Raw genomic sequence first — 72089 nt, 5'->3', positions numbered from 1 at the left:
TTTCCTCCAGAGATTACAGAAATAGGAAAAAAAAATACCATAACCTCCGTGCACTAAGTCCAGAGGTCCTAAGGACAACTGTCTTAGGAGACAAGACAGCAACTCTGGGACTCTGCGCAGCAGGAAGGGCGGCTCTTGCCCTGCTGCCAGACCTGGGCTCAGCAGTACAGATCAACACTGCCACCAGATGACGAGAGCGCAGACCAGCGACAGTTACATACAGCAGGAAAAAAAGAAAAAAGAAAAAAAAAAAAACACGCAAAGACGAATGCGATCGCGTTTGGTAATAAAGCTACATTGTCTATCGTTATCGGCTGACCAACAGCAGAAAAACTGACAAATATTACTCCCCCCACGTGTCCACCATAAATACTGTTTTCCTGTATGTCAGCCAAAAGCGCACCAGGAAAAAAAGCCAAACATGAGTCATCATCGGGTAGCTATAAAAATACCGTGTAACTTCTCGTCTATGACAAAGTCACCTAAAGGCGATAGAAAAACTTTAAATTTACAACTGGAACCCGAAGAAGCAATTCAGTCATTAAGCAGAGAGAAATACCAACACAGTGAAACAGCACTCTTTAGGGCCTGCAGGAAATCCTGGGAATCCCAGGAAACGTTACACCAAGCAGAGAGCCCAGCACGGGAAGGGAATGGGAGGGGTAGCAAAAAAAGAATTACTAGCTATGTTATAGCTATGCTATTTCAGGCTAAGGGAACAGTTGGGGGGGTGTCCCCCAAGAGGGAATGTGCTGCCATGTTCAGGCAACGATAAAAGGAACAGAAAGCGAGAAGTGTTAGTCAAAGCCAGGCCAGATTCCCGACTCTCCGGGGGAGGAAGGGCTGGAGGCCGGGCCAGACGCCGGCCTGTCCGTGTGGCCAAGGAGCGCCCCGGCCCCTCCCCGCCCCGCACCTTGAAGTTGCTGGAGTTGACCCACGCCGCCAGCTCGTCGATCACTTTGTCGAGACGCTGCGGGTCCTGCTCCACGTCCGGGGACGCCGCGGGGTCGCGCAGGTACTCGAGCAGCTCCTGCCCGACCTGCAGCCTGCGGCTCACGTCCTTCTGCTGCACCTGCTGACAGAAATGATCCATCCCGGGCGGCTCCGGGCCGGCGGGACGGGGCGGGACGGGACGGGACGGGACGGGACGGGACGGGGCTCCAGCTCCTCAGCGCCGCAGGGCCCGGCCCGACCTCCCCCGCGCCACGCCGCGGCGGGGCCGGCCCGCAGCTCGCATCCCCTCGGACCCCGGCAGCCCCCGGTCCCCTCCGCGGGGGAGCTCCGTGCCAACGGCCGTCCCCCCCTCCCCGCGGGCCGGGCTGGGCCGGGCCGAACCGAGCCCCGCAGAGCCGCCGCCGCCGTCCCGGGCAACTTGCGGCCCCGCCGCGGGCCGGCGCCGGACTGACGGGGCGGGGCCCGGCACGGGCCGGGGCCCGGCACGGGGCGGGGCCCGGCACGGGGCGGGGCCCGGCACGGGGCGGGGCCCGGCACGGGGCGGGGCCCGGCACGGGGCGGGGCCCGGCACGGGGCGGGGCCCGGCACGGGGCGGGGCCCGGCACGGGGCGGGGCCCGGCACGGGGCGGGGCCCGGCACGGGGCGGGGCCCGGCACGGGGCGGGGCCCGGCACGGGGCGGGGCCCGGCACGGGGCGGGGCCCGGCACGGGGCGGGGCCCGGCACGGGGCGGGGCCCGGCACGGGGCGGGGGCTCCTCATAGCCCCGCCCCCTCAGCGAGCCCGCCCTCTCCCGCCCACCGCCTCCACGCGGGTGGTGGCCCGCCGGAGGAGGCGCATGCGCAGCCCGCCCGCCCCGCTGTCCCCGAGGCGCTGAGGGGAGGGGCCGGGGGCTCTGAGGGGGTTTGGCGGCCGCAAGGGGGGCGGGGGCCTCAGGGAGGGTGCGCGGAGCACGCCTGTGGGTTGGGTGCCATAAGCTCCGTAGCGGCTGGAATTGCTGTTTTGGTATCAGTTTTAAATCACAGACCCTCAGAACCATAAAGCTTGCAAAAGACCTCCAAGATTGCCTAGTCCAACCATCACCCTCCCACCACTGTCACGCACTAAACCCTGTCCCTAAGCACCACGTCCGACCTTTCCTTGAACACCCCCAGGACACCCCCAGGGACACCCATGGGCAACCTGTTCCAATACCTGACTGCTCTGCTCTTTCTGAGAAGAAATGTTTCCTGATTTCCAACCTAAACTTCCCCTGGCACAACTTGAGGCCATTCCCTCTAGTCCTATTGCTAGTTATCTGCGAGAAGAGGCTGACCCCCAGCTCCCCACACCTTCCTTTCAGGTAGTTGTAGAGAGCGATAAGGTTTTCCCTGAGCCTCCTCCAGACTGAACAACCCCAGTTCCCTCAGATACTCCTCATAGGACTTGTGTTCTACGCCCTTCACCAGCCTCAGCCCTTCTCTGGACATGCACCAGGGCCTCCATGTCCTTCCTGTAGTGAGGGGCCCAAAGGTGAACAAAGTACTCAAGGAGCAGCCTCACCAGAGCAGAGTTCAGGGTCTAGGTCCCACCAGTGTTGTTCTGCTTAGGCCCAGTCTGTAGCCTGTGCCAGCTCCTGCGCTTACAGACAGGATTAATTAACAGGTTGAATTAACAAGCTGAGTGACCATTGGTGCCAGCGAGCTGGGCTGGCCACAAGTCCTGAGGGCAAAAGCAAAAGACTCAGTAGGTTGGAAGTAGAGCAACTCCTTTCAGTGGCAGAAAAGGGTGCCATCCCTCCAGTGCTTGGAGACATCACATTACACTAAAATGCAAGCTGCTGTTTGTATAGGCCATCCTTTTCTTCCCGTACTATCACATATAAGGTCCTTCCCTTGTTTTTACACCCCAGTTGGTGTTTATTTGGCCTTACGTAAACAAGGTCAGGGAAGTAATATTTTCCTTTTCAATGATAGTCGTTGTGTCATGAAAGCCCAACTTAGTTTCAAGACTACACAGTCTGGCTGTCTAGCTTGCCTCATTCGTGCTAATACTGGGGAGGGGTGAGACTGCAGGAGAACGAGGTACTCCCTTCATTTGGCTGCAGGATTTAGACAGGTAAAAAACAAGTTTATAGCAACCACACCTCCAAGCTGAGGAGCCACATCTCCAAGCTGCAGTTTCACAGCAGTTTAAACCAAACTAAATTGGTGCTACAGTGGTCCCACTTGCTTGCATCTCACAAATCCCATTTTCAGGAATGTTGCACATCTGTTCTGTCCCATGCGCTGACATCTGCATGACCTCACAGAATAGAGATCTACATCCGCAAGCACAACAGAAGGCAAGACTACAAGCAAGCAACCCTTTGCTGATTTTGGTGCGATCTAGCACATTTGGGATCCCTTCCCTGATTGGACCCTAGGCATTGAAATAATAAAGACGAAGGCATTGAAATAGTAGATACATTTAAAACAGAAATGTATGTGTTATGCTTTGAGCCTATTGTAATTACACCAAAAGATTATCAGTCCCTCAGTTTGCTTTCACAGCTAGATTTCCCCATGCACATATAAAGAACTATAATTTTGGATGCAACTGAATAGTTCTTGTCTTGTGTGTGCAATGCCATTTTCTAAGAAGGGCTGTAAAATGTTTGCATATATTTATGAATTTCTTTTATTGAAAATGTGACCTGTGAAACAAATAGAAATATAAAAACAAACAGCAAAGAATAAATGTCTGTATTGTCATTTTTTTCAGTGCATTAGAAATCTGATTCTGTGGTATTGTCAGTTTAAAGAGTAACTTTCTCACTGTGATTTTCAAAAGTAACTGCCGATTTAATAAGCTTAACTAAACAGAAAATAACTGAATAGATTGTACTGGCCTCTTAGAATATCAAGAGCTGTAAACAGTTTCAGTCCACCAGATGAACTTTGCAGAAAAACAGTGAAAACAACAAAATGCCCCCCAAAAACAAACAAACAAACAAAAACCCTTTCTTGTCGTCCAAGTTAATGTCAGTCTCTTAAGATAGAAAATCCTGACCAAAAAAAGTGGTGGAAAGCTCATGGCAGTAGCTTCTCTGAACTTCTCTTGATTCAAAGCAAATAAATTTATTAGATAATCTAATAATCCGTGAATGGCACTGAAGCTGAGGGGGAGGGTAAAGTATAATCAGGTACACGCTTGAAATGTGTCAGACCAAAGACAACATCGCACATCTATGTTAAGGGTAAAAAGCCATGCTGGGATATGTGGCTTTTGTTTTTTTCCATTTTACAGCCTTGCTGTAAAATCAGAAGATTAAACTACTGCATTTCATCAACAGCACCCATGCCTTTAGATACTAGATAGATGTTGATATAACACAAGAAAAATGGTAGCCCTTTTACTGCTGAGGTGCTCTGGTACAATTGTGACATTTTCCTTTGAAACCCAAACATTGGATAGATTTTTTTATTATTTTTTTTTTGGTGGGTGGGGGGAACAAAAAAATGTTGGTTCATTTCTTTCTCTGCAAACAAACTGTATTTTCAATAGAACTTCTGGTTTTGCTTCTGGTACACATTTGCTTTTTTGGCAAGGCATGAGCAGCACTCTAACTCTGCATCTAGAGCAGAACTCCACGTTGGACAAAGAACATGGTTTTGTTGTTTGATATTCTCACAAAGTCCTAGTGGACTTTATACACAGGGATGTGGGCTAGGCTCCAAGAAGAAGGCATTTTTTCATTCAAGCCAAAGATCTTTTAAAGCCTCTTATTTGCAGTTAAGGGGATTGCTTCTTTTGGAACGCAATCTTCTTTTTGATATACAAGCATGTGCGGGTAACTCCACTATTCTGGTGTATTTGTAACAATGCATAATATTTTGTAAAGCAATTAAGCCCCGTAACTGAATGCTGAATTGAAATTTATTTCAATCTTCTGAGTATGACTGGCTAGCAACAAGAGCAATTACACTGGGAGCTGAGGTAAATGACACTAATTCACTGAGGCACATTTCCAACCTGAACTGCACACCAAACCTGTTTCTACACCCCCACCTCATACAAGCATGCTGCACAATTATTGCATGTAATGTACTGTTCTGAAAAGGGCAAGAATTATCAAGAGAAATAGGCTGAGGAGGAAGAGCGCTGTGCTCTTCATTCCTTTGGCTGATAAGAAAGTGTGTCTCATAGTCTGTCTCTGCCCTTTCTTTTCCTAGCAGTAGCTTCAACAGGCCGGGACCTCTTGCAAGCCAGTTGTTGAACTCCTTTTGTGTGCCTGTTGGTCATTCTGACAGTCAAGATACTTCCACGCATTGACATCTTCTGAAAAACCATTCCTATACGGAAGATGTAATCCCATCAGTGAAAGAACCATAAAAATCCCTTGAAAATCCCTGTGATTTAAAGTTCTCTGTCAAAAATAGGAAGTGCAGGCCATAATTATAAAAATAGAGTAAATTTAAATATGAGTCATTGAAAAAGTTCCTGTAAATTACAGTTGACGTGGCCTCAGTTTGCACTGAATATGTCTATGAGAAAGTTGTCCTTACATTCCCGGCAGATTCGTCAGCAGCTGTGACAGAGCTTCTGCACCATGTTCCAGCCCCGGGGGGCTTGAGGTCGACGTTGGGATTGGGTCTTGAGTGGAGTCCTTTCATTGTAAACTCCCTTCTCTTAGTGGATGTATTCTGGAGCCACCACATGCTTTTACCTGTGTATAGGTCAGAGATCATTTCATCGAGGTTTGTCTTAGTGCTCTCAGGAGGTAAAACGGTGCCATATTGTGCACTTCAAAGTTCAAATATGTCATTTTTTGCTGTCCATGTTGTACAGGTATTTATTTCACACCTTTTCTTACATTAATTTTAAAATGATGATGTGTTACTTTTAAAGGTGAATTTATCACTGTTGATTACTTCTAAGAATCATTTGAATTCCCCCCTCCAAGATGAAGAATATCAGAATAATAAAGTAATAAATATCTTCTGAATACCATTCAATCAATGCACTATGGAAAGTTCTTCTCGTGATGCCATATCTGTAGCAAGCTAGTTAAAGTATTAAAGCCCATTTTTGTCACAAGGCCTTAATGGTGAAATCAGTTGTATCTGTGCTAAAACTGTATTCAGTGCCTTCTAACTTTTGCTACATTTTGGCCTGTGCCACAGATGTTTTTGAAATTACACATTTAGTATAGATCATTTTCATTTGCCTGTTTATGAAAGAGTCAGAAGTTTCAACTAGAAGTCTGGTATTTTTCTTATATATCCTAAGTCAATTTGATTGCAGAAATAGGAGGTGAGGGCATGCAGGCTGATGCCTGATTACTGGATTACTCGAAGACATTAGTTTGTTCTTTTTTGTTAAATATGTTTTAACACGTAGATGCTGCAATTATATAATTCAACCTGATAAATCTTTTATGATTCATTTGCTAATTTTCTAGGTATGTGTGATACAGAGAAGGGAGAATAAATTAAAAGACACAGGTAATGAAAAAAATAATAACATAGATCAAGATAATAGTGTCAGAGTTAACCTGTAAGTGGCCATTTCTCTATTATCGTGTCAGTCTGTGACATCTTCGGTAATCACCCAAAGTACTGCTACATAACTTAGTGTCCGGTATTTCCTTTCTGTACAGTGGCAGAGATATTTGTCTCTAGTGGTAGGGATACCTAGCTGTTGTTTGTCAAGAGTTGTTTGTCAACATGCCTCTGCTGTGTCTAATACATTTGTGTAATGTTGCTCTATAGTAGTTGCTGGAAAAAAAAAAAAAAAAAAAAAAAAAGGTGATGCAATAGCTCATCACAGTGGTCCATCAATATAAAATTTTCTATCTTGTTAAGCTAAAGAAATTGTTGCAGGAAGCACGGCCAAAAGCATGACAGACACCAGTAGAGTCAGATCATGCTCCATTTTATTGCCCGAATAGCCTAACTTTTATAGTGAACTTAACAGGGGTGGACAGTGTTTCACACAAGATTATTGGTCAAAAGCACTCAGACGAACAACTACAAGAAAACAACCCCACCTGCAAGAAAAGAACCCCCTTGTGATTAGCAGTCACATAGACCTTGTCCTTGAAGCCAGCTACTGGTAACAATATTTTTCTGAATTCCTCAATTGGGTGATGTGGGAACACTGTCATGGGAACTTCTCATAGTTGCCCTGGTAGCTTGGTTTGCTCAGCTACAGCAAGCCATGGGATTTTTGCTGTTTCAAAAAATCCTTCAACAAGAAATTAATTAAACTTTTAGTTAAAATACTTACAAGAGCTTTTTCAAATAGATGCAATTACCTTAATACTGAAATATTACTGTTTCAACAGCAGTACGAAAGAACTGGAAAGGGATCCAAAGCACTTGATTCATCTGACCTGAAAAGTAAAAAGTAGCCAGCACACAGTGTACTGCACAGCAGTATCAAGGGACATATGTAGCTGGGTATATTTTGGCCTTGGACTGGCAAAATCTCTATTCTTGCAAAACAAGTCGTGGCATTTTTATTATCTACATGAAACTTGCAAGACAGCAAATGTGCTAAACAATATGAAAAAAATAGTGTGTTGACACTCATCCTGGTGACACCAACACGGCTGCAGACTGTACTCACATTTACACAAAGCAACCACTTCTCACTGCATGGGAATTAGAAGAGAAAGGGGAAAAAAAATATCTGCTTTCGCTTTCTTCTCACCCTACTCCCCCCATTATTTGTTTTTCCATCATGCAAGCCCTGCTGTAAACAGAACCAGATCCAGCAATCACTTATTACTTGAGTAATTTCTACGTTACAAGGATTGATCAAGAGAGTTTTTGTTACACAAGTAGCCTGCAGCGTTCTTCCTCAGTAAGAGAAAGTTTTCCTTACATACATATAGTTTGATGAATACCTAAAGTTTCAAGCATATAGCTTGTTTGTCTGTTTGTTTGCCATAATGGATTGTATGCATTTAGATTTTGGAACGAATGTGAGCTAGATGAATTTTTTGGCAGTCGCATAATTTAGTAGGCTTTTTCTTTAGTAGGTTGAAGAACCTTGTCTGGTTGCTGGAGAGCTCCCTCTAGTGGTGAATTTTCCAGGTAGCTCTTAGCAAGCATTCCTGTCCAGAGGCACGCAGTTGAAACTTTACCTACCCTATCTGTTACTGATAATGATGTGCAGAAAAGGGAAGAAGCCACGATAGCAGTTGCTAGAAATATTTTTTTATTGGCTGTTCACCCTTCTCACATAGAAACCTATTAGGTTTGCATGGATGCAAATATAAATTGGTATTTTGGGGGGATATCTGTAAATGAGCCTGCATAAGAAAAATTTTAAGCACTAGAAGTTCTAGAAAAAAAAAAAGTTCATTTGCTGTGACCAAATGCATGATATGAAGGATCTATGCAATAGAAGGGTGTGTGTTTACTAAATCACTTTACAGTTCAGAACTCAGGTTGTCTCCCACGCTACAGGAGCACAAATGGCTTGAAAAAATAAGTTCAGAACATCCTCCCTTCCCCCAAGTCCCTACATTTTGTTCCTCACCTGTGAAAAAATGCAGATCTACAGCGTCAGGGACTGAAGCAGCAGCAACAAATCCTGCAAACCTCTTTTGCAACGTGGTGGAGTCACTGGAACCAGCTCTGTATGTCTCCTAGGAGAGAGGCTGAGTCACACTTTTTGGTACCTCTGCATCAAGGGAGTGTGGAGGTTGCTTCTAAACATACAGCCAGTGCACTGATTTCCTGTGGTTGAAGTTAAAAGGCTGAAGATGGCTTGTCCAGATCTTCCAAGCTAAAGTAAATCATACTGTTTTAGAATAAAAATTAAAATGAGGTAATAGCCATAAAGTGCAGCTATAAAATAACAGTGCCATGAATCAGGTAAAATAGTCAGAAAAGTAAGGTGGGTTACAGGGGAATATAGTAAGATTGGTTTTGTGTATATGTGTCTTGTGCATTCTGAAATACTGTTTAAATATAGTTGGACTCATAGAGTTGCAATGATCAGATGAACAGATAGCTTGCTTCATCAATAAAATATTTAGTCCTAATAAAGTATTTAGTCATATATCATCAGAAACAGGTAACAGAATACTTGAATACAAACAACTCAGATTCAGGCAATTTTTGAAAACTAGGGCTGGATTCAGATCCTATGGTGCTGACCAATATCAGGATTTGGGTTTGTTATTTTCTGATCTTTTTTTAGAAGAGGTTGAAGTAATGCTGTGGTATGTACTTATGTGACCTTTTAATAAAAGTATGTGCAAATATTTATTAAATGAAATAACAAAAATGAGTAAGAGTAATATAATTGTCAGAACGTAAATGATATATTTTTTATATACATGCAAATTACCTTAAAAACAACCTGTTTCAAACAACTGTTAATAACAACTGACTTTTCTTTGAAATTTTCTAAATCTATGTAGATCCTCAGTTTGCTTTCCAGTAAAATCTACAGCCACTAATTTATTTGATGTTTGCAGGTGCCTTTTGACACCCACATATAAGGAATTTGATATTCATTTACCTTAATCCATAAAGTTGCAGTTCTGAGATTCATAAAACATTTAGATGCCAATTTAGCTGTATTTTAACAATAAGTTTAGGTATTTTACCATTCCTATACTTTATAAGAGAAATGAAGATACAGATTTGATACATAGGCACTTTGAGCAAACAAGATTTCTTAAAGTCAAATTATGAATAAGATTTCTGTTCCTCTTTTAAAGCCTCTATCTTTCCAATGAGAAAAGTCACTTGTCGTCAGTCCAGGGCTGGGGAATTATTTCATTATAGACAAATCAAGAAAAATATATGATAATACTTTTTGTGTAAAATCCCAAGTAATATCATACAAATTCATGGCAGCAGAAGTAGACTCTTTTTAATCTGCTTTAATTGAGTAACCATAGTGTCTGTGATGCCTCAATGAAAAATTAACTTTTGTTCTCTTTTTAAGAGTTTATGATTCATAGCAGAAACATTCTTGTATTCACTACCAGTGTTTAAACATAATAACTGGACTATTTAGAAGTAAATTCCTATGGAAATAAAAATTATTGCATGCCAATGTATCCTGTGTGCTCTGGGTTTTCCAGAACACATGCCCAGTGCATAAGTGAGCATGGGTGTATCAGTTGTCAGAATGTCAACAGATACGCAGCACTGTCTATCTCCAGCACACTGCATGTGCACCTATGCAGCAGATGCCTAAACCTTCCAGTCTATTCATTCTCACTGATGTCATACCAAGCACTCAAAAAGAATTGAGGCTGTATGAAAATGGGAGTGATTAGCCAACCATCATCTACAACCAGACTTAAACTTAACCCAGTTTAGATACCTGCTTGTTTTAAACACATCGGCTGATTTTAAACTAGTTTATATGGCAGTCTACAGCCCAATCTTTCAGGAAGGAAAAGACTACAGAGCCTAAGCTAAAATAATAGCAATTTGGAGACAGGGGCCAGTTTGTGTAATAAACCATCTTTTAATTCTCCATTTTGATTTTAATTAATTTTATTTCTCCTTTTTTAGGTCTCAATAACATACCAAGCATCCTCATACCAAGCAGATGCTCCTCTAGGTTGACCAATGGCAAAGCTACGCAGGCCCATGTGATGGAGCAGTATAAGCAAAGCAGGTCCCGTGGCAACACCCAGATACATCCACAGCCAGACAAGTCTGTAGTCACAAAGCAGTGCTGAGGTCAAGCCAGTTGGCTGGCACAAATACACAACTGGGGCGCTGTCCTGGTTTCAGTTAGAACAGAGTTAATTTTCTTCCTAGTAGGTGGTAGAATGCTATGTTTTGGCTTAGGATGAGAAGAGTGCTGATAACACCCCGATGTTTTAATTGTTGCAGAGCAGTGCTTACACCAAGCCAAGGATGTCTCAGCTTCTTGCTCTGTCCTGCCAATGGGCAGGCTGGGGGTGCAGTAAGAGCTGGGAGGGGACAGACCCAGGACAGGTGACCCAAACTAGCCAAAGGGGTATTCCATACCATCTGACGTCATGCTAAACAATATATAGGGGTGGCTAGCCGGGGGAGGGGGCCAGACTGCTCGGGGTTAGGCTGGGCATCGGTCAGCAGGTGGTGAGCAATTGCATTGTGCATCGCTTGTTTGTACATATTATTAGTAGTACTATTATCATCATTGTTATTATTAATGGTTATTATTATTATTATTGTTATTATTATTTTCCTGTCTTATTAAACTGTCTTTATCTCAACTCACGGGCTTCACTTTCCCATTTCTCTGCCCCATCCCAGAGAGGGAGGGGGGAGGGAGAGCGAACGGCTATGTGGTGTTTAGCTGCTGGCCGGGTTAAACCACGACAGGTGCAAGCACAGCTGGGGGTGAGAGCTGGAGCTGAAAGGCCTCTTCCAAGAGAAGAGGAGAAGAAGCCCTTAGCATGGCTCCTCGCAGCTGTCTAACCCAAGGTGACAAAGCTACATCCCATCAGTGCCGGCCTCCAGCACCAGCAGTCAGACCCCTGTGGATTTAGTGGCAAATTTGGAGTCTTTGGTTCTTTAGCCATAATTAAAATAAGCTAATTTTATTTCCCCAACATATACTTTCTCTCTCTCTCTCTCTTTTTTTTTTTTTTTTTTTTTTTTTTTTTTTTTTTTTCTTCTTGAGTGTAAAAATACATGCTTCTTCATGTGTACAAGAATGGCAGTGTTGCTTTGTCTTAAATGCTTTACATTCCTGGTGTTGATACAAGTATAAGCACTTGTATCCCACTTCAGTCCCAGAGCTGTGTGGTAGAGGAAGAGTAAGAGCAGTAGAACCAGTCCTCACGAACTATTCATTTAATTTTGAGATGGACCTGAATGACAACATCTAAAATTTCAACATAGAGTTTTACACCCACAGTTCACTTTTGTTCATCTCTCTGTTTTTGCTGTGGACCATTTTAAGTGTAAGGAGCAGCTTCATGACTTGAGCTGTAGACTTGGACTGAAATTCAGAAATTCAGCAAATCCTGCTGTGATGAGGCTTAGTGTCAGTCCTTACCTAAGCACAACTTCCCTTGATTGCAGTGAGTGTTCCTTAAGAATGAATTTCAGAAGTATGCCCAAAAATAGGAATGAAGAACATTTAGGCTATAGCTACAGTTCCCCTTATTTATTCAAGCAATCCTAGGGCATGATGACATTTTCAGAATTAGCATCCAGTTATATGTATTTTTGGAAAAAAAATCAAGACATTCTTCAACAGAGGATAAGAATGTGTTACTCGCCCAGTCCAATTTGCCTGAAGTATGTATGATGAAAGGAAACCACTTCTGGATTATCCATTTTATTTCTTCAAGCAAATGCTTCAGCCAATGAGATCTTTCTATTTGAGAAGGCTTTTACTGAAGCTGCAACATTCCTGGCATTTTGCAGCACTCCCTTTTTTTCTCTGGGATCCTAGGAGTTTCACAAGGACCATGCTCTCTGGATTTCAGTGGGTCAGACTACAAGGGCGATATTTTCCCTCTTTGGTACAATGTAATTGATATCTTGATGCTGCTTTGAAAAACGTTAACTTGAGCCTAGAGAATGAAACATTTATGTTGGCTATACCTACACTGTGTTCGAGGTTATTCTATCCATGTTCACGCTGCAGAGTGCTTCCAGACTATTACAGGGATGTCCACACATGTGGATACACTACAGGTATGTCAAAAAAAGATGACACATCTTTGGGTTTTGAAAGCATTTTTGGAGTATTTATGCAACCTCATGCATTTAAAGATGAGAGAGCATGCAAAACAGAAGCTGCCTCCAAGCCACCATTTCTGGAAACATGGTATTTGTGTGGTTTTGTGACCGTGTTCCTGGTCAGGCCCAAGAGCAAATATTTTTCAAGAAAAAAATACTTTTGCTGTCCTTACTAACATAAGCTATACCCAAACAGAGGCTATCACAGTCAGCTCTAGAGAACAATGCTGCGTTGATTTGGTCCCCTGTTCTTCTTCAGAAACCACCCAAAACCTAAACTATGCCTCCCACTGTCCGGTTTTAGAGTATCTTGCAGATACTTAGAAATCTGGCACCTATCAGCCAGCTGGCCACCCATGTGTGTATTAAACAAAGCACCCAGGCACACTGTGCTACTGCTGCAGGCTCTGCGGCAGCATCTTGCTAAGCAGTGCTTGGCATCCCAGGGTTTGGTAGTCAGTCAGCTGGCATTGCTGGAGGAAGGTCTGCAGCTATGGGTGAAAGCCAAAGTGTGAGCATAGGTATAGCTGCTGTGGTTGTGCTTGTCTGCCACCAGCGTGACTTTTTGCTTGTTATCATAGGCATAAGGCAGACTCTGCACCCACTGGTCACCAAGCACTTAGACCTTCTTTAGCTGGCATGTGGAATGAAGTCCTCTCTTGTGTCTCATGGACAGTGTGGTCAGCACAGCAAATGAGGGGGAACACCCCATCTGTGTGGCAGAAAATGTGAAGAAGCACATCACGGGTGAAGGTATGTGCTGGTGGTGCAGGCTGTGGCATGGTCCTGTTGCCATACATTGTCCCAGCAGCAGTGCTCTTGAGACCAGATTGGCCTAGATCTCCTGGCTGTGCATACTGGTGGGCGCTGCCAGAAGGATGATGTGCTGGCTTCACTGGGTTACTCTCTCTCAATGCCTTGGACTGTACAGAAACAGTGAACAGTGGGGAGTCAGGGCTTCTGGTAGTGAACAGTGTGATTACATGATGCAGCTCAGACCACAGAACCTGTACCACAAAATATAGTTGCAGGTAGACTCCACACCTTCCCTGCCAAGACATGTTCATTGCATGAAAATCCAAGAACAGAATTATTGCAGAAAGTTTTCCTGAGATGTAATTTTTTCCAGAACTCCATGTAAACAAATAATATTTTTCATTAAGAGGCACCCCCCACCAAAAGATATTGCAGACAGTATCATACAGAACTATGCAGTGGCTATGTAATCCTCGCTTGAATCCAGACTGTCTTTATTGACTTCAAAACATGTCTGTAATCTCTCTTTACCAGCGTATGGATATCAGTAGGTGTCTTGCCTGAAAAGTTGTACAACCATGGGCCTTCTGAGAGTAATCAAATCAAAACTCAACATATGGTTTCAGCATAAAACTGTTATAGATAGTTTAAGTATCTTCTAGCTTGAATTAATTAAGTTTAACTGCCATTACTCAGTCTTATTTAATGTACCACCATTGTAGTTTAGTTGCAGATTGACTTTCTTTCCATAACCACTAACTAGCAGTTGTTTTTAAGAGTCCTGTTTTTCTCCCACACTGACTTTTATCCCACACTGATAAAAGTCCATTATACAATAAAATCTGGCTTAATTTCAAATGACTTCTGGTCACTGCATTTTATTTCACATCAGCAGTCATAAATACAGATTTGATCCTGCAACAAGGAGAAAATCAGATATTAAATTAATACACCATAGCTTTATACAGTGTAATTTCTTTACTCTGAGGTGAATTTTGTCACTATGGCATTTGCAGTTGGTAGTAGATTCATAATACACACTACCACTCTCAGGAAATAAATCAAAAGCCTGGCATGAATATTATTACTTTTATCTTTACCTTGTGGCTAGAAAAAAATGAGCTTCCTGTCACTTTTATTAGTATGCCCTATCTATTTAGGCAGTGCTGAAGGTGAGGGTGGAAACAACATTTACATGATAATGGTCTTTAAAAACATTTTCATTCCCTCCTATAAATGATTTTTTAAGATAGAAGGGGAAAAGTACATTTTGTTCACGGACAGTAACAGAATTGTGGATTGCACAATGTGGCATTAAAGCTACCTCTGTGCTGTAACCCTCCATAGACTATGCTGAGATACAAAATGAATTGGCTTGGGGCTGTGCTTGTACAGGTTTCTAGTTTGGGAACTAGTAGTTTGGGGCTACGTCAGGAATCTGCATGGTGTGTTAGATAAGTAACCTTGGACCTTTTTGCCTATCTTCATCTGCTGGCTCTTTGCCACTGTGTGTTGTTTCAGACAGTTTTGTTTTGTTTTGTTTTTAATTTGCATGTACAGTACTTCAAGCAGCAGTCTTGTGTCCCATGTCTGAGTCTTCTCTGCAGCACAGTAAGAGAAACACAGGAAAACTTAGACAATGTCAGGCAGGTTAGATCCTCTCAGATACAAGAAATATGTAGTTATCTCCATTCTGAAGTTGCCACAGGCCTGTTTGGTCCCCGGAAATGTTCCAGCTACCTTAAGAGTTGCCCTAACTTGTACCATAATTGCTGTTTCCCATAGGCCTTTTCAGCACTATGCATGAGAAGTACTGAAGAACATCTTTGCCACACCTCAGACTGCTTTCATGCTGGCTTACTCACTGAAAGGTCCTTAGTAAATACTGCCAGCCTCGTCATTTCATTAGTTAGGAAAACCTCTTGTGGTTTATGTGTTTTCAGGAACGTGAAGAAAAGTAAAAGGGGAGAGACAGTGACAGCCGTAATATATTAATGAAATCTACTCAAACAGAAGTCCCTGGTTCTTCTCCTGGGCCTGGAATGAGAGTTCTTCCAGCAAATTGCTTCTGTCCTATATTTAAGACAGGTCTATTAGTGTGTAATTGCTTCAATTATTACCTAGTTTAACTAGCATTTACGAAGTGTTCCTAAATCTTTGCAGAGACCCCTGCAAGTACCTATAGTAATATAACAGGTATTACAGAAATACAACCACACCCTCAATGTCCCTCACTGAGCAAGTAGAAGCTGGAGAAAAATTGAAGTTGACTTAACTGGGACACCTTCAATGTGATGCTTTTTCACAACAAGTATTCTGAGTCATTACCTCAGCCTGCAATGACTGCCCAACAGTCCTCCATTCTTTGCAGCATTCCCTTTGCCATTTCCTAAAGTGACAACATTCACAATTCCTCTGTTTCTCTGCATGTAATTTGGCTAATGTGCTATTCTCAGACATGATTTATTATTATGTGTGAGTACATGAGGAAATAAGAGGGGAAACAAGTTGGACCAAACTTTGTATTTGCTGGTGAAGAGATACAGTGTTGGCGTGCTGCCCTAGCTCCAGAGTGTAAATTGCTGGGTACAACTGCAGCACTTTTGAAAAGAAGCCTGAAGGCTTCCACTTCTGGTTTTTTTTTTTTTTTTTTTTTTCCTCTTAAACAGTACATCACAAGTAAAATTTTCACTCTCTCACTGAGCTGTTTTTTGGACACAATGGGTATGTATTTAGACCTTATGCGAGTTCTGTACAAACAGGCATGGTTACCGTTCAATCACTGCACAAATTTCTGGGCAATAAAAGAGAACATTTAAATAATTAGCATATAAGCACTAAGTGTGTTCTATGAAAATCATATTGAATCATCTACATAGTAAAGAAAAAAAATATTCAGCTGTTTCATCCCTGAAAATATGTACCTCATTAATGACTGATAAATTACCATGCCAAACAGGTAATACTGGTGAGACTGAACTGGAAAAAATGACAGTCATGAGATAAAGCAAAACATGCCATGGGAAAATGAACTGATCTGCTATGATGACTCACATTCAGCTAACCAATCTGAGTGTAGTCTTTGAACTCTATTAAAAGTGGAAGACACAGATGCTAGAAATAAATGTAGACATAGAGGTGGAGACAGAATATACAAAAACACAAGCCTGAAATTAGACAAATGCATGCATATCTGGTGTTACCCGTAGTTACAGAAACGTGAAGGATTCTGCCAGTAAATAATCTGTTAGTCTGCACATACTTACTTAAGACACTGTGAAATTCACTTGCTGTCCCAGAGTGACTCCAAGGACAATTTTATGCCAGTTATGCCTAGTCATTGTCAAACACCTAGCTAAGTAGCTTGTAGGTAACGCTGGCTGATTGCAAAAGTGGCTGCTGATAAACCTGTCATGCCTGCATGAAGAATGGCTAGTAATTAAACACTCATTTAGACATACTATTTGAAGCAAGAATATAATACCTTGTATTTCTTGAAATATCTTATTTGTGCACGTCCACATCTCTGTATCTGGAAGTAGAGGAAACAGTGTTAAGCTGCCAGGCTTGCTGGTTTGAAAGGAATGCTACATCACAGTTCATACCAATCAGCATGAATGAAAGAAATGTTGCATACACAATTCTGATGAATATCTATCTGATTTCACAGAGAAAAATATTACAGTTAAGAAAATTGATTTTTTTTTCCTCTAAAAGCGACTCATTACACACGTTTCTGTTTGCCCACATGTCATTAAGAACTTCCAGGAACATCAGAGAGAATGCAAGGCAGACAAACCTGGGAATTCAAGAGGTGAGCACTAGGGATAATCTCCTGAGTTTTGCAGAGCATAATTTGCATGATGAATTCCTTGCAGTAACATTTTACCTGCTGGTATTAATCAAGGTATGTCCAGATACATCATGCCAGGATGAATCAGATATGTGACAACTAGTGGACTAGAATCTGCCCTAATGTATATAACTTCTGCAAAGGTGTTGTTGGCTGAAATGCAGTCCCCTAGCACAAGCTGGCTCATCCAGTATCTCAAACTCTCTCCTTTAATATCTGAGTCAGACTCCGTGATGTCCTGCGGTTGTCCTACAATGATTAAAAGCAACTCTAGTCACATTTATCTCCTTTTATTGAAAAAAAAAAAAAAAAAAAAAAAGATTTAGAAAAGGACATGTACTATAAGAATGCCCTTGATTAAACCATCCTCTCCTTCACTTTTTCCATGCAATTCAAGCACTCTGCTAATGCTGCATTTTGCTGCCTGCCTGCACCACAAATGTCCATGTACAGCCAGTAAAACAATCAAATAGATTAAACCACATTTTTTGCATCTTACTTTTTGAAGTCTGTGCCAGTCTGAGCTTGGATTTCCTTTCTCCTTTGAACATTGCAAAGCAAGCATTTTTAGGAAGAATACTCTGGCAGTGTTGTTGGCAAATCCTGTTGCCATTTCTTCGTCCCGATTTTTTTGGCTGAACGAAACTTTGCAAAAGAGCTGTCTGTGCTGGCTTTTGTTACATTATGTAACAGAAACCTTGTTCTGATTCATTACCTTTGGAATGTGTAAGATAAAATGATCACTAACTGTGATCACCGTGGCAGTTAGTGAGGCTCTCAAGGAGCCCATGCCTCCCAGGAGAGGGTACATGGTTAGTTGTGCTTTGTTAACATATGAATTATTGTCTGGAGCTCATTCTTCCCCAGAACACACAACTGGCTTTGTTAACACCATCCTGGTTTTCCTCACTTCTTCCCCATCTTCCAAGCAGTGTGTAAGTCTGGTCTCTGCAGCTGCCAGGCAGAGAGCAGGGGCAGAGGGTGATGCTGCCCAGGCGACTCTCCCTGCAGTCATGGTTAATAAAGCTGGTGCCTGACCTCTCTTGCATCACACTTGTGTTGTTACGTGCTTGGGGTCCTGATATACTCTGTCAGAATTTTACATTTGCTTTTAAACAGGCAGCAGGACTAGATGGGTTATTTGGATCCAGTCAGAGCCTTTTCTACAACTTCTTTGCTTCTTCTGAACTTCTTTCATACAATATCTTTTCTGCATTCCCCCATTTTAGCAAGATCATCACTCTTGAAACTCATAGTCAAAAGATAATGATGATAAAATTTTCAGGATTACCTTTTGTCACCAGAAGATTATGAGTATCAAAATGGGGAGGCACCTGAATGATAAAGTGGCATGATCAGAAACTACAGAATAAAATCTTGCCTCAGTGAAATATCTGTACACAGAATTTGTTAACAGAAAGCAAGCATGTAATAGTGAAGGGATTAATGACACGGACTCTCGATGGCTCTTGAACAGGAGACCTTTATTGCAACTTTTCTCCACTACATACACTTTCCCCACAGCCCTATATGCTGTTCATGTGCCCGTATCTGTTACACAATTGGTCAGAGAGCCTTAGGCACGGCGCCTCAAGACAGTCAGCAATTGGCCACTGCACAAAGCTCAGCTTTAACACTGCAGCCAAGTTATTTATCTCAACCTTGCTCAAGTTCTTGTTTCCACCACTCACTTCCTTATTATTTCTAGTTCAGGGACATGTCAAACAACACAAGGCTACTTGCGAATTCCTTCCCCTCATAATAGGATACCAGAATTCAGTGAAAACTTTTCTGTCCAAAAATCCTAGACAAAATATATGAAGCATGCAGAAAAGCCAGTTATGTACTGAAAGCAAATTTGGCTTTTAGAAATACTTTTTGCAAAACTGTAGTGCCTACATATACACAGTGGTTGTTTAGGAAAAAAAATAAAAAAATAAAAAAAAGAGGAAAACTGGTGACACCTAATAATCTGTCTACACCAACATTAAATATATCAGTGACCTTAGTAGTGCTTAAATACGGCTAACTTGTTTATGCTGCATTATTTCAAGCATTTTAGGGGAAACACATTTTAAACTGGTTCCTTTAGACACTAGCATAAATCTGTTGAAAAAGGAAGTATGGTCTGTTGTTTAAAGCACAGGACTCAGAAGACGTAGGTTATGCACCCTGCACTGCTAACTACCGACAATGTGGCTTCTTCACACTAAATGGGGAAATAGTACTTAACTGGTCAGAGGTAACACGGAGACAAGTCATTAAAACTTATAGTGATTGTAATAATCAGAACAAGAGCATTAGGGGACTACTGACAAGAAATCCATGGGAAAGAAGCAAATTACCTGTATGTTTGGAATTCCGGTAACTTAGAAACAAAGTGAAATTTCTGTGTTGTGTTGGTAGATGGTTTAGGAATGCAAAATATCAGTGGTTGAATGTGTTAAGCAACATCATGTAAAGGTCACAGGGGCTCCAAAGTAAAACTATGATCTCATGGCTGCAATTTTTGCCCTTCCCTGTTCACACCCTTCCCATGTTTCTGACTGTTTATACTGGGAAGTGTTAATGGCCTCTGTCTCCCATGTATAGGCAGCTGTGCATCATGTAATGGTGTGTAGGCTAACTATACCTAATAAGGTGTTGATGCTGGAAACAGAGGGAGGCAACAGACCGTCTGACTCTATCTTGAGGCTGATCAGGATCTGAGCTTGTGAGGGTAGAGGTGCTCTCTGGGAGTGGAAAATGCCACCAGGGCAAGTCTGACACAGGCTCAGAGACTGAATGCTTACAAGTGCATGTGGGGCAATAAAACCTGGGGGAAAAAAGCAGTGAGGAAGTCACATACCAAGATACGACTAAGGTGGGACAGCTTACTTTCTGTATTCATTGTATGATAATTTTATTTTTTTTTTAATGTAAAATCAAGTCAACTACTATGTGTTTTGGATTCAGGTGTGTTTTGGATTCAGCTATGAGAAATTGATTGAGGCGTTTACTCTGTGTGGGGCACCAACACAAATATATAAAAATACACCAGATATAACATATGTTAACATATATATTGATTTTATTTATTTATTTTTTTATTTTTTTAATGCAGTAAAGGTTTGCAGCAGAAGCAAGGTGGCAAGGTTGTAAATACCTGGCTCACCACTTGGGCCCATGCAAGCAGAAGCAGGAAGATAACTCCATCTCCTCCTTCCCTGTGCCAGTGACCTGCAGCTCTGGATCGTGTACAGCAGCTGCTAATGCTGGAGGAGCTACCCATTGCAGTGGCAACAGCAGCAGCTAGGGCAGACTTGCCAGGCTCTACCCTCTTCCTCTGACATTCATCAGATAACAAAGGAGGTTGCCTTCCTTTTCCTAGCTCATCTCCAAATAGGAAACAATCACTGACTTTATAGCAGAACTCGTGATCAGTTTGTAGCAACATGTGAGATGCAGAGCAAAACCATTAACCCCATTTTAAAAATACTTTTACCACTCCCTTTTATGGTATCATCACTCATGGCTTAAGCAGTACAAAAATAGCAGGCTCACAACTTTAGCTGTCTGAAACAAGAAATGAGGAACAAGAAAAAAGATCAAACATTCCTTTTCAGCCATCATTCGAGCAAGCCTCACGGTCTGCCTGCCTTGTGTATTTGAGTCACACAGGTCTGATTCAGCAGAAAGTGAGCACAACGTGCATGACATATCCCCAGCCATAGAGACACGTGAAAATGCCCTTTAGCACCAGGAGAGAGATTTCACGGAACTGCTGATGGTTTGAGGTGGGAAGGGGCCTCTGGAGGTCACCATGTCCAAGCTCCCTGTTCAAACAGGGACACCTGCAGCTGCTTGCCCAGGACCATGTCCAGGCAGCTTTTGAAGGTCTTCAAGGAGGCTCCACAATCTCTCTGGGTAGCCTGTGACAAAGCTCTGTCACCTGCACAGTGAAAAAGTGTTTCCTGATGTTCAGAGGAGCCTTCTTTGTTCGTTTGTGCCCACTGCCTCTTGTCCTGGCACTGGGCACCACTGACAAGAGCCTGGCTCCATCCTCTTTGCACCCTCCTTTCAACTCTTTATTGGTGAGATCCCCCGGAGGTATTTATATCCCCCTGAGCCTCCTTTCACCCAGGCAGAGCAGCTCCCTGACTCAGTCTCCCTGACTGCAGAGGTGCTCCCGTCCCTTTCCCACCTCCACCACCCTTTCGACAAATGCTTCCAGCGCCCTTTGATGATTTTTTTTTTTTTTTAGTGAGTGATGCCACGACCCTTTTGGAGCGCCTCCAGCACTCCCTACAGAGAACTAATGTATGAATTTATTTAAAAAGACAGTTTTCAGCGCGAGTTGCACACAGGACCCTATCCCTCCCCTCATCCCGGCAGCGGTTCGTGCTGCGGGGGCGGGGAACATACGCGGGGGGAGGGGGGCAGGGAGAGGGCTGCGTGCGTGCGTGCGTGCGTGCGTGCGTGCCGACGCTGCGTCGGGAGCGCGCGCGGCGATCCCGGAAGTGCGGGTTGGCGCAGCAGCTTTGGAGCCGCCTTGGGCCGCGCTCCGCTCCCCTCCGCTCCTCTCGGCTCCCCCCCGCCCCCCCGAGCCGCCCGGCCATGACGAACTTCATCTCGGTGCAGCTGAAGAAGGCCTCGGAGGTGGACTTGGCCAAGCCGCTGTGCAAGTTCATCCAGCAGAGCTACCCGGGCGGCGACGCCCAGGCCGAGCACTGCCGCGCCGCCGAGGAGCTCAGTAAGCTCCGCAAGAGCGCGCTGGGCCGCCCGCTCGACAAGCACGATGCCTGCCTCGACACCCTCCTCAGGTACGGCACGGCACGGCACGGCACGGCCCGCCTCGGGGGGGCCGCCCGCCGGCCTCGGGGCAGGGCCGAGAGAGGGGGAGGGCTGGGGGGGTGGGGAGGGAGGAGGAAGCAGAGGTGGAGGTGGAAGAGGAGGAGGAAGAAGAAGAGGCCGCCACACCGACTTCCCCTTTCGAGTGCCTCCAGAGCAGCGGTGACCCTTGGTTCTCTGTAGAAGTCAAGGGGCCGGCCGCTTTTCTTTCAGCCGCCCCTGCCATCGCGCCTTCCTTCAGCATGCACCGGCAGTGTGATGTTTTTGCATGGTCACGTCGGTATTTTCCGCTAAATGTAGTGTGGTGAAGGGAGGCTGGGTGGTGCCTCCCTCTTGCAGGGACTGCCAGAGGTTAGGTGAGCAGAAGGTGAGGCTGAGCCTTGTTGAAGTGTGTCAAGGCTGCTGCTGTGGGACTAACTGCCCCGTCATCTATAAAAACATCCTATCCATCCCATCTTTGGAACATTAACGGTTTGTATCCTCGATGTACTGTGTTAATCCCATTCTTTGTGCAGGAAACATTTCAAGCCCATCATAGCTCAAATCACTGAAATCACTGTGATTAATCTAGTGAATGAACCCCCAGTACAGACTTCACTTTGCAAAGTTGGAATCAAAGATTTGTAGTACCAAAATAAGAGTTTTTACATGGTGGCATTAAGTTGTGTTTGTTTGTTGTTGTTGTTGTTTTTTTTTTTTTTTTTTTTCCAGAAAAATAAAAGTAGATGGGTTTCTTAGGGTGGAGCGAAATGCCAACCATAAACTTGACACGCTTCTGTAACATTATCATGAACAAGTACAAACACATTTAATGTTTGCCACAAGAATTTGATTAATAGTTATTTTAAAGTTAGGAGGAATAGAAAAGAAATCAGTTGATACTGAAGAAAAGACTTGTATTACACATTACTCCTTTTTGGTTTTTTTGAGGGCATATCAAGCCCTCGCTGGGTGTTTGGACTATAAAAGCTATGACTGTGCTGATCATGTTTTACAGTATCTCTGTAGTTTCCTGTTCTATTCCTGGTTATTACTGTGCATGCTTTGGAAGGTATTACTGTGTATGCCTTTTCAAGGTCAGGGAAATAACAAGAATCTGTGAGCTGAAAGATTGATTTAGCCAGCCAAGTTGGAAGGCTTAATTTTAAATTCTCTTGAATGCTGGAATTGAGCTCCCTTTCCTGTTGATGACAGTCAGGTTTGTGATTAGTTACTAGCAGAAATCCTTGTTTGGCCCACCTAATTCATATGATCTCACAATAACAACTTCATACAGATGAAAGGAAAAAGCCCTGCAGTATCTCTTCAGTTCTGGTCATCATAGTCCATTTCTGAAAACCAAAAGATGTATGTGGCTTTCTAACATCAGTGAGTTCGGTGTGAGGTCAGATCAACATTAGAGCAGGAGCAAAAGAGGGTCGACAGTGTGTGATTGAAAGTCACAGGGCTGCGCGGGATGTCCCTCTTCTGGTGTCAGTAGGTCATTAAATTAATTCAGGTTATAGTATGCAACTTCACCATAGGTTTTCTCTCTAAATAATGAAGGGAAACTGATTGCAATGGTGTAAGTAATCACTTTTCAAGTCAGTTCCATATGCAGAGACCTGTTCTCTCTGCAGGTGGCTTTAACTTGCCCAGGTGCTGTTGTCAGTAGTCAGAGGTTGAATGGGGCCTCTCACGGGTGCCACAGGTGGGAAAGGCCATGGCTGCTGCTTCACACAGAAGGCATAAAACACCTGCATTTAAATTGATGTAGTTTGAGATTGTTCCCTCTACAGTGGAAGTGAGATACAGTGGTCTGAACTTAGTCATTAATTCTTATTTTACAGTTAAAAATCTTTTTTTTTTTTCTTCAGTATTATTCATGGGAACAATAGAATAGGTATAAAATGTACTGAAATGAGGGAGGAAACTATCAGATTTTAATTTCTCTCTAATGAAAGTTGTGGTTTGTCCCTGTCTGACTGTCTATATTAATTACAGTTGTTGGAAAATAAATTCTTATTCTGTAAAAATACTCTAAGTTTTTTGCTCATGTTCTGTAAGGTGCGGGCACCTGCTGACAAGTTTGAATAGAAGTATCCAGCTGAGCTTGTGAGTGCAGTAGCACAAGCTTCAGACTGCCTTGTGGCTCCTCTGAAAATTAATTTCCCTTTCCAACTTTCAGTATTTTCCTGTTGCTATTTGGGTTGTACTAAGTCTTGTGTTTCACTAACAACTTTAGCAAGATTTGTGTTTAAGTTGGATTTTTACACTTGCTGTATTTAAATCTGGTTTGTTAGTGAAGTAAGGTTGGAAGAGTTCATTTAAAATGTGGATGCCCTCTGCGTACATTTACTACTTTGACTTTTTATAGACCATAATACCTAGTGGAGCACAGTAGACTACTTAACTGTTAAGAAATGAGGGCTTAATCTTCTGCTAATTAGTCTAGGGATGCCCACTGTTTTTGCAGTCTTTTAGAAGTCTTGCTTTGATAAGTAATTACTGCAGAACTTTTAGGGAAGAAATTTACTCAGTTGCACTTCCATTATCTAGGCAAACATTGAGCAGTAAAACTTTGAATGTGTGAGACAGGCTGTTGTTTGGCTGATCAGTGCAAATGCTTCTTGGAGAAGTACTTGAGATACCCTGACAGAAGGGGGAAAATGTAATTTGGGAAAAAAAAAACAACCTGCTTGCTTCCAAGCTTTCTTTGTTTTGTGAGAATTTAGCTGCTCTGAAGGTGACTAAGTAAGCTTGGTACGCATTTCTCCTTAAATTCTGTCATACTAAATTTGATTCAGTGCTCTTTTTTTTTTCTTTCCCTTAGCCTAATTATAGCTTCAAGGGATTTCTTGCTTCCTCCCCTAATAATGAAAATAACCAGGACACCCATTTCCCTTTTCTGGAGTGGTGCTGCGCTGGTATGAGTTTAATTGGCCTAATAAGAAGTGTGTGGCTTTATTTTGAGTGGTCAAATTCTCGGGGCTGAAATTCGCAGCTCTGGTTTCCAGCTACAAGTTCAGGATTTCAGTTCTTATCTAGGAGAGTGAAGACAGATCTTGGTCTCTTTTATCTTTTGAATGATTTTTTTTTTTTCATTGTGATTCTTTGAAGGAGGAAGAGGATTTCAGGCTCTTAATGCATGGAACATATAAATTCTAGTTTAGACCTTGACTTCCAACTCATTTGGCTGCTGTAACTCATTTTTGTCAGCATTTGGGAGCATGTAATGCCTGTTTTAGTGAAAGAGTCCTGTATTTAAAGAACCAGGTCTGTGTTGCTGTCATCTGTTCTCTCTTGTTGCTGTAGTTGGAACTCAGGCAGTTGATATGTTTGTGTGACTTTCTTTAGTTCACCACATCAGCAGAGTCTAACACACAATGCTTGTTGTATTGTGCAGCAACTTCTGTTCTTTGTGTCTTGATACTTTGAAATTACTGTAAATTTTAAGTAACACCTTTGTTACTGACTCATGCAGCAGATGTGGCCTTTAATATTTTTGTCTTTGCTGGCTTTGTTTTTACAGTTAATGTCTGAGTTTACCATTATATTAATGTATACTTACTGCTAAAGAACAGTAAAGGACTTCAATTGATTTCTTTAAAACTCTTTAGACCAAAAAAAAAAATCTTAGTCTTGAATAGAATTTCAGGTTCTTTAGTATAAAGAAACAACATTGTATACTTGAAATAATAAAGAAAATTGTTATCTAGGAATTTCTGTGTTCTTTTTAAATAAAAATCTCCGTGTTGTTCGCATTCATAGGTAGTAAATGAGACAGTGTGCATTGGTAGGAACATAGACCTGTTTATTTTCTTCAGGGTCCTGCCGCCATACAAAGCATAGTCTGTTGGCAAGACACTGACTTCCCAAGGCCATTTAGCAAGCTTTGCATCTTGATGTTGCCCTGATGGCAGTTGGTGACTGGGTAATTGTGGAATGTGGAAGGACAGCTTGGCTTTGTTGGTGTCGTCTGGTTGGCAAATTAAGTTGGGTAACAGGAGGAGATAAAATAGGAAGTCCCATTTTCTGTGTAATACTAAATGGAAAAGACTGACTAGACAGCAGACAATGAAGGTGTTCAAATACATCAGTTGAAGTGGTATTCTGTGCTCTTATTTATTGAAGTGATTGTTTGTACTGTTTGTGTTAGTTTGTATCAGTAAAGTTTATTAGGAACTACGTGTGTGTGGAGTGTGTGACAAATCAGACCAAACTTAAACTGGAGAGCGTAACAATGCAAAATTGACCTTGACCTACAAAAGGGAGGCTGTTTTCTATGACTTTTGTATATCAGGCCTGGGGTGTAAGGTCACTTAAAGAAAATTGTACTTGTTAGTATTTAAAATGAAGCAGTAGTTAAATGTGCTTTCAAAGTATGACCATCTAATGAAAGATGAAGAAAACAGACAACAATAAAAATATTTGTATGAAAATAAGCAGATGTTTTTGAAAACAGTACCTTTCATGTGCTAACTTCATAAATAATTACAGAATCACAGAATTGTCTAGGTTGGAAGAGACATCAAGATCGAGTCCAACCTCTGACCTCACACTAACAAGTCCTCCACTAAGCCATATCACTAAGTTCAACATCTAAACGTCTTTTATAGACCTCAGGGGATGGTGACTCAACCACTTCCCTGGGCAGCCTGTTCCAATGCCTCACAACCCTCTCGGTAAAGAAGTTCTTCCTAATATCCAACCTAAAACTCCCCTGGCACCACTTTAGGCCATTCCCCCACATCCTGTCACCAGGCATGTAGAGAACAGACCAACCCCCACCTCTCTACAGCCTCCTTTAAGGTACTTATAAAGAGCAATTAGGTCACCACTGAGCCTCTTTTTCTCCAGGCTGAACAATCCCAGCTCCCTCAGTCGCTCCTCGTAGGACTTGTTCTCCAGACCCCTCACCAGCTTGGTCGCCATTCTCTGGACTCTCTTGAGCACCTCGATGTCCTTCTTGTAGCGAGGGGCCCAAAATTGAACACAGTACTCGAGGTGCAGCCTCACCAGAGCCGAGTACAGGGGGACAATCACCTCCCTAGCCCTGCTGGTCACATTGTTTCTTATGCAAGCCAGGATGCTGTTGGCCTTCTTGGCTACCTGAGCACACTGCTGGCTCCTATTCAGCTGACTATCCACCAATACTCCTCTGCCAGGCAGCTTTCCAACCATTCCTCTCCCAGCCTGTAGCTCTGCTTGGGGTTATTGCATCCCAGGTGCAGGACCCGGCACTTGGCCTTGTTGAACTTCATTCAGTTGGCCTCAGCCCATCGGTGCAGCCTATCCAGATCCTCCTGCAGAGCCTTCCTTCCCTCGAGCAGATCGACACATGCACCTAACTTGGTGTCATCTGCAAACTTACTGAGGGTGCACTCAATGCCCTCATCCAGATCATCGATGAAGATATTAAAGAGGACTGGCCCCAGTACTGAGCCCTGGGGAACGCCACTAGTGACCGACCTCCAGCTGGATTTGACTCCATTCACCACAACTCTTTGGGCCCAACTATCCAGCCAGTTTTTAACCCAATGAAGCATATGCCAGTCCAAGTCAAGAGCAGCCAGTTTCTTGAGGAGATTGCTGTGGGAGACGGTGTCAAAAGCCTTGCTGAAGTCAAGGTAGACCACATCCACAGCCTTTCCCTCATCCACCAAGCGCGTCACTTTGTCATAGAAGGAGATCAGGTTTGTCAAGCAGGACCTGCCTTTCATAAACCCATGCTGACTGGGCCTGATCACCTGCTTGCCCTGCAAGTGCCGCGTGATGACTCTCAGGAGGATCTGCTCCATGAGCTTCCCTGGCACTGAGGTCAAACTGACAGGCCTGTAGTTTCCCGGGTCTGCCCTCCGGCCCTTCTTGTAGATGGGCGTCACATTTGCTAGCCGCCAGTCAACTGGGACCTCCCCCGATAGCCAGGACTGCTGATAAATGATGGTAAGCGGCTTGGCCAGCTCCTCTGCCAGTTCTCTCAGTACCCTTGGGTGGATCCCATCCGGCCCCGTCGACTTGTGCACATCCAAGTGCCGTACCAGGTCACCAAACAGTTCTTCATGGATAGTGAGGGCCACATCCTGCTCCCCATCCCCCTCCACCAGCTCAGGGTACTGGGTATCCAGAGAACAACCGGTATTGCTGCTAAAGACCGAGGCAAAGAAGGCATTAAGCACCTCAGTCTTTTCCTCATCTCTTGTCACTAAATTCCCCCCCGCATCCAGTAAAGGCTGGAGATTCTCTTTCGTCCTCCTTTTTGTGTTAATGTATTTATAAAAACATTTTTTGTTATCTTTAACAGCAGTAGCCAGATTGAGCTCCAGATGAGCTTTGGCCTTTCTAATTTTGTCCCTGCACAGCCTTGCAACATCCTTATAGTCCTCCTGAGTGGCCCGCCCTCTTTTCCAAAGGCCATAAACCCTCTTTTTTCTCCTAAGCTCAAGCTGCAATTCTCTGCTCAGCCAGGCCAGTGTTCTTCCACACCGGCTCATCTTTGGGCATGTGGGGACAGACCGCTCCTGAGCCTTTAAGATTTCCCTCTTGAAGAGCGCCCAGCCTTCCTGGACTTCTCTGCCCTTCAGAACTGCCTCCTAAGGGACTCTACCAACCAGTGTCCTCAGCAGCTCAAAGTCGGCCCTCTGGAAGTCCTAGACAGAGGTTTTACTGATCCCCTTCCTGGCTTCTCCAAGAATAGTGAACTCCACCATTTCGTGGTCACTCTGCCCAGGACAGCTTCCAACCACCATATCTCCCACCAGTCCTTCCCTGTTTGTGAAGAGGAGGTCTAGCGGGGCACCTCCCCTGGTAGGCTCACTAACCAGCTGCGTCAGGAAGCTATCTTCCACGCTCTCTAGAAACCTCCTAGACTGCTTTCTCTGGGCTGTGTTGTGCTTCCAGGATATATCTGGGAAGTTGAAGTCCCCCGTGAGAACAAGCGCTGACAATTTCGCAACTTCTGCCAGCTGCCTGTAGAACTCCTCATCTGTCTCCTCATCCTGGTTCAGCGGTCTATAACAGATCCCCACCAGGATGCTTGCCTTGTTGGCCTTCCTGCTGATCCTAACCCACAGGGACTCAACCTTATCATTCCCAGCCTCAAGTTCCATGACATCAAAACTCTCTCTGATATAGAGAGCCACACCACCACCCCTTCCATGCTGCCTGTCCCTTCTGAAGAGCTTATAGCCAGTCATTACAGCACTCCAGTCATGAGACTGGCCCCACCACGTCTCCGTGATGGCAACCAAGTCGTAGCCTGCCTGCCGCACGATGGCTTCCAGCTCCTCCTGTTTGTTGCCCATGCTGCGTGCATTGGTGTAGATGCACTTCAGCTGGGCCATTGCCTTCTTCCCCGTCCCTGACACTGTTATCCCTGGCACAGCTCTAATGAGCCTTATTTCATCCCTGTCCCCCTTCCTACCTAGTTTAAAGCCCTCTCAATGAGCCCTGCCAGCTCCTGGCCCAGGATCCTTTTTCCCCTAAAAGATAGGGACCTGTCTGCGGCCATCAGGCCAGGTGCCGAGTAAGGTGCCCCACGATCGAAAAACCCAAGATTTCTGCGTTGGCGCCAGCCCCTGAGCCACGTGTTTAACAGGTGGGCTTTCCGTGTCCTCTCTGTACCCTTCCCTGCCACCGTAGGGATGGACGAAAACACCACCTGCAGTCCTGCTCCCTCCACTAACTGTCCCAGTCCCCTAAAGTCCCATTTGATAGCCTTGAGGCTTCTCTCTTCAGTGTCATCACTGCCCGCCTGGACTATTAAAAGAGGATAGTACTCAGAGGGGCGAACCAGGTTGGGAAGCTTTCTGACAATGTCCCTGACCCTGGCCCCAGGGAGGCAGCAGACTTCCCTATGGGTAGGGTCAAGCTGACAAATAGGGCCCTCAGTTACCTTGAGAAGGGAGTCGCCCACAACACTCACCCTTCTTTCTGTCTTGGTGGAGGCAGTCCTGAGGCGTGGAGTCAACTTCCTTGCCCTAGGCATCCTCCTGGGTAGACTTTCTACCTCTTCCTCAGCTACTGGTCTCTCAAGCTCCAGGGCCTCCAACCTGTTGTGTAAGGGCACCTGGGAATGTGGGGCCGGTAGGGGGGGACAGCGCCTGTGATGTCTTAGTTCTTACCTTTATCCTGATCACATAGCATAAATTTTAGTTCTTTTGGGAAAGCACCTTTGATTTATAGAGTAGTAGGTGTCTCAGTGAGGCACATTTGAATTCTTACTTCATAATGGCTGCCCTTGTAGTAGCAATCTCATTGCTGCAGTGTGATAAGGTAGAATACAGTTTTATAGATTCGTGTAGACAATAAAAAAATTGCCACAAGCTTTAAAATCCATGCTAAGTGTCTTTAAAAAGCCTTAAGTTGCAGTGCTTCTTCTGAAGCCATAAACCTGTACATCAGCAGATGCACTTCACTGAAGAAAGTGCTAACACGATTGTATATTAAAAATGCTTCCTGAATTTTTAAACAAACGTTCCTTGCATGTGGGACATAGACCTTGTACATCTGCTTCATGTTTATCAACAGTGGCGAATAAAGTAATCTGAGGAAACAGGAACAAGGTTAACTGTTTCACAGGTTGTGAAACTTGCTGCTACTAGTTGTTTTGGATATTGGGAATACAGAATGTTTTTTAAGGAAACAGAACTTGACCAATGGGCATACAGCCGACATTATGTATGGCAGTAATTGCAGGAGGCATATACGAAACAGGCTTCATATGTTAAATGTTTTCATTTGGCAGTTTAGTGGGTGTCTGTTCTGCATGTAGCCTATCATGTTTAATAAGTGGTGCAGGTCTAGTGCATAACGTGGGAGAACTTTGAACTGCCAATTATTGCTTGGATAGATTGCGTGGGGGACTGTGATGTACTTGCCATCTTGCTGACACTCATTCCTAAACATCTTCCACCCAGGAGACAAAATACCGGCACAGGGAAACTTCTCGTTTTAATTCAGTGACTGCTATAATATGCTGTAATGAAAACTAAAATTGGAACTGGAAAAAATTTATCAAGGATTAAGCTCTTCAATTGATATGTTGCAAGGCAAATGTCATCTATTTCAAACACATTAAAATTTAAACAGGTGTCAATTTGTAGGAGACTAAGTTATAATATTCAGATCAAGGGACCATAGAGTAGCCTGTTAATTGTTAAATGTACTTTAGACATTAAGTCATGCTCCAAAGATGATGTGCTCCTTTATGTTTAGGTATGCAGGGACTCCTTTCCATAACACTTTTCTCATCTATTGTTCATCAGAAGGTGACAGGTGACAGCTTATTCTGTTATGCTCTTCTTCTACTTCGGATTGTGACAGGGTTCCAACATTATCATTCCATCTTAACTTTTTCATCAAGTGAAAAGATCCCCCTAGACAGGATTTCTGTCTGTCCTCCAGATCCTTTATAGCTATGAGTGAACCCCATAATTTATTGGGTGATGGTGGGGAGGTTGTTGTACTCTCTTCTTTACTTGTCAGTGTAAGAAACAAAACCCTTCATTTGATTTAGCTCATGGATCTCTTCCTTTTTTTTTGTAGATATTATGATCAGCTGTGTTCAATTGAACCAAAGTTTCCGTTCTCTGAAAATCAGGTAAGAAGATGTGTCAAACCATTAAACTGAATTGTGATCGTGGCGACTAGGATATGACTGCCAAGCCTGTACCTAATCCACTAAACAATACTTCTCTCAGGCAAGACATTTAAACTATGAGCCTTATTTTCCCAACGTCTGTTTATTTTCAGTCTGTACTCACGAATAGTCTATACTGAAATTTCACCTGTAGTGGCCAGGATTACCTTCATATTAAAGATTCAGAAAAGTTCTGCTGTTGGCTGGTGGTTATCGTGCTCTAACTTAGAAAGAGTGTGCTTTGCCAAAATATTCCTCTTCTACTCCTTTCCTTTTCCCAAGAAGTCTATTTCAGACTACGTTATAAATGCTTTTTAAATAACATGATTTATATGGGAAAAGCTTTAGTTAGTAATGATTGGAATATGATGCTTGTTTTTTTGAGGTAGAACAGATGTTTCATTCATAGCTATAACAGAGTAAACCCACTGGTTTACTATTTTTCTGCCTCTGCATCAATAAATTACGTAGTTTCTCTATAGATGTGTTAATTTTTTTTCTTCCCCTAACACATTTCTTTAGAATTTTATGGTTTTGAGGATGAATTCAGCTTAAGAAAATGTCTTTCCTCAAGTGGAGACTGAAATAGATCTCTAGGCTCCTATATTTTGGGAGGGAAAGATGTAGATTTTCTTTGGATGCATTTACACGTAGGACAGAAATTCAGTTTCTTTAGCAGATGATATTTGTATGGTAAGGTTATAATTTAAACATTTCTTTCAGACTTAGGGGATTGCAAGGGAGTGGTTTTGATGCAATTCAAACTGATTTTAGTTTTCATTGTAGCTGCCTTCACTTGTTTGTGAAGTAAAGCCAACCTACACTTTGGTTTTAATGTGTAAAAGTTTTGATGTGGTGCTCTGCTAACTCTGATATGTGGAGAACCGGGAAACTTTAGGAACAAGATTTGCAGATCAATAAACTGTTCTATCAAATTGAAGTAGTCAGTGGAAGCAGGAATGAACAGTTGGGACCAGAAATTCCTGAACTGGCATTTCTGCTGGAGAAAACTGTTACTGAACAGTACTGTGTGCTCTCAGGTTATTCTCCGAGGACATTTTAAAATGAGGGATTTTGTTATCTTTCCTGGGTTCATACCTGTGGCCTACAACCAGTTTGATTAGCTGAATCAAATTGTGGAACTTCAAAGCAGGTTCTGTGAAGTATTTGCATTGTCTATGGAATGTATGCTAGAAGTGTAATATAAAACGCTTTTTACCTGCTTTCTCTTCCCTGAGTGCATTTCCTGGCAGTGGTGCTATTGAATTCACTCTTAATGTCATGTTATAAATATTGTATCAAAAAGCAGTGCCAAATATGCTAGTAGTTTGGAACAATGGAAACTGCCTGGTTGGGTAGTTTCATTTAATTGTGAACACCATACCTGTCTGTCAGACTTCATGTGAGAGGAATATCTTAGTTTGGAAGTAATTTTTTCTGTCACTTAGAGGAGGAGTGGAGCTGAAGGTCTATTTTGAGAATTTATCTTGTTTGCTTTAAAAAAAGATTTGAAAAAACTAACAGGAAGAAAAAAATATATAGTAATTTTTTAAAGTAACTCTTGATGTTTTTCTGACACTTCCAGAGTGTTTGTAATGTCACTGGTGAATTAAATGTTTTATATTGTTAGAATTAAAAAAGGATAAGTATGTAAATTTGGGATATTTTCTGAAGACTTCATTGTTTATTTTAGAAATAAAGATGTTTTTCACAACTTTCAGGTCTGTGTAACATTTACTTGGAAAGATGCTTTTGATAAAGGATCACTTTTTGGAGGCTCTGTCAAACTGGGTATGTAATCACACCAAGAATGCAAGTGTTAATGATAAAATGTGAGAATATTTTTTTTATAGCTGAAAGGTTAATAGTGTTTCTAGTACTATCAGTATAACTTTACACAAGTCCTGCTACATTACTAAGAGATAAATCACTTCTGTTCCTTGGACACCCCCAGCTGACTTTAGTGAAAACGGTTCAAGATGACAAGTTTCAAAGGTAGGCTTTTGGTAAGCCATCTCTTAATTGCTTTTTATAAGTCAGATCCTTTTGAAAAGTGAAATGTCTAAGTGAAACAAGTCCCCTACGGAAGAAGAGTGTTTATCTGGCTTCATTAACATAGTTAGACATCACATGCTCTTCAAGAGACTACTAGAAGGACCTGCCTGCCAATGCACTGAAGTGATTTTTCTGTTACTTTATAAAATGTGTTCAAACAGATAAATTATGTGTTCAAACACATAAATTATATTTGTTTTCTGCAAAAGTAAGGAGTTTGAGTCTGTTTCATTGTACTTGCATGGGGACAATTCTGCCCTGCAATTTCTGGGTCATAAAATGGATTTGGAACACTTGCCAATGCAGAAACGAAGACTAAATGCTTTTGAATTAAGTGTAAAGCTGTCCAGTTGTTGTCATTCTCTGTTTCTGTTTATACCTGAGTGTTCATCATGGTTAATGCTGAAGGATGACCATTGCAATTTTGAAGCTGTAGACAAAGCCTGGAAAATCTGTTGCATTAATTCTTTTTTTTAAAAAAATAATAAAATAAAAATCCATCTTGCATATAGTTTTCTGTTAGCAACTACTGAAAATCTATGCAACTTCCATGTTCTGAATACAGGTGCTAGAGATATGCTTGGGTGAACTATATGCAGAACAATATACCACATCACTATGTATAAGCAAATGCTGCACAAATTTCCTCGCTCTAATTTTAACTCTTCTAGAAAGTTCTTCTGGATAATCATAGAAACCCATGGTTTGGGTTGGAATCTGAACCATGTAATCTGAAATATGTTGGTTTAAGTTAATAGGTAGAACTATAAACAGATGAGTCTAAGGAAAAGTAATATGGCTAAACAGCTGTTCTCACTGTAGTAAATCACAGTTGAAAAGTAGTCCAAAGTGTAAAATAATTCTAGATATAAAGTATTTTTGCACTTCAGAAACTTTGAAATCGTATCTTCTTGTGCTTTAGTCTTTTGAATGATGTGTAACCTCTACAAGATGTTTGAAAATACACTTCAAAAGAGATTTCCAAATTATTTAATGTATTGTGTAGACCTCTATACTATGGTCTTTATAGTTCCTCACTTAGAAACATTTAGTGGAAGTATTAAACAAGGCTCTGTTCAGCCTTCGGACTAAAGAGGACTTCAACTTTAAAACTTCATTATGATTTGCTTTATTTTTTGATTTGAAACTGTGATTTCCTCTGCAGGATGCTAAAGTACTGAGGATTATTTTCTTAAGTGTGGGTAACTGTCTCTCTTGATTGCAGCCCTGGCGAGTTTGGGGTATGAGAAGACCTGTGTTTTGTTCAACTGTGGAGCACTGGCAAGCCAGATTGCAGCAGAACAGAATCTAGATAATGATGAGGGACTGAAAGCTGCAGCTAAACACTATCAGGTACAGAGACTCCCTGCTTATGCTTTTGAATTCTGTTATTGATCTTAGAACATCAGTTTTATAGCTGCATGTGTTTTTTTCCCTCAATTACAAAGGTAGGTTGACTAATTACCTAGTGTTTTCTTGTGCATATTTGCTAGTTTTGAAGGATTTCATTGCATAACAGTTCCCCTCTTCCCCTACCTCCCAAGAGTGTTGTTAAGTAACAACCTTCAGCTTAAGATTTAGTGACTTTGGCTAATATTCTTGACAAGTTCTATAGCGATAGTCTCTTGTATTCTTCTTGGTAAAATGCAATACATTTTCGCATTCTTACGTGATTAGCCATAGCCAATATGCTTTTACTTGTAGTCAGTCTTCATAAATGTCTCAGTGCAAGTTAACTTTAAGAACAAGAAGTTGCAAGGAATTTTTTTTGGTAGCTAAACAGTAAATGGGATACTGAACAAGTTCTATTTTTTGAAATTATTTTATGTATTATATTTGTAAAAGTAAAAAATCTGTTTGAGAATGTGAAGGATAATATATTGTTTTGTTTTGTTTAGTTTGCAAGTGGTGCTTTCCAACACATTAAAGACACTGTTCTGTCAGCATTGAATCGAGAACCCACGGTGGACATCTCTCCCGACACAGTTGGAACTCTCAGTCTTATTATGTTGGCTCAAGCCCAAGAAGTGTTTTTTTTGAAAGCAACAAGAGGTATACTTCTTATGCTTAGGTTAAATATTTAAGTGCTCATTGCAACTTCCATAAAAATTTAAAAGCATATTACATTACTAAGAGCTGGTAAATGGCCTTTCAAATGTTTTTATTTTTCCCATTACGGATTTCCACACCATGCCCACATGCAAATGCGGGTCATTAAACACAAACTACAGATGTCATTTTAGAATTTGTCTAAGGTTCATTTGACAGTGCATTTGTTCCATTTGTTTTTCCTTCTTGTGTTCAAAACAATTAACTTTGGTTTACAAAGGATTTTGTTGGTTTACATATTTTTCCTTCTTGAAAACTAAAATCGTCATCTAAAAGAACCAAGAGTACTAGAAATAGTGCACAGGAGCTTTACCACTACTTCCCTCCTATACATGGGGGATGATCTCATGAGAATTTAGAAAAATGACTGTACAGGGAAACAAAGGACATTTCCTAGGAGTTTAGTGGAATTAAATTGTTCCATTGCCCTTCATTTTTAAGAATGGAACTGTCTAACCTTGTCTAACTTTGAGAATGCCCAGTTTATCTCTGAAAGTGAAATTCTGCAGGTAGAACAAAAATTGGGTCCATAACTGTTAAAGGCTGATTATGAAATAATCATTCAGCAGCAGCATATTTTCATGCAGTTATTGAAGAACATATGCTTCTAGGATCTTACCTGTGGAACACTACCATCTTCAGTACTAGACTGTTTTGCTTTTCTGCTCCTCTCTCTTGGAACAAACTGTACATCTAGAACTTAAAGGTACCCAAAAGTAAAACTAAGGACCTAAAGGTCAGATGTGATGTTCACACCCCCCTATCCCTGCTCTCCACCGTATTGTTTGCAGTACAGTGGAGGAAGGCGAAGTTTATCTTACTTGTATGCTGCTTCACAGGGAAGATTTCTCAAAAGCCTCATAGCCTTACTGCCCTAATCTTAAAAGAATCTTAACCAGAAACTAATGTCCTTCAGCTAAATGATAAACCATGATTATGTTCTTTATTAGGCTGTTTAGCAGTATTTTGGTCTCTGTATATTTGAACATTGCTTTTATATAAGTCCATGACTTGGTCTCAAAACTCAAATGCAGCTTCTTGGTGCACTGACGATTAGCATTACATGCAATTTTTCTGTTTTTCGTCTAGCATGAGATGGTCTGTTTAGCAGCCTTACCCAGCTGAGCTTGTTGGTTCTGATGGTTGGTTCTTAACGTTTTAAGTGTCTCAAAGTCTGAATGTTTGCTTGTCCATCTCTAGGCTTGCATAGTAGCTTTGATATTTTAAGGATACATGAATGAAAACAAAAGCCTCTAATGGTGACGGATCCGTTCCGAACTGTTTACATGGACAAATGAATGTCTAATGTTTCTGTTGTTAATGTGGCTAAAGTACTAATATTTTTTTTCTCTGTTTAAGCTGAGGCTCTGTGAAAGAATATGTAACTAGCACACACACACACACACACACACACAAACACCAGATGGGGTTACAAGGATGTTCTATTTAGGTGTTTTGTTTTTATTAAATATTTAGTGTACTGGAAAGAAACACTAACAAAAAAGTTAGTTGCCAACTCCTTTCTCTCCATATGTCTGTACCCTTTTTCATGGTGAAAAGATCTGTTTGGCATATATTAAATACATTTACTTCATAGAACATAGATACATCATAGCTCATGTCTGCAGTGTTGTAGATGTGTGTGTGGGCTGGAATGAGCAGGTCACTTGGGATTTGATTTTAGTGAGTAAGTATGCCCTGAAGGCTTCTTACCTCCCATACATCCCACTAATGCTTATCAGTCTGGCAGTATACAAAAATCACCTGAATCAGGAAATGCTTGTTTGTAAGAGCAGCTATTTAGATGGCTGACACTTGCATTGTTTGCCTGCCTTGTCTGTGCAGGCTGAATTGCTAGTGTAGGCCAGAGGCAATTATGAAAGGAGATGAAAATTGATAGTGTGTTCCCATTTTAACAGTTCTAGCTTTAGGAACAGGGTGAGAAAAAGAGGCGGGGAATGCTGCTGAGGATGTGGCTCTGCTGTGAAGTAGTGGATGCCAGTTGGAGGAACTCGAGTTACTGATGTTAAAGAATGCCTCCTATAAGTTGACTTCAATGTGGGCCTCTATGGAAAGGACCAGTCCCTTCTCTTCTGCTGCACTTCAAGTTTTTGAGTCTTGACATTGAGTTTGATTAGGGAACAGATCCTGCTGAAAATTGAATATATTTTTTCTGACTATATTTTGCCTAAATTCTTTGTGAGTGACTGCACAAATGCATGTGCTGGCACAAGGAAAGGTCTGAGAAGGAGCTGCCAAAGCTAGAGTGGAACTCTGCTTGTTACTGGCAGCTTGCTCTTGGTACGAGGTGAGGCATCACTCTTAATCCTGCATAAATGCTAGTGGCTACTGAAAGCTTTGTCTTAGGACTGACTGAACTTGCAGTTTCATGACTGAAGTGAAAAAATCTGGAAGCTGCAGCTGGATATCGAAAGCAGAATGGGATTCCACCCTTGTAAAATTATACCCTTGCAATACAGTTGCTGCTTAAAAATAAACAGGTAAATTATGTCATCTTCAAAAATTGATGATAATCATAATTGTTCTTTGTTTTTTCTTCTCCAACCCCAGATAAAATGAAAGACGGTATCATAGCTAAACTAGCTAATCAAGCTGCAGATTATTACGGTGATGCTTACAAACAATGTCAATATAAAGATACTCTGCCCAAGGTTAGTAACCCTCATAGAAATAACATGGGATCTGCTGTTGTTCATAACATGCTTGATGAAGAACACGTAAAATGTTATCCTCAAGAAAAGTTGACTGTGATTGCTACATTTATGTTGTATTTGAACCTGTAACTTAAAAAACAGTGAAGAATCTAGGAAGAAAAATATACTGTTTCTTAAGCAATTAAAAAAAAAATGTGATGTGTTTACTTGTGACATTTGTTTAAAGGGATCTTGGGATATTTGATACAATTAGGGATGCCTTAACACACTAAACCTATTTTTCAAACTAACACTTCCTAATGGGGTTTAATTGGCTTCTAGTGTTCAAGTTTTCATTTGAAATTTGTTGTCTTGGTGACAGGATGAATATAGTATCGTTGATCACCTATCTGTTAATGTAAAATATGGCTGAAAGTGTGTCCCCTGTCTGCTTCCCTGCCATCTCCTCTTCTTCTACCCCAAAACAATTTTGGTATTTGTAAGTTATCTCTGTTTAGGCTTGACTGTGTGAGTGGCTTTGATTTTGGCATATACAGGAAGATTTTTTTCCATTCTTTGAATATATACTAAATAACCGGTATTTTAAGAATGAGCAAGTGAAGAAGGCTTTACCCATGATATTCAAATCATAAGACAGTAGAAATTCTTTTGTGCAGTGTGAGTTACTTTAAACTTGGATAAAATGTACTTTATTTTTTGGTATTGACTCCTGACAGTTATATCAAACAAAGTAGGAGATCGGTTTACATAGTGCTTTTTGGTTGAATATCTGTGGAAAGCATCCCACACTGCTGATGTTCAGTTATTTCTTGTTCATTGATAGTTTCAGAACTCTAAAATAACCATTCCAGCTTGCAGTGGTTGGTCTTGTTACAAAAGTGAAATATGCTAGATTTACTAAAACGAAGCAAAAAAAATAATGCCTTCCCTATTAGAAAACTTGGTGGAAATATTTTGACCATTGATAAATGAAAAAGGTCAAGGTCTGGTCCTTCAAGTTGATATATGTTCTTAGCCAGATAAGTCTCTTTAATACTTCGGCAATTATTTTCTCTGGAAAAAAATCAAGTCATTTTATTCTTTTCTTGTACTGTAGAATAGAATCTTGATAGCTATACAAACTGTAAGTGCTACTGTACTAAAGTAAAAGCAGTATGCATTTTTATTTTTAAGCAATAAATCTCACAGAAATGCCTTTGCTGTAGGCTAGTTAGTGATATTTTTAACATATATTTTTGGAAAAAATAAAGCCTAATTTAACTTTAAATAGATATTTTACCTAGCTGCAACTTTGGGTTCTTTTGTGTGTGCATGTATTTCCTCTTGTACGTTCACTGGCATTTTACAGATTGGGCCAATTTCTTGCTTAGGTACTGTGGTTGTAATTGAATTCGGAGGGGTGATGAGATTAAATGAAATTACTGCTTTGTCTTTTGTGCTTGTGAATCTCTCTAAGCAATAGATTTGCTGCCTGTTCCAGTTGTACAGTAATTTGTCAATTGATTATTTGAAATAACATAATAAGGTTTGCTGGTTCTATGAGTTAACATTGGCTCTGAGAGCTGTTACATGTTTAGTTAGGAGTGTGAAATAGAAGGTGATTTGATGTGTCAGGCTCCAGTTGCAACCAGCCTCCCTGGCTGATTTTCTTTAAAATTAGTCCTCTTTTTTTCATTTCTGGTGGGGGCAGTGAGGTTGCACAAATGTGAAGAAGCAGTTTTTATGTACTGAGGTCTTTAAAACATCACTCTGCTTTTCCAGTGCTCCTTGATTTAAGAAATAAAACAGTAAGGCCAAATCCTTGATCAAAGACCATGCCTAATGCTGTGGGGTGCAGTATAATGTTTTCTTCATGTCTTGGTTGGTACTCCTGTGAAGATAAGTGCATTTATATAGAAGTCTAAAAATGACTTTTTAATGGCTTATATCTCAATATTTGTGGTCCTTTTATTTGTTCTTTGTTTTCATGATTCTGGAGTTACTTTCTTGATAGCCTTCTGCTGTTATAAGTGTAATTGCTTCATTACATAAAAAATACCTGTTTTCATCCCTCCCCTTTCTCCCTTGTTTTAAGAATACTGTCTTGGCTTTGTCTTGGGGGTGTTTGGGTATGTTCTTGTAACTATCCTTTCTAATATGTGCATGCACTTCTAATCTTTGGAGTAAATGTTGCGACTTCATGGCTTGAATTTAAATTGTAGTTCATCTAATATAATAGCCATTAAGAATTTTGCAGCAACGTGTTGTTATTTTTTTTAAAAAAAATCTGGATTCAATCCATGCTAAGTTGCATGTTCTCTGACATTTACCTCTAATATTTTAACCTATCTAAACCATTAATTGGGTGATTCTAATTTCCTCTTCTTCCTTTTTCTTCCTGCATCCCATGTTGTCTGTGGTGGTTTATGTGGTTGGACTTTCCCCTGGTCAGTATTTTTATTTCCAGGAGGTGTTTCCTGTTCTGGCTGCAAAGCACTGCATTATGCAGGCCAATGCAGAATATCATCAATCTATCCTGGCGAAACAGCAGAAGAAATTTGGTGAAGAGATTGGGAGGTTACAGGTGTGTAAAACGTATACTTGTTTTCTCACATTTTTCAGAAGAAAAAGTTAAATCATGTTTATCAAATGAATCAAATTACTAGCAGCTGCCAAGATAAATATCTCTGGACTTCAATGATTTTTGGACAGTTTGATACTGCTTGACATATTAAGTCTGTGTTTTTGTATTTACATACGCTTATCTCAGAATATTAGCACATCTGTTATGTTTACTAAATGTTCCTAAGTAATTTTATTAAAATAAATGAAAATTTTCTTACTCTGTACTTAAATCCTTTCCTGCATCCCCAATTTAAACCTTAATTATTTTTGAAAAGCACAAGGGAAGTTTTCAGATGTAGGATTATCACGTTGACATTTTAAAAGTTACTGTTACGCATTTATAGCTTGCTTCTGGATGGAGCTTCACTTTTTTTGCATGTTTGTATAACAATTAAGTGCCTATTATGAACTTCTAATAGCAAATACTATGACTGTTACTGGGTGATGGATGAAGATATATACCTGTTGTTCACTCTTGATTTTGAAATCTGTCTAGCAAAGCTCTTTCTCTAGGATATCACTGTAATGGACTATTAATGCCTTCTTATGTTCAGCCCACATAATGCTCTGTTACACGAAGTATCCCTTCATGCTGAGTAGTTAAGATTTTTTTAGTGAAGTCTGAAGAGAAATATGACATTACCTATTTTAACACTGTCATGAATGAGATGTAGTGAGAAGTTAGTCCTCTCTTTTTATTTGAATATGTTTAGTAAAGTAAAACTTAAATCCTGTCCTCCATAGTTACTACAATGCTGCTTCCATAATTAACATATATGAGAGATCTAGTATCCTTCCTGATGAGCTGCTTTGAGAAATTCAGGTGAAATAAAGTAATACTTTTTTTTTGTTTTGGTAGATCAAACTAGATCAAAGATGGATTAGGCGGGGAGTAGGGTAAGAACAGTTGTTGTAGACTTCCAAATTAAAGTATACATGACACACTCCTGTATCTTCTCCTGTCACCCTGTTTCTTGCAAATGCTAATTAAACGTATAGTATTGGGGGGGAAGGAGACAGAAAAGAACAGAACTGCTATTGAGTGCTTTTTGGCACAATGGAAAATAGAAAAAATGTCAGCAAACTTTAAATATATTTCTAATATCTCTTAGGTTCCACTTCTCAATCCTCAGAACCTTGAGTTCTTGAACTGGTGTGAGTTTACATAAATCTTGACTAAAATTGCTTCTTACATGTTTTTATGTATTTGGAACACAAATGTGTACATGATGAAACAGATACAGTCGAAGGATGGTGTTGTCCTCTATCACTCTGAAAATAAATTGGGTGTAGGAAAGCCAGATATATCAGGGTTGTATGTAGATGCAGCAAATGGAAGTGAAGAAACATTGGACCTTGTATTTTATTTTAACGTGCAGTAGGATTTCAGCAATATTTTTCTGCAGCTTCTGAGTTTGAGATTAGGTGTTGGTAGCAGGTGTGAAAACCAGGACTCTGTTCTAGCCTCTTCTGTGCATGTGAGCAAGATTTGAACCTTATCTGCAAAAATGAGCTTTTGATTTCACAAATGAACATGAAAATGACATGGTGACTTTTTTTGAGAACGGGTTTTTGTGGTGTTACTGCCTCTAACCCATATTTGCTTCTTTTTGGTTTTGGGGACTCATAGTGAAACTACTGTGGGATATTAACTTGCCCACTGTTTTTTTTTTTTTCCACTAAACTATTCTAATTGGTAAATTATTTTTTCAATTTTGATACCCAAAAAAATATCCGCCCCATCATTTACAGAAAAGAAGAATATCAACCATATGCTTTGGAAGTATAGTCACTTGGCTAACTGGGACACTCATCTGTTTTCCTAAACAAATATAATGGAGGGAGAGAGAGAACATTTTAATTTTAACTGTGTTTTTTATTTTCTAGCATGCAGCAGACTTGGTTAAAACAGTGGCGTCTCGTTATGATGAATACATAAATGTTAAAGATTTGGTTGACAAAATCAACCGTGCACTTACAGCTGCCAAAAAAGATAATGACTTCATTTATCATGACCGTGTTCCTGACCTGAAAGACTTGGAGCCCATTGGAAAAGCCAGCCTTGTGAAGTCTACTCCTGTTGTTGTTCCCCTCAGTCAGAAATTCACGGGTAAGCAAAGTGGGCGAAGCTTGTCATAATTACTATCTTGTAAAACGCACGTGGTCACTAATGCTCCTCTGTGACATGAAAATGTAAATGTTTACTTCTGAATCTATGAAGTTTACCACAGTTTTTGAAAGTATCATTTTTTTCTAAGTTGTTGTTTTACTGCTTGATGAGCAACATACTAGGAGATTAAACGACAGGTTGAAAGTCATTATCTGCAATGTTATCTTTAAGATATTCTCAGATTTTTCTCAGCTGCTGTTCTTCGATACTAAACCAATCTTTTTAACTTCAGAAAGAACACTAATATTGGGGATAAGTATCAAATCATATAATCTTCACTAATCTAGTTGCTGGCCTTCGTAAAGCTCCAAAATATCAGTTTGTTGTCTGAACAGGGAAGTTCTGAAAAATGATCTGCTCTTGTCTTTCTCCTTTCCTTCCTTTTAAAAAGAGCCTTAAGGAAGATATGACTTGTAGTCATACAGATGTTCTCAATGTAACGCTTTTAAATTACTTCAACTCAATTTCTGCCTTAGATGGAAATCTAAATATTTACAGCTATTGAAATATCCACTATATTAAGCTAGAGAATTGTAGAAATAGATTTATTTTTAACACAGCCTGGGGAGCAGAGAAGAACTATCTTACACTGTGTAGATCGGTCTTCTGTATTACAACCTGTACTAAAGAGCCATGAAGATGTTTGTATCCTTTTACTTTCACAGTGCAATTACAGTAATTTATGCTCCTTCCCTTGTAGACCTGTTTGAGAAGATGGTTCCATTGCAAGTTCAGCAATCTGTGAGTGTTTATAACCAGAGAAAGGCAGATCTAGTAAACAGGCTAATAGCCCAGATGAGAGAAGCCACAAATTTGGCAAATGGGTAAGTATGGCTTCTTGTTAACTTTATCAAGATGAGTTATGGAACAGCCTCTCAATACTAGTTCCCTTGCAGCCTGTCAACATGCAGATTATGGTAAAGTTTTTTATTCCTGTGTAGTAGGCTGGCAAATTTGAGGTCTATAGTGGTCTAAGTGGAACTACTTGAAATACAGTTTGTTCTTTAGATGCATTCATTTTCTTCAGCCTTTCATCAGTCTTTAGGAATCTGACACTTGCTCAGAAAGAGTTCCACTACCATTAATCTACAGGGATTTTCATGTTTCAGTGGTCAGCTTGATTGAACCAGTGATCCACTATATGGTATTTTTCCCCCAAGATTTTGTTCTTTAATAATAATAAATCTTATCAACCTGAAAGATAGGAATGTAACTCAAGGCAGTTGGTTATTTATTTACCAGATAGTTGTTACTGAAAATGTTTGTCACTTTTGTAGGAGCTAGAAGACTAGGATTTGTTTAGCTTTTAAGAGCTTTGAAACTCGCTTTTAGAGAGGTGTAGTCTAGGAATAAATTTCAAGTATTCAGTTTGATCTTTCTGTCCAAACATATGTTGTACAATGCATCCATTCTGATAATGGACTGTGTGATCATTTATTTGGATAGCAATATTATTAACAGGGTATATTACAGGTATCCAACACATCACACAAGTTGCTGTATAACATGTTGACTTTTTCAGTGTGTTGGCTTCCCTCAATCTTCCGGCTGCAATTGAAGATGTGTCTGGTGATACTGTTCCTCAGTCCATTTTGAACAAGTCCAAGTCTGTGATTGAACAGGGAGGAATTCAGACTGTTGATCAGCTGATCAAAGATTTGCCTGAGCTGCTACAAAGGAACAAAGAAATCTTAGATGAAGTAAGCTCATCAACTGCTAACACTCAAGACATTCTTGGGGAAAAAACAACACACTACCTACCGCTCAACTTGTTTTCTTTAAATGACAATAGAAAAAGTGCATGGTTATACAAAATGCTTGCAACTTTAATAGCATTTTAAAACCACAGTGCTTGTGATAGCACTAAAAATACTGCTTGTAATAGTACTTAAAAAACATGCTGTTTAAGTGTTCAGTCCACACATGCCAAAACCAGGCTGTCACGTATGAATGTTCACTTATGAGTATTTTCTTTTTTAAGATTAAGCTGGGGGAGGCAGGGAAACATTCTGTACAGATTTTAATCATTTGTCTTCTGTATCTTTTATTTACCAAATTAAATTTATACAAGATATTTGTGTTGGTGGTGTTTTCTACTCTAGGTATATACTATAGCTATTGCATGTTTACAAGGGGTTATAATGCATGTAACACTTTTAACTCTTGCAGTCCCTACGGTTGTTAGATGAAGAAGAAACTACAGACAATGAACTCCGAACAAAATTTAAAGAACGCTGGCAGCGAACGCCATCCATTGAACTCTATAAGCCTTTAAGGGCAGGTAAAGTTAATATTTCTTGGCTTGGATCTTAGGAATGTTCTAAAAATGTTCATTTTCATTGTGTAAATATAAGTAGTGTTCAGTATTGTGACACTGTCTTTAAAGATACAAATCAGTTTAGGAGAGGGTGTGGTAAAATATCTTTGTTGTTATCTGTGCTATTACTCAGAGTTGAGGGTTATTGTAGAGGAGAGTTTGTTGCTTTTGCAACCATGGAGCGCATGTGAATGCTGAAGTTTCAGAGATGGTACATAACAAAAGATAGCTGCCCTCCTAAGAACTTGGTTTCAATTACCACTTACATGGGTCTTTTAGTTTAGTGTGTCTGTGTGTTAATACCTTTTTTTTTTTTTTTTTTTGTTATTTCCTAAGGTGTTCGTTTGTCATTGATTTTTCTTTTTTTGCAATGGTTAGTTAAATTACTTACAATCATCACCATATCAGGCTTTCTGTATACTTAGTATGTATTGTTTTGAAGATAGCTAGTACCAGTGCCTTAGTGAAGTGCCTTAGCACAGGCCTTAAAATCTGAGTGGCTCAAACTAGTGTGTATTAATACGCTGTCATATGCCTCTTTGAATAATAGAGATGCTTTGCTTAAGCCGTACTTGTATAGGAAACTTATGATGTTAAGACTTAAAACAAACATTTAATGTGCTGGTCCATAAAAATGTATGAAGACTTGCTGAAGAACATTGAAAACCAGTCTGGTGTGAGACAGGTTTTGAAATGTTAACGCCTGTTTTCTCTGTCCACCACCAGAGGGAGCCAATTTCCATAGTATCTTGAATAAAGCTGTGCAAGCAGATGGGCAAGTTAGAGAATGCTATCAGTCTCACCGGGATACAATTGCACTTCTGTGTAAGCCAGAGGCAGAGCTCAATGCAGCTATTCCTTCTGCTAACCCAGCAAAAACATTACAAGGAAGTGAGGTAAAGCATGGAAATTATTCTCTGTTTTGGATAGAAGGGCTACTCATCTAACAGAATAGACTCAAGTTGACCTGTGTGGAGGCTGATTCTTAATTGCTATTGTTTCTATCCCAATTTATGCAGGGGGGTAACTTGTACTTCCAAAAAACTTGCTTGCTTGTTCTGTTTAAAGTTTGCTAGAGTATATTTTGTTATGCTTAATGTAAGCAAGTTCAGTTGCTAAGTACAGCAAGACTGGGTGACAAACAACTGTAAAAGGAGCAGTATTTGATGAATACTTTGTATAGGGTGATAGAAAGTAATGCTCAGGCTCTTGGGCAATTAGATTTAAAATAAATAAATAAATAAATGTTTTCCTGTGTTTTAAAGTATGTTTTTAAGTTTTAAAGTATATTTTAAATCCAGTATTTTAAAGGCAATTACACCAATTTGCTTTCTGAGGAAGTCCTGGCTCATGTTGTAACTTTTCTCATGAAAATCAAATACATTTACTTCAAACCAATTCCTATGTTTACAATATTGTGAGATGCCTGATCTTTTTTCGAAAACAAAACAAAAAAAACATTGTATTTGTAGTAATTCAATGTTATTAGTGGAAGCAGATACTGTAGAGGAGAATATAGCTTGAGGAATGCTTGAAGGTCTTTGTTACGTTGCATTTAGTTTTTAGTCATGAATCCTTAAAACGTCATCTTAAATACATTTGTAAACAGAAGTGCATGCAGCATTATTGCTGGTACCTGTGAGGAGTGCAAGATAGAAACTAATAATAGATTTTTTATTTTTGCAGTAATTCTTCAGAACTCATTAACTTGACAATTTTATTACGTAGGTCGTTAATGTCTTAAGAACTTTGCTGGCTGGTTTGGATGAAGTTAAAAAGGAGAGAGAACAACTGGAAAATGACATGAAAGCTGTAAATTTTGACATGACGAGCAAATTCCTGGCTGCACTTGCACAAGATGGTGCTATAAATGAGGAGGCTATCTCTGTGACTGAGTTGGACAGAATTTATGGAAGTTACACACAGAAAGTGCAGGAGTCCTTGAAAAAGCAGGAAGAACTTCTCAAAAACATTCAGGTACCACCACCTGTCTGTATGTTGTCTTTGCTCTCAAACTATAGCAGCAATTCCTCAACATTTCCAGTACAGTAGAAATCTACAGCTTTTTTTTTTTCTGTAGATATGCTTTCTACTCCATTTTGCTTATGACTGTCATAGAACAATTGATACTCCTTTATCCCTCTGATCACGGAAAAATACAGGGTTTTGGTTTAGTATTCACTGGAAAGAAATGTAGATTTCTAGCAGACTCTGCCAGAGCTCCAGTGTCAGTTCTCTTGGCCCAATTCTGCAGATGGTTTTGCCCTTGAAGAAACTTAACTGTGCGTAAGAAGTTTTGGTTTGGTTTAATCTTTTTTTCCTCCTCCTGTCATCCCATCTGGATAGTTATTTGTGGGATAACAAGCGACCTGTAAGTAAAAATTATTGAAAATTTCTTATACTGTGACTTACCTCAGTCTTAATTTGTCAGTAACACTAGGGACAGGTACCTGAAACATCTGGCAAAAGAGTCGGTCCTAGTGCTTAGACAAATAAGAACAATTGTTTGAGTGATGATGGGGCCTATTTGTGTGCAAGATTACTTGTGACTTCTGACTACAACTTGCACTTAATTTTTCCCTTTCTGAAGAGTTATTGCTTCTAGATGACAATATGGGCACTGCTTTTATCAGGGATCTTATATTCATACATTTCTTAACATAGATACTTCTAAAATCTTGATGGATATTACTTTGATATTTGAGTGTCCTGGAATACAAGTTTGATTGCTGCTTCTGGCAGCTGAAGTAGTCTTTTAAGTTTTTTTCCTAAAGAAATGAGATGCAACTGAGCCTCTTGTCAGTTTTCTTCTTCTCTGGCCTTTTAATAGCTTGCCAATGTTTTGATTTGAGGTAGATTTGAGGTAGAGCTTCTAAAAAAAATTGTAACTTTTGAGATGATTTTATAAATATCAGTGGAGTATAGCACAGCAGAGAGCCTAATTAGTATATTCTCTGAAGGAATCTCTATAGTAGGAACTAAAGAATTACCTGGAGGTCAACCAAAGAGAACAGATGATTAGTTGATACCTCCTGCCTGTCAATTAATACACGTTTAATTCTGAAATAGCCACTGCACTTGGCAGTTATCAAGTATCAGAAGTACATTGTGTGGCTGGAAGGTGATGAAGGTAGGCATTGGGAAAAGGGGGTAGAAGCCATGAGTAAAATTAAGAACAGGAGATGCAGAATCTTACATGGAACCAGGCTGCATTATTATCATTGCTCATTTTTTTCCCTTCTTCCTTTTAAGAATGCACATCAAGATTTTTCAAAGATGAAACAATCAAACAATGAATCTAATTTAAGAGAAGAAGTTTTGAAGAACTTAGCTGTGGCAAATGACAAATTTGTGGAACTTGTAGCCAATTTAAAAGAAGGCACAAAGGTAAAGTAATTCTTAAAGAACAGGAAGAATGTTTTATTTACACAGTGAGATGTGAATCTAAAGTCATAATAAACGTCATAGTCAATGCTAGATAGGAGGTACGTTTTTGAAAATTGTACTGCTGAAGTGAGGACAGTGAGTTGCTTGAATTTTGTTTTGACAGCTGTGAAACACTTTGTTCCTCTCTGAAAAGCAAGCTTTTTTGAGTGTTGATTTATATTGAAATAGGAACAGGTATTGATTACAGCTGAGTAACTAATGCTGAAGGACCCAGAAAAGCCATTTTATATGAAGAATTTTCATTTGTTCTCCCATAATAATTAATCAGTTTATCAAATCCATGTTTTATATACTGCTGGTGCATACATGAGGAAAGATGAGGAGGGCTTTATTTAACTTGCTTTTTTGATCTGGGCTTCTGGAATGTGTCTCTTATTGCTTCAGTACTAAATGCTTTTACTGATTTATTGAATTGGTAGTCTGCTAGAGCAAAAAAAAAAAAAAGAAAACAAAGCTTTGAAATGTCAATGAAAATTGAATGCATGGAACTGACTGAAGGCAGTAAAATAATTACAAAAAAAAATAAAAAAAAATCCGTATAGTTCCTCACTAAGTGACCAAGTTTTGTTCTGTTTTTAAATAGTCTTTCCAGTCTTGAACTATGTATGTAGTTTTTAATCTTATAAGTATGTACAATTGTACAATATTAGAGGTAAGGACAAGAGCTGGCTAGTGTCTGCTTTGGAAAAGAATACAAATGCACTAGCAAATTTTACTGGAACAGCAGGTTCTGGGCAAAGTAGTAATGTAATGCCTATAACTGGGTCAGTATGTAGAAATACACTAGCATAGAGTCTGAAAGTATTGATTGAGCATGTTAATTTTTTCTTTACTAGTTTTACAATGAGCTGACGGAAATCCTTCTGAAATTCCAAAACAAATGCAGTGACATTGTCTTTGCTCGCAAGACTGAAAGAGATGAACTGCTCAAGTAAGATTTAAATACTTTAAGCATTGTAGAAATTAAGTATTTATCAGAAGGTAATCTTTGGACAAGTTTATTATGGTACTTGATGACACAAGAAAGGATGAATGTGTTGACTATATCCTCTTTGCCTCGTGTGTTAACCCTACTCTCCTTCCCTTGAAAATCTACAAAAATAATAGACATAAATAGTGAATGCTACTTAGAAGTCTGTTTTCCTGTTCCCATATAGTGTGAACATGTGTCATCTTACCATGATTTTACTCTACTGCGTTTTTTGGTGTGCGTCTGGTGGTATTTTATTCTTTTTTTTGAGGAGCTTTTGATTTCTGCATCTTGCCCTTGCTGTCAACTTGGTTTGAGAAGTTATCTAGGTGCTTCAGCATATAATTGCCTTCTGTGTCCCCCAGTGTGGTGGAGGGAAAAACACTGGTCTCTGCTCTGTAGTCTGATCTGGTCTGTTATGTTATTATTTAGATTATGTGAGTTGCCTGTGCTACTGAAGAAAGGGAAGTAGTTTTTATCCTTCCTGTGAAGGGAACAGTTGTGTTGTTTTTGTCCCTAGCATGTGATCAAGTTAGTGTAGTATGCTTCAAATGTAATTTTTGTGCACTTGGTGTAAGAAGAAAGGATAATTGAAAAGGCTCGCCTTTTCCAGTTTTCAGCTTTCTTCAGCAAAGCGCATTGCCTTTAATAAAAAGGGCTAGTTTTTAGTAAAACTATAAGTGGTGAAACTGCAGCTGTTCTGTGCGTGTACCTTGTTGTGAATGCTTAGCTCTCAAATTTTACCTTGTCTAACCTCATCCTTTTTGCAATTGCTTTTTACCACTTGGTTATTGTGTTTTAAAATACTTGGCAACCATATACAACCCCTTCCACCTCTTTTTTTTCCCCTCCCTTCCTTCATACGTGAAGTATGGAAGCTGTAAGCTGCTGAACCAAGGCTTAGGTCTGAATATTTCATGTCTCTAATATGTTAGAATTCAGTGTTAAAGAGGTAGGTGTAGTGTTGATATAACATTCAGCTGAATCTTGCAATGATACTCTCTTTTACTTCCTCATGTGTTAACTGTTCACTGACATGAAACTCTCAAGGTTTGCAGAAATGATTGGATTTGGGATATTTGTAGTATGTCTACCAAATGTATTTCTTAGTATGCTCAGCCTATGTTTTTTGGCTGAAATGGTCTGTGTTGTGCACTGTGTCCTACCTGCCCTTCCGCCCCATTAAAATCAAAATACTGGCTGTGGGTTCTGTCTTGATATAGCAAAAATGAATTTGGGGAACTGGTATCTCATGTAGCACTGGCGACCTTGTTTCATGATTGCCCATTGGATGACCAGTTTTAATAGTGTTTTAAGCTCTACATTTGATGTGCTTGGTTGCTGGTTGGCCAAAATAGACTTCATTCTGAAAGCCACCAATCTTTACAGCTTAGTTTTAAGAGAAAATTGCTAACTCCTTCCCTTAGTTATTTTTCTAAGATGGTAGATACTGGTTTTGATAGTTTCAGGATAATAACAGCATTGGATAATTACTCCACTGTCTGCAGCAAGTAGTTTGACATACGTGTATGTAACAGTGTATGTAATGGTGCACGAAGACAGTATTTCCAGCTCTTTATCACCATTCTTTTTTCCTAGTGATACAGCAGGGATAGTTTTCTTGCAAAGGCATTTTTTTTGGAGCTCTTGTTTGTCTCTTTTTTTTTTTTTTTCAACCAGTAAAGTTGCTAGTTTTGTTCTCTGGAGCTCACCTTTGCATGCTATATAATAGAAGCCTGTAGTTTGTTGCTAACTAGACTGTATGCCTTTGTCAGTCTCCCTTGTCTTCTGTTTCAGAATACCAGGTATGAAGTTCTAGCTGTTATATGTTGCTATGTATCTTGTATACTATATTTTTATGTGAAGTTTTTTGAAACTTTAACTGCTTCCTGAAGTGTTTTGGAGGAATCTGTCGAATCTCAAGTATTAAATCTTTTGCATTGAATAATATACTCTATCCATCTGAATATGTAACTGCTTCCTCAGAATTTTCATGACAAGCTGACTGTAAAATCTGCTCACTGTTTAATGGAAGCTAAAACATGACACCAAAGCCTCCTTGTATCTTACCAAAGTCATATCCAAGAGTAGTGATCTATACCTAGTATTGAGCTGGAACATAAAGATGTTATTAGAATAATAAATGTAACATTTAATCAAAGATTGGCTGGAGGATTTTCTGTAATGAAAGTGATTTGCACTCTAAATTGTTTGAGCTAGCTCACTGATTAGGCTTTAAATATTAAATTTATTTTGTCACTTTTTCTTAATATAGTTTGCTGAAGTGTATAACAATTTGTAAATAAAGCTGTATGTTTGCTTGTCTGTTTTTAATAGAGATTTGCAGCAAAGCATTGCTAGGGAGCCTAGTGCACCCTCTATTCCTCTGCCTACATATCAGACCACACCAGCCGGAGGAGGTAAGCCTGCTGCATCATCGACTCCCACTCCAGCACCCAGAACCATGGTGGTAAGTAAATGCTCCGGAATTGGTGGGTTGGAAATAGAAGGTTCATACTCTGGAAGTCTGATCTATATCTTGTTTATATAACTCCTTAATGTATTGGTGTATTTAGAGAAGGGTAGGAGTGAAATAGAGGGAGAAGTCTCAAAACTTCATGGAGAGTTAGTGTTTTTCATAATTGTATATCTGAAATGGAAAGTTCACTGTTTTCCAGATGCAATGCATTATTATCTATATAAAGGGAATATAGAATGCCTCTCCTTCTTCTTCTTCTTCTTTTTTTTTTTTTTAAAAAAAAAAAAAAAAAAGTAAATCATAACCAAAGCTTTTAATTCCATGACTTTCTGAAAGAAGCTCCAACTTAATTCACCCTCTTTTGTTAGGGTGCTAAACCACAGCCACCAGCACGGCCACCACCACCAGTGATTTCCGCAGCAAGCAGTTCTACTGCATCTGCACCAACTGGACCAGCTGCAGCTCCTGCGGCTCCTGCTGCAGCTCCTCCTGTTGCTCCTGCTCCGGGAGTCGGTGCATCCAGCACTGCACCATCACAAGCACAGGGACCTCCTTACCCAACTTATCCAGGTTTCCCAGGGTATGCTATTGGAGTACTTATGCTGTTGTGTAACCCATAATCTAAAAGCACTTATTTGTGACATATTTAAATTGTTTTTTTATCACTGAACATATGTTTAGTGTTCTTGAGATGTGGTGATTTTTCAGTTTTAATTGTGTAATTCCTGTTGGAATCATTTGCTGACAGTATTTATGGGGGGGTTCATTTTGGTTGCAGGGTTTCTCCTTTTTTTTCCATTTCCCCTTTTTAAAAGGAGGAGATAGGACTGCAGTTCCTTAACCATGGTTTGTGGACTGTTGCCATCCCTTGCATAATTAGTTGGTTTTTATCTCCTAAATGTTGGCATATCATTTTTTAAATCCTGGTATCTTGCTAAAGATACGCAGAACAAATTGCATTTGAGTAGTGTACTTTATTCTGATGCTTTTTCATTTCTTTTGGAGTCAGGACAAGGAGTTGGAAACAGCTGCCATCTTTTTCAGTAGCAGGCTCTGAAAATGTTAATATATGTACAATGATGTTAAGCATAAGAGAATCAGTTTGCATCAGTTCTTCTAGTTTTAGCAAGTTACTTTGCTCTACTTTCGCTCTCCAGTTATGTTCCATGCATTATACTTTGTTTGGTCCTTAAAAGTTGCCACACTTTCTGTTGCACAGAGTAGTATGAAAAGAAAGCTTTTACTGTGATTGCATTTTTTTTGTGTCTATCAATGAGTTAAATTACTTGCAAACTAGTGTTATCAATGTTTTGCAACTAAAACATGCTTTTTTTTCTTCACACAGGTATTGTCAGATGCCAATGCCAGTAGGCTATAATCCATACATGTATGGCCAGTATAATCTGCCATATGTGCCATCACCTGTCTTTCAGAACCCAGGACAACCACCATATCCAGCATCTCAACAACCTGGATACCCTTTTCCTCAACAGCCTTATTACCCTCAGCAATAGATCTGCACAGAAGCTCTGCTTGTTAAAAATTTGGGAGAAAATTGCAATAAGGATACTAAAACTTCAGCTTCAGTTAATGTACCATACTGAACTGTAGGCAGTCTATAACTCTTGTTCATTGTTAACTGCTCAAAAGTGTCTAGATCAGTTTTTGATTACATGAAACACTCAAAGATCTGTGGCAGCAGTACAGACTGTAGAGTAAAACCAGAACTAGAACCTAATTCAGTGGTCTGAAATTGTACACTACATGTTGGCTAGACCAAAATGTTTCTTTGCAAAAATCCTATTAAAAATGGATTAGATGAGAAAAATGGAGCAGTGCTTGCACTGGGTGTTATATATTCTATGGAACTACATAGCATTTCCTTCTATACTCTTAATGGTTTGTATTTTTTGAGTTTAATTAAAATAAGCTATTTTGTCTAATAATCAAGGCCTTGTAAATCATCAGTAAAAAAATAAATTACGTAAGAATGGTTTAAACACTTGGCATTTTCATTACCATTAAATTATATTTTGTGTGGTTTTAGGTTCTTTCATTTGTCCCTTGACTTACACTTGGCTGTAATGCCAAAATAACATCTCAAATGCTTAGCCTTACAACTGAATTTACACCTCTTCTCCTTGAACCTCTATTTTTTTGTAAGTCTATAACTAACCATTTTGATACTGGTAGTTGAAGTCTTGTGAATAGAATCCTGTACCTTTTGAAGTGTTTTGGACTAAACAATTTTCATTATCACTTTAAAAGAACAGTTATTGTCATCTCAAGAAAATGTTTTGAAAGAAGAGAGATCAAGATCCCTTTTAGAGGACCAATGGTTGGTTGGTTTAACCCATGTTTTTCACAGAAGTTAATCAAAAATGTGTAATTGATTAACAAAGGGCAACTGTTGATTGTTGGAGATTTTCAAATTGTTTTTATATGATATTTTTTCCCCAGTAAAGAGCTCAAACTTTATGCATTCCCTCAGGGAACTTATTATCTGTGGAGAGTTTTTTTTATGGTAGAAAAAATTATCTTGTAAATTAAAGCACACTGAATATTTACTTTTGGATCCATTTTCTTAAGGGACTACCTTGCATTATGTTTTGCATTAAGATAGTGAAGAATATAAGCTTATGGCCAATGGCTTCTACCAAATATTTGCTAAACTTCTTTCATATTTTTTAAACATAATGTGTAGTCAGGGAGTCACTCCTCCTGTAGACCTTAGTTCTGTAGGACAGTTAATTTCTTGAGCGCTTCATACAAGATGTTCTGGCCATACAGAATAGTTATCACAATACCTATGTTAAATGTTACTACTTTTGTTTTTCTATTTAAGTGCCTGATTAAAATAGCAAGGTATAGTTTAATGGAGGGGGGGTTAGAGGGTGCCAGTTACTGTAGCATCTGGGTGTGAACCTTACTGGATCTTGAATACTCTTCCGCTTAAAGAAAGCGACATACGTATCCATGTGAGCTTCTTTCTTTGTCTCAAGTTCTTGCTATGTGATCACTCGAATTACTTCGTGAAGGCTACTCATCGTTAATGCTCCCTGTCCCCCACAGAAAATGTAAATCATAAAGTGAAAAGTAAACATCTCTCAGAACATGAGTATCTAGTTCTAAACAGATTTACCAGATCTGTAGAAGCTCAGTCATGTAGGGGAGAAGGATGGAATAGGTGAATTGAACACCATAGATGCAACGGTGTGCAAAGAGAGGTGCTTTGCGTTTCTTTATAACCATGGCTGAATGGGGTGGCACAGGGACATCTCCAATGTTTTTCATAATAATAATACTTAAGAGGCAAGCAAGGACAATGAGAAAAGGCTAGGAAGGGAACTGTTTTGAATCAACAATCAGAATCTGATTTTACTCTTAATTGGAAAAAATAGCAGTTTTCCACTAATATCACTGTGTTGATGTGAGCAAGTGCAAGTTTAACTCAGCTATTTTAGTTCTACATTTCTAGTACACTACTGCCTGTAGATTGTTCTGTTTGCACATGAGATGCATTTGAGCTATTGGGTAAGTTTTGTTTCTAGTGCCTCAATTTATAGGACTTATTTCAATGCTGTATAAAAAAGTAACTTGTTCAGCATAAGGGTTCCTAGAACTGAAATTTTAAGGTTTCCTAGATTTAAAATCACTGTTAAAACATTTCTCCAATTGTTACTGTTTGTTTTAGTTTGATATTAGTTGAATATGTATAGAAATCTGTGCAGTACTTTCAGCTTTCATATGACCATTTTTCTTTTTTCTAAAAAGAACAGAAAAATCCAGAGACATGTATGTATCTGCTTTTAAGCATGCAGCTGTCATGACTTCAGTTGAAATGTTACCTTGTTCTTCTATAGTTTATTAAAAAAAAATCAGTTAGAAAACCTGATTTCATGGCTTCTCTCTTGAGTACTATGGCTTCAGACAAGTCTTTACTTTGCAAAGGATGGAAATAAATTATGGGTTCCCAAGTGAGTTTCTGCTGTGGTGAATGCACTTAGCGTATCAGCTACTGTGTGAAACAGTGTCCTGTGTCCAGCACCTGTAAAGCAGGTGCTTTACAGTACAGCAGCTGTTTTGTAATAACAGCTGTACTTAAATCATTGTAGTGATACTACTTTTCAAGGCTGATTGAAAATATTTCCCTTTGGTTATATGAGGAGGAAATCGTAATGCCCTTCTGCCTTCAGGTTAAAGTATGTTATCATTGTCTTGCATTAGGCTGGGTTTGATATGATTCATAGCAGCATGTTTTTACTGGGCAAAGGTGTTAACTTCACTCTTACAAGCCTTTAACTTACTCCGGCAGATGGGAGGGCAAATGAATGCTCCAAGAACATTTTTATTTGTTAAGAGACTATATAATATCTATATTGTAGTTGCTGTATGGAGACAGAAGTTTACTTTGTGCTCTTCAGAGATTTTGAAATTGAACATTTATTTTGTTTTGTATAAAAGCTTTCAAAGCAATTCATCTGAAAAGCAAGTCTTACAAAGCAAACTAATAATGGATCATCAGTGAAATACCAAACTATTGGAGGTTTAGTAGGTCTTTCCTCTTTTTTTTTTTTTTTTTATGTGCTTTCAGGACATATGAAATAATTCCTGACCTCCGATTTCTACGTTGCCACCTTGTGCTGGTTCTTTCGCTACAGTCTTGAATAGGATATAGGAATTACTCTGACTGCTTTCAGGGCTGATCCGTGGGATTTAGCCTGAATTATATTGAAAGTAGTCCATTGCTACTTCAGGGTACCCTGAGGCCGGTATTTGGGCCTGGATATTCTGAAATAACATTACAAATTGTGAGGTAGCTGAAAGTCGGAGAGAAAACCAAAAATACCTCTTTGGGAAGCAAATGTTTTTCTATTAGCTGAGTCATATACTTGTTGGATATTAAAATGTACATAGTTCCGAAGTGACTTGCAACTTGCCACTTGTTCCTCTGGCATGTATTTATCCTAATAGAACGCTGAAATAGTGATGGAACACATCAAATTGAATTTTAAGTTTTAGTTCCATTACTCTTAAATGAAGTTATTTGAATTTTCAGAACTTTACTGTTTACATTTTTTTGAAAATTCTAGCTTTTGAAAAATGAGTTATGGCAGAGCAACACTGAGAAGTTCTTACTTGTGTATTCATTCGGGGGAGCATGGGAGGATTTGGGATATCTTTTTTATTGTCACTTCTGGATAGCATTAGACACCTGCTAGCTTTTTAGATTTAGTAATGACCATTGAAAGTTCTATTTAAAGTGGTCAGGGTTTTTATTTTTACCATGTTTTCATTGTTTGTAACTATAGTTTAAATACTGCTAGATCACAGAATTTATTTGAATATTATTTTCACCAAAATACTTAATCTTATACTTTTATTCTCTGACAAATAATGAAAAATGGTCAAAATTTTTGTTTTGGACTCAAATTTGGAACTATTACCTTCATTAGCAAGTTTTTGCTGTTAATTCCTAATGATTGCTTTGGCCTTGCATCTAATTCTCCTATATTGGGTGTAATAACCATTGATGGTAACAACTGTTATCTCAGTTGTACCTTTTTAAAAATAAAATGGTGTTTCTAAATCTTGGGGAAAGCTGGCCATCAGTTTATAAACTAGGTTGTAAGGAAAAGTTTCTGCAGTCAAGTGTGAAAGGGAAGAGACTTTACTGTTGTGAAATCAGTACCAGGCCATGATTATCACAAGACAACTGCTATCAGCTCTTTCAGCTCTCTCACCTTAAACCAGTTCAACTATCTCATGGCGCCATCATCGTGGTGGTACTGACTGAATTTGCACTCATAAATCCGCACATTTTCCTCTCAGTACATCTTGGAGTGACAGCATGTAGCATGCCTGTACTGTGTTATTGCGCAGTTACAGCCTGAGCCTGGCCAAACGGGGACTTCCCTTGTCCCACCGCAGACACTTCTAGCAATGAGCGCATCCCCTGGTCTCAACTTTGGCTGCAAGCTCCCCTGTGGAGCTAAAACAAGTGGCAGAGGAGGAGGAAAGGAGGACGGCCATTTGTTCATGTGAGCTATGTTTTATGGGCCTCGACTATATATGGCAGGCTCACTGGAAGCTGGTATCTTGGCCAGCACAGTGTTTATGGCTTATTGTGCTTAATTGTGATCTACTGACAGCCTGCCTGCTTTTCAGCATGTGATGATGTGTATAGCACACTGGCAGCAGAAGCTGTTATGTAAATGTCAGGTCCTTTTTCTCTGGAGAACTACCAAGAGCATTATCTGCATGAAGATGTCTGCAGGTGGCTCAGTCTCCCTTGTTGCTCTGTTTTGTATTTCCTATTGAGGATTTACATACTACTCGTCACACCTTGTTGGACCTCTTAATGTTTGTCATCGTAAACCTTCCCTGGGTCAAACATTCAGGTAAGGAAGGGCCAGGCCACGGTGTCAGCAATCTCAGAAAACATCACAATGGTGGGTTTGTGGGCTTGGTGCTGTGTGCTAGGCCTGCAGCAGAGGGCAGCCAGCCCTCACTTACCACACAAGTCCTCCATGTTGCCAACAGCTCCTCTTGGTGTGGCTGTAGGCAAGAGGAGATTCCTAAGCTTGCTTTGGTAGAAGAATAGGCGAGTTGCTTTTAATGAAGTACTGCTAATTTTAAGTGAATGCAGATACCAAGAAAAAGCCTTGATTGATGACCTAGAGCCTGAATTGTAGAGCCAGCATAGTGCAGAGACAACTATGTTGACTGCCCATGTCCAGAACCCTGACCCCACTAAGCTGAATTTAGGGTCCACTGCCGGGAAGGCAAAAAGATAGCCAAGATCACATGGTCACCCTTACCTTCCTTATTGCTTTGCAAGAGATACATGGCTTTTTTTTATTATTATTTTTTTCTTTTCTTTTTTTTTCTTTTTTCTATTTCATACCTTTAGTCTGTGTACCTGGACAGTGTCTTTTTTAATCTCCCTGGCGTAAAAGATGGTGTGTGTGTTCCCTACCTGATGCAGTGCTGTGTTATCTGGTAAGGCTTATATCACTGCTGCAAGGAAGAATGTTGGAGTGAAGTAGCTGAAGAGTTTTACCATGACCCATCTGAGACTGGGAGCAGAAAAAACGAGTGTGTGTTATGGCAGGAGAAAGGTGCATCAGCAGCTCTGGCACTGCAGGGTGGTTACAACAGGAACAGCAGATGTTGCATCAGGGAGGGGGGGGGAAAAACGTGGAGAGGAAAGGTGTCAAGGTGGTCAGACAAGAGCCAGGTGAAGGCCTGGCATTTTGGCAGAAAGATGTTGTAAATCTCATCATTTGGGGTGGTGCGAGGAAAACAGTTAAGGTTGAAAGGATTTCAGAATTAATTGAAACAGAAGAAAATGCATAGCAATTGTGGTACAGGGAAGAATGAAAGGGGTGGTGCTGTAGCTGTGCAGGGAGGGAGAGGTTCCAGTGAGAGTTTTAAACGTGAAAGAAACAAATTTTTCTGATCCTCCTTCAGCAGGGAGAGAAGTAGTGACAAGGAAAGGTATGAAGGTGATTTCCAGAAGCAGAAAAGGAACATGTAACTTAGCACCAACACAGATGTAAATCCAGCAAAGACACTGCATCTTCCAATGTTGAAAGACACAGCTATTTTCCAATGTCATTATATAGCCATGCTGAAATATTTTTTTTCTTGTCAACAAAATTTTGCAGTGCAATTCCAATCCCCAAATATAATTACCACTAGGTGGCAATATATGGAAAGGCATCAGATGATCCAATTCATGCTGCACTGCTGTTAAATCTTTGTCTCTCGATGGAATCATCAGTTTTGTGTGGAAAATTTTGAACAGCATTGTTAAGGCTCAAGATGAAATGATACAGACTTATGGAAGAAAAAGTTTTGTTATGCTATAAAAAGATTGTTGTGAAGATATCAGAGAAAGCTAAACAGCACCTGTAAGAAGACAGTTTACCGAATTTAGAGTGTTTTTTTCCTTTTTTTTTTTTTTTTTCTTCTCATTTTTGGCTATGCTAAGCACGTGGTATTTGACCCTCAAGTTGCCAGTGGTGATAACAATGGAGGCACCCAGTTTTCCCTGAAAGGACACGTCATGCCCCTTATTCTCAATTAAGGGGTAGAAGGGCAGTAAGGTGTTTGATGTACTGATGGCAATGGCCTCCATTGTCAGTTAATAACCTTGATGCATAGGGTAATATAAAAAAAATCCCAAAATCTCTAAGGAGGAAGTGATAAAGGACACGTGTATCTTCTCCTTTCCCCCTCTAGACAAGGGCCACCACTTGGATAACTACTTATGCTGGAAAGTACCTGAAGCAAAGTGTGCTGCAAGTGCCCATACTACTGGCCATGTACTGGTTTGTGCAGTGATGCAGAGCTGCCAGGAGAAGCTTCAACATCACAGTTACAGCAAAGGAAGAGCATGTGGTCAGGGTGAACTTAGACTGTACCACTCTGGGCTTTTTACCTCCTGTGGCTTCACTTCGTGTGGTCTATCAAACCCTGTGGAGAGGAGCATGACGAGATGAGCTGGAAGTTCAGGGTAACAGAAGTTGAAACCTGTGCCTTTGCATACTATTTCCTTGAGTTGTACTTGCTCTGTTTTGGTATCAGGAGAGGGCAATATTCCTACCATACCATGCATCAGTGTGGCAAAAATGGGCTGGCAGTAGACTTTACCTGATACTGAATGTTATTTATGCACAGGTTGTGAAACCTATCATAAGGCACAAACCTGCTATTGCAAAGGGGATAATCCTGAATTTCTGCTAAAATCACCATGGGAGCAAATAAAGTTTATTTTTTTTCAACCTGTAGCACATCAGTTAATACAGTTGTAGTGGTTTTATGTGGCTAACCTTAGGCACAGATTTTTTATTATTATTTTTTTTCAATCCTCTTTGAGGTAAGGCTGATGGGGTTTTGTGACAGATATCCTATGTGATAAGCTAGCCACTGAAGCTTTTGAATAAATGCCAGTGCTCCAGCCAGCAGGTGTCTCATTCAGCCAGGTTCCTCTGCCTCTGTATATACTCAGCAGTAGCTGGTATGGGAGCACTGCTTGGCATCCTGTACTTTAACATCATGCATGAGAGAGACCAAATACAGAGAATTTTCTGTGAGGATGACCTTGAATTCAGACTGAGAACTGTGCAATAAGAGCAAGAGAAAAATTGGGCTCTGTGGAAAAGCATCTGGTGTGCATTTCTGCTGACAGTTTGTGCTGCAGCAAGCAAAGAAATGGCTGCCAGTCCTTGCAGAGAGCTGATTAGAGATTGGGAAGTGCAGTAAAAGAGGACAAAGGCAGGGGCTATATGCTTGCAAGCCCTTGCAGCCTACTAGGGTGCAGTCTTGTATAACTTTGCAGTTGGATAACAACAGTAACAGAGGGGCATAAAATCTCTAAATATAAAGATATGCTAAAGGATTTTGTATCATTCTGAAATGAGAAACATGGTGACAGATGCTCAGTGTTTCTTCCTAATTTAGATTGATAATCCGACCTGTCCTTTTTCTTGCATGCATTACCATGAGAGGCAGTGTGGTAACTCATTTCTTCAAAATGAGATGAAGTTGGTTGACTGGTTCATCTTCTTTCTCTGAAGTGTTCATGTGGCAGGGCAATATACCCCCAAAATACGGATAAACAGGGAAGACCGACTTTGGTTATTTTGTTGGCATCCTAAGCCTTCAAGCTGAACTCTTGCATTTTACAAGTTTCTGAACAGGAACCTTGATTTCCAAATACAAGAACCAATTTCCCATGGACCTATGCTGTGTGACACAGAGTGGCTGATGTCCAAGCAAGGATGACCTTTGCCACTGAAGCTCTTGCAGATGCAACAGTTAAGAGGTGGTCTGGCTCTCCTTCTCCTCTCAGGCAGGCTCTCTACCATCTATTTAGACCTCTTTGCCTGGGAAACCGCAAGATCACTTCTCCCTTATGTAGATGCTCTCACATGCATCTCATTCTCCTTGGAACCTCAACTTTGCTGGTGAATTTGTTCAAAATTGAAGGAGGCCAGGAGAAGGATACGTGTATGAACATATACATGTGTGAATCTACTTGCTGCCTTACAGGACAGCATCATCACAAAAGCACTGTTTCCATGGAAACAAGGCTAAAACTACTGAATACTGGAAATTAGAGACAAGTATCTAACAAGTATTTTCTATCCTGAACAAGGTTATCCTCATCTATATACTATGATGCCTGTGTTTTTGTGGGTTTCTGAAAGAGACTGGATTTTAATTTTGTTTTATTGGCACTCCCTTCTGCTCTTACACACAGAGAAAGAACCTCAGCACTAGCCCTGCTCTGACTTCTTCTGAAGAAAAATGCTGCATTGCATCACTATGTGCTGTGGAAGCACCTTGATGAGATCAGAAATTCACATTAAACATTCTTCCCCAACTTAGTCACTTTGAAGCCACATCCCTGGGGTACTGCAAGAAGTGGCCCAAAGCAGGCTGCATGCTGATAGCTATTGGTCTTTGGATCAGGGGTAAGCACCTGCTTTTCTCCAGCACTGGGGGTGTTGGAAAGGCCTATCAGGCACTGCCCCATCCATGCCCATCAGCTCTCTCAGTTGGGCATTTGGGGCAGCTGGGCTCCGAGCCCGTGGTCTAACACATGCTGGCAACTGTCTGTATGTGCCCTGTGCCCTGCCCGAAGCGAGCTGCATGGGCCAAACAAAACCTTGAAAAACCTACAAAAGTGTTCTTGCTATTTGCATAAAAGCAAGACTCTGCACAGAAAATCTTACATTTTATTTCATAAACATAGGCATCTGCAGCTAATTAAAGTAGCAGCATATAATTGTACCCTTTCTTATTAGTAGATATGGAGTCTGACAGTTGCTTAGATACAAAATAAGCAACTACAGATTGTCTTCTGCAATTTAACAAGCAGAGAGAGATAGAACAATAGAATTGTAAACGTATTCTGCATTATCTTCAGTAAATGTGCCTGAGAAAAATGTTTAATCTCGTTGGTAGCTTGTAATTTTAGCTGTAAGGTTCTTCAGCTACCTCTGTGCTTTACTCAATAAAGTACCAACCAAAAACTTCCAATGGAGAGAGCAGCATATCTCCTTGGGGAAAACATCAGGTAGGAGGAACAATAGTGCAGCTAGCAGCCACCATTTTGCAGAGACCCCATTTTCTGGCTTTTTGTTTCCATGAAGTTAATTTTCTTTTTACTGATTAAAAAATAAAATAAAATTCAGGAGGTGGTGCAGCTTTCACTGCAGACCCTGACAGATAAACAGGAACATAATAAACCATGCACAGAGCATAGCTAATATTTTTTAAAGGCTAATGTTAGGTGCTGCAAAATGTGGTTTTCTTACTTCTTAATGGGTTAAGTTCACAGTCAAAGCAGTCCGGATGTGACAAGATGGATATACAGCTTTCCTAACAAAATCCCTATTGCTTCTAATCAGAAAACTCATGACGCTATATTGAGAAATCACTTTTCTTGCCCCACTGAATGTCATCTGCATCCTGAGAGGCACATTTTAGTGCGTGACCTTTTCTTTTCTCACATTCTGCTAATAATCCCCAACTTTCCTTGCTCGCAAATCTAAAACTCTGTTGATACACCTACAGTCTCAGTGCTCATTATTAAACTGTAGGGAATGTAATCAGAGCAGTTAATGCCACAATAATCCCCCTGATCCATGTGGTTATCTTTGAAGATATCAGAAATGATGCTGCCTGTAAAAGGGATGATGTATGTTCCGGTTAATTCTGTGCCAGGAAGCCTTCAGAGGAATGCACTGAGCTAACCCTCAGGGTGTTAAATGCTCGAAGCTGCAATGAAATTTCAAATGTTTTTCTTATTGACTATCAAAGAAGTTCAGTATGCCTTGGTAGAAGCTGCTAGTTTATTCCTAAAAACATTTTTTTTTAAAGTTCATTTTGGAAAAGGTTTTTCTTCCTTCTCCAGCATGGAGGTAAGGGATGAGGCTTGCAGGGCTGGGCTGCGGGGGGGGGGGGGGGGGGGTGGTGGTGGTGGTGGTGAATGCAGCAGCAGCCTTTCTCCTCTGGGAGAACAGTAGCAACTCAGCCCTCCTTCCTTCTCCCTTTGTGGAGAACCTGGGGCTGATGAATAATGTGAAGTTTCCCCTTTGCTTTGTTATATCAGCTTTAGCAGCATTTAGGGCACCGTTGGGCAGAACTCTGAAGGCAGAGTTGATGCATGGAGAAGCAGCTGTAGCTCACTCCTCAGAAGAGCAGGCTTGGGCAGGCTGTGAGTTGCTGTGGTGCTTGCTGCACAGCCCCTCGTCTGCACCAGGTGAGGGGAGAACGCAATTTTTCCATCAGCTCCTTAATTTCTAAGGTCTTTCCTTAACTGAGGCTCTCTACCACCCTGGATCAGGGGAGAAATGAACAAGAACCTTAATTTCTGGCTTTCCTCATCCTTCCCAAATACATGATGATAGCTGCCATCTGGGCTAGCTTCTATTAAATACTTAGCCAGCAAGTTGTCAGGTAGGAGTTCAGGTTCAAGAGAACTTTGGTGGTTAAAGTGCACAAGCAACAGAGCTCCTTGACAGGTGAAGTTAGGCTGTGCTGAATACTTAATTTAATAGGTTTGTTACCATCATAGGTAAAGTGAAATGAAAAGGGAAAAGAAAAGAGGTTTTTGAGCATGGTGTAGTCACTGAGTGTAAACATCACGACTGCACCCCTTCCTCACTCCAGATGGCCTTTTAGTGTTGGTAAGTTGTTGCTGCTCTCTCTTTTCTCAAGTTTCACTGATTTTAGGTTCTGTGTTACCATTTGGCAAGCGTGTCTTCCAGTAACCGGCACAAATATCCAGTCAGCCTACTTGGCCCTTTCCAAGCAGGCCAAATCAACAGCATGGGCATTGTTGAAATGCAGGTAGAAACACTTTGGTTCAAAGTTTTTGTGCTGTGGACAGCATTGAGGTGCCAATAGAAAAAGGACAAGGGAACTTTTTCTCTTATTGCAGTAGTCCTTGGAGTCCAAATCCCCATCTCCTCCCAGTCTCGATACAAGCCAGCTGGTTTGCTCAGCTCTATGTGTCTCCTGGCAGCCCTCTGGGAACTGGCACAAAGGAGGACACGCAGATCAAAAGACACAAGTGCATAGAGATGTGGGGAAAACATTACAAGAAGCAAAGTACTGCAGTGAGGAACTGTTAACATCTTTTACCATCTCTGTTTTTGCTGCTGGGTTATTTCCCTTTCCTTCCCAGTGTGATATAAATTTTATCATCCCAGTAACGTTAATTTCCTAGATCCAGCCCTCTCTGAAAGACTCCTGACAAGAGGACTGCACTGCAAGCTCCTGTGCTCTCTAATTCACCATCGGGTGTTTCAAATATTTTGATGTTGGCTCAGAAGCTTTTCTTCTGCTGTTTTTGTTTCTCAGCATGAACTTTATGGTCCCCAAAGGTAGAATCAGAGTTTAAAAGTAAGTAAAATGTGCTGTCACTGGGTATGCTTCAGGCTCTTCTACGTGAAACATAGAAACAGAACAATCTCTTCACTTCCTTCCAAATGTAAATAAAGCCCTAATTCCAGTAGGACAAAGTCATGCAAAAATCAGTAAAATCCTCAGTATAGCCACCTGAGTTTCAGAATCACAGAACCATCCAGGTTGGAAGAGACGTCCAAGATCACCTAGTCCAACCTCTGACCTAACACTAACAAGTCCTCCACTAAACCATATCCCTAAGCTCTACATCTAAACGTCTTTTAAAGACCTCCAGGGATGGTGGCTCAACCACTTCCTTGGGCAGCCCGTTCCAATGCCTAACAACCCTTTTGGTAAAGAAGTTCTTCCTAATACCCAACCTAAAACGCCCCTGGCACCACTTTAGCCCATTCCCCCTCGTCCTGTCACCAGGCACGTGGGAGAATAAAACAACCCCCACCTCTCTACAGCCTCCTCTAAGGTACCCGTAGAGCACAATAAGGTCACCCCTGAGCATCCTCTTCTCCAGGCTGAACAACCCCAGCTCCCTCAGCCGCTCCTCGTAGGACTTGTTCTCCAGACCCCTCACCAGCTTCGTTGCCTATCTCTGGACTTGCTCGAGGACGTTGATGTCCTTCATGTATCGAGGGGCCCAAAACTGAACACAATACTTAAGGTGTGGCTTCACCAGAGCTGAGTATAGGGGGACAATCACTTCCCTAGCCCTGCTGGCCACACTGTTTCTTATACAAGCCAGGATGCTGTTGGCCTTCTTGGCCACCTGAGCACACTGCTGGCTCATATTCAGCCGACTATCAACCAATACTCCCAGGTCCTTCTCTGCCTGGCAGCTTTACAACCACTCCTCTCCCAGCCTGTAGCTCTGCTTGGGGTTATTGCACCCCAGGTGCAGGACCCGGCACTTGGCCTTGTTGAACTTCATGCAGTTGGCCTCAGCCCATCGGTGCAGCCTATCCAGATCCTCCTGCAGAGCCTTCCTACCCTTGAGCAGATCGACACACACACCTAACTTGGTGTCATCTGCGAACTTACTGAGGGTGCACTCGATCCCCTCATCCAGATCATCAATAAAGATATTAAAGAGAACTGGCCCTACTACTGAGCCCTGGGGGATGCCACTAGTGACCGGCCTCCAACTGGATTTGACTCCATTCACCACAACTCTTTGGGCCCGGCTATCCAGCCAGTTTTTAACCCAACGAAGTGTACACCAGTCCAAGCCAAGGGCAGCCAGTTTCTTGAGGAGATTGCTGTGGGAGACGGTGTCAAAAGCCTTGCTGAAGTCAAGGTAGACCACATCCACAGCCTTTCCCTCATCCACCAAGCGTGTCACTTTATCATAGAAGGAGATCAGGTTTATCAAGCAGGACCTGCCTTTCATAAACCCCTGCTGACTGGGCCTGATCACCTGGTTGCCCTATAAGTGCCATGTGATGATACTCAAGATAATCTGCTCCATGAGCTTCCCTGGCACTGAGGTCAAATTGACAGGCCTTTAGTTCCTCGGGTCTGCCTTTCAGCCTTTCTTGTAGATGGGTGTCATGTTTGCTAGCCGCCAGTCAACTGGGACCTCCCCCGATAGCCAGGACTGCTGATAAATGATGGCAAGAGGCTTGGCCAGTTCTTCTGCCAGTTCTCTCAGTACCCTCGGGTGGAACCCATCTGGCCCCATCGACTTGTGCACATCCAAGTGCTGTAGCAGGTCACCAACCATTTCCTCGTGGATAGTGAGGGCCACGTTCTGCTCCCCATCCCCTTCCACCAGCTCAGGGTACTGGGTATCCAGAGAACAACTGGTATTGCCACTAAAGACTGAGGCAAAGAAGGCATGGAGCACCTCCGCCTTTTCCTCATCTCTTGTAACTAAGTTTCCCCCCGCATCCAGTAAAGGCTCGAGATTCTCCTTAGTCCTCCTTTCCATGTTAGTGTATTTATAAAAACATTTTTTGTTGTCTTTAACAGCAGTAGCCAGATTGAGCTTCAGATGAGCTTTGGCCTTTCTAATTTTGTCCCTGCACAGCCTTACCACATCCTTATACATCAAAAAACAACATTATACAACATCTTTATAGTCTTCCTGAGTGCCCGCCCTCTTTTCGAAAGGTCATAAACCCTCTTTTTTTTTTTCCTAAGCTCTAGCCACAGCTCCCTCTTCAGCCAGGCCAGTCTTCTTCCGTGCCTGCTTGTCTTTGGGCATGTGGGGACAGACCGCTCCTGAGCTTTTAAGATTTCCTTCTTGAGGAGCGCCCATCCTTCTTGGACTTCTCTGCCCTTCAGAACTGCCTCCTAAGGGACTCTACCAACCAGTGTCCTCAGCAGCTCAAAGTCGGCCCTCCAGAAGTCCTAGACAGAGGTTTTACTGATCCCCTTCCTGGCTTCTCCAAGAATGGAGAACTCTACCATTTCATGGTCACTCTGCCCAAGACAGCTCCCAACCACCACATCTCCCACCAGTCCTTCCCTGTTTGTGAAGAGGAGGTCTAGCGGGGCACCTCCCCTGGTAGGCTCACTAACCAGCTGAGTCAGGAAGCTATCTTCCACGCTCTCTAGAAACCTCCTAGACTGCTTTCTCTGGGCTGTGTTGTGCTTCCAGGATATATCTGGGAAGTTGAAGTCCCCCGTGAGAACAAGCGCTGACAATTTCGCAACTTTTGCAGCTGCCTGTAGAACTCCTCATTAGTCTCCTCATCCTGGTTCGGCGGTCTATAACAGATCCCCACCAGGATGCTTGCCTTGTTGGCCTTCCTGCTGATCCTAACCCACAGGGACTCAACCTTATCATTCCCAGCCTCAAGTTCCATGACATCAAAACTCTCTCTGATACAGAGAGCCACACCACCACCCCTTCCATGCTGCCTGTCCCTTCTGAAGAGCTTATAGCCAGTCATTACAGCACTCCAGTCATGAGACTGGTCCCATCACGTCTCCGTGATGGCAACCAAGTCGTAGCCTGCCTGCCGCACGATGGCTTCCAGCTCCTCCTGTTTGTTGCCCATGCTGTGTGCATTAGTGTAGATGCACTTCAGTTGGACCATTGCCTTCTTCCCCGTCCCTGACACTGTTATCCCTGGCACAGCTCTAATGAGCCTTATTTCATCCCTGTCCCCCTTCTTACCTAGTTTAGAGCCCTCTCAATAAGCCCTGCCAGCTCCTGGGCTAGTATCCATTTTCCCCTTAAAGATAGGTGGGACCCATCTGCAGTTATCAATCCGGGTGCCAAGTAAAGCGCCCCGTGGTCAAAAAAAGCAAAATATCTGGGTTGGCACGAACATCTGAGCCACGTGTATATCAGGTGGGCTTTCTGTGTCCTCTCTGCACCCCTCCCTGACACTGTAGGGATGGAGGAAAACACCACCTGGACTTTCTTGTCCATCATCCCAGTCTCCTAAAGTCCTGTTTGATAGCCTTCAGGCTTCTCTCGGCAATTTCATCACTGCGAGCCTTGACTATCAATAGAGGATAGTAATCAAAGGGGTGAACCAGGTCAGGAAGGTTTCTGGCAATGTCCCTGACCCCAGGGAGGCAGCAGACTTCCCTACAGGTAGGGTCAGGCTGAAAAACACGGCCCACTGTTCCTCTGAGAAGTGAGTCGCCTACAATGATTGTGGTGGTTTGACTGTGCTAGGCAGCTAAACACCACAACTGCTGTCTCACTCCCCCTCCTTAGATGAGGGGGGGAAGAAGTAAAGTAAAGAACAACTCACGGGTTGAGATAAGGATAATTTAATTAAAGTGAACAACACATACTTCTTTCTGTCTTCTGGCTACTCATTATATGGTGGTGCCTCTTCAGCATGGGTTACCTCTTCCGTCGGCACTCCAAAATCTCTGCCTTCCAGCCAGTTCATGATCTCTTCCAGGACTCCTGGGAGATTAGGTTTTCCCATTCGAGCCCACTGTGTAATTAATGCTATCCACTTACTGCACGTAGTGTCAGTCACACGGTGTGTAGTGGGAATTTTCCCTAGGAAAATTCCTCTCCTTTCCTTTTCCTAGGAAAGCTTGTGTTTCTTTTTTGCTGGTTGGCAGAGACATTGACATTGTTTTATTGATCACACCCATCAGAATATGGCGATGTCCATCCTGCCATTTTACCCCCAAGAACTGGATTTCCTGTGCAGGTCCTTTGACCTTACTCTGTTTAATGGCAAAACCAGCTTTCAGGAGAATTTGGATTACTTTCTTCCCTTTCTCAAAAACTTCTACTGTGTTGCCCCACACGAGGATGTCATCAATGTATTGCAGGTGTTCAGGAGCTCCCCCTTGTTCCAGTGCAGACTGGATCAGCCCATGGCAAATGGTAGGGCTGTTTCCACCCCTGGGGCAGTCGATTCCAGGTGTATTGGATGCCTCTCCAAGTGAAAGCAAACTGCGGCCCGCATGCTGCTGCCAAAGGAATGGAGAAAAATGCATTAGCAATATCAATTGTGGTGTACCACTTGGCTGCCTTTGACTCTAGTTTGTACTGAAGTTCTAGATGTCCAGCACTGCAGCACTCAGTGGTGGCGTGACTTCGTTCAGGCTGCAATAGTCCACTGTTAGCCTCCACTCTCCATTAGACTTTCACACTGGCCATATAGGACTATTAAAGGGTGAGCGACTCTTGCATTCACTCCTTGACTCTCCAGCCAATGAACCAATTCATGGATGGGGAACAGGGAGTCTTGGTTGGTGCGATATTGCCATTGGTGCACCGTTCTGGTAGCAACTGGTACCTGTTGTTCTTCAACCTTCAGCAATCCTACAACAGAAGGGTCTTCTGAAAGGCCAGGCATGGTAGACAGCTGCCTAATCTTCTCTGTGCTCAAAGGAGCTATGCCAAAAGCCCACCTATGGATGACCTGTTCAGTAATAAACTGGAGCTGATTGATACGGCGGTGCACTAAGGGTTAAGAAGAAGGGCATAGAGTCCTAACCAGCGGAATTAGAGGGAGTGGGAACCAATAAGAAGTTGCTAGGCTCGGATGGGCCTATAGAGGGCTATGCCTGACCAAAAGGAATGCACCAATCAGAAGTCCGTAACCATGCGTGCTAGCCATGTGCAGCACGTGTAGCTGGGTCAGAAGCTATATAATATCTGGATTGGAACAATAAAGGGTCTCTAGGTCTTGACTATCCTGGAGTCCGTGTCCTCATTCTCTTCAAATGGTGACCCTGATGTGATAAGGGGTAGAGCAACGCTGCATGAGTGTTCGGAGGGAACCCAGCCGAATGAATCAAGCACGCAGTCAGACTGCAGCTTCAACCTTGGGACATTGCCTGAAGGACAGGTGAGCGGCTGGGTATTCACAATGGGAGCAAATCTTTCAGTAGAAGAAGAGGCTATACTAAAATTAACGCATCTATTAATAAAAAGGGGTGTAAAATATAACCCATTTAAGATAAAGCTACTATTGACGTTTTTGCAAAATCAAAGGGTCTCCTTGATGGCCTCAGCTGTATTCGATGTAAAGACTTAGGAACAAGCAGGGGAGAAAGTGTGGGAGGCAGCATCAAGTGGTGATATGACCGCTGCTGAAGTTTTGACCACGTGGTGCCTGGTAGTGGAGATTTTAAAAGCGTGGCAGGCAGAGAAGAAGGTACAGAGCGTCGCCGCCCGGGCAATCGTGACAACTCTGGGATCGGAGTCTGATAAGCCACCAGAGCAGGACAATGTAATAGATTTGGGGGACAATCAAGAGGAGGGTCATGGACCCACACTGCTAAGCCCTACTCTGCGAGCCCCCTTGGCTCCCACATTGTCCCCCCCTTAACAACGCGTCCCTGGGAGCTCAAGTTTTTGATCCACAGGAGCAATGGGAGCAGGTATGCCAGGAAGCATTCAAGAACGGGGACCCAGTAGGAATAGCTTTCCTGGTACAAGTGTGTGCCAATGATCGGAATGAGTATCACGCTTTTCAATGGGATTTAATTGAAGAATTCTGAAAGATGGTAAGTACATACAGGTTGCATGCACCATTTACTCAGACACTGTTAGAGAACGTCCTTACTGGTCAATTGTTAGTGCCCTATGACTGTTGCCAGATTGCTGCAATGATTTTAACCCCAACACAAAAGTTGCGGTGGGAACAAAAGTGGAGAGAAGGCTGAGAAACAGCCGCCTTACAAAATTTGGAAAGACAGC

General features: G+C 41.1%; 1 protein-coding gene across 2 annotated transcripts; it reads left to right on the top strand.

Moving 5' to 3' along the window:
* The first annotated feature begins 21735 nt into the window (after window positions 1–21735).
* On the top strand, window positions 21736–54519 carry PDCD6IP (programmed cell death 6 interacting protein). 2 transcript variants are annotated; one of them, XM_084511638.1, is made up of 18 exons: window positions 21736–22046; window positions 31600–31654; window positions 33415–33484; window positions 34974–35101; window positions 35647–35800; window positions 38429–38529; window positions 40979–41095; window positions 43024–43246; window positions 44007–44130; window positions 44829–45006; window positions 45476–45587; window positions 46350–46519; window positions 47352–47600; window positions 48876–49010; window positions 49907–50001; window positions 52378–52510; window positions 52888–53099; window positions 53865–54519. In XM_084511638.1, exons 1-18 carry the CDS (start codon window positions 21841–21843, stop codon window positions 54031–54033), a joined length of 2631 nt encoding a protein of 876 aa, XP_084367764.1. In that variant the 5' UTR covers window positions 21736–21840; the 3' UTR covers window positions 54034–54519. The 2 variants fall into 2 exon arrangements, with proteins under 2 accessions (XP_084367764.1, XP_084367763.1); XM_084511637.1 differs by having other exon boundaries at window positions 40964–41095.
* Window positions 54520–72089: the final 17570 nt, after the last annotated feature.

Source organism: Aythya ferina, assembly GCF_964211825.1.
Source record: "Aythya ferina genome assembly, chromosome: 2".
Taxonomy (NCBI): domain Eukaryota; kingdom Metazoa; phylum Chordata; class Aves; order Anseriformes; family Anatidae; genus Aythya; species Aythya ferina.
This window is presented reverse-complemented; position numbering and strand designations above follow the sequence as displayed.

Coding starts and splice junctions, on each gene's coding strand:
- PDCD6IP (XM_084511637.1), top strand. CDS start 21,841: ATGACGAACTTCATCTCGGTGCAGCTGAAGAAGGCCTCGGAGGTGGAC. Junction 35,801..38,428: donor TTTTTTGAAAGCAACAAGAG/GTATACTTCTTA, acceptor CTCCAACCCCAG/ATAAAATGAAAGACGGTATC. Junction 41,096..43,023: donor AAGAGATTGGGAGGTTACAG/GTGTGTAAAACG, acceptor TTTATTTTCTAG/CATGCAGCAGACTTGGTTAA.